The following is a 70,656-nucleotide window of genomic DNA, read 5'->3' on the forward strand; positions in this document are numbered from 1 at the left end:
GAGGCACCATGTGTGCTTTCAGTCACATCCTCTGATGTTTACTCAAGCTGGAAGGATGTGAGCAGAAGTAAAACCTGATTTAGGTCACATATGCCTTTCTCTTTGCTCAGTGCCCGAGCCAAAACATCCCTTGGGCAAAAGAAGGAGGAGACAAGGAGCTCGTGCATTGTCTGGGAGATCAGATGGAACATGAAGTACAGTCCTGAACTAGCAATGATGCCATTTCTTCCAGCTTCAGTGCTCTAACCAGGGGGTTATTTTTCCATCTCTCTAAACACTTTTTGTTTTTTGTGGACCTCCTGACAGGCTAGTTTGGCTTATCTGAGACTATATTTTCATAATCATGCAGCTTTGCATAACTAATGAACACTGTTCCCAGCATGCTCTGTAAAGCAAGCATTAGCTGGCAAGGAATTTGCTAGATTTATGCATCTAAACAACGGGCATGGTTTGGTTCCTCGTCTCCTCCCCTCCCACCCACACTGCCTTCTCAGTGCACAGCCTCTGAGCTCTGCATAAAACCTTCTTGATGGTTAATTCAGTGTGGCAAGGGCCTATCTACAGCTCCATGTCCATGCAAGGCCTGGCAAAAAAACAGCTGCATCTTGCTGAACCTCTAAGCACTGTTCTCATGAGTTAATTGGCCTCACCTGTAATTGAGGACTTGAGTTGAATTGAGAGTTGAGGACTTGAGTTTCCCAAGGCACTGGTGTCCTTGGTGTCAAGGTGTTTGACACCTCTGACATCCATCTGCTGAGAAAAGACAGAAGGGGCTGTGCTGGGAGCCCAGCTGCAGGTAACCCAAAGCTCCTGACCCCCATCTCATACAGCTTAGGCTTGGGGTACTGGTAAGGCCAAATCCAGGTCCAGCAATGCCTGTCCTCAGCCATCCAAAGAGCATTTCTGCAATTAAAGTGAACTAACTGGAAGAAATTTTCCCAGCAGCAGCAGACATGTAGAGTTGGCTCATAAGGTCAGCGTTGCTGGTTGCCTCTGTTGGGTCAACTGCAGAGAAGAAAAAGGAGACTTCCAGCCCTGTGCCCAAGCAACAGGAGAGCTATGGAACATCTGTCTGGTGGTAAATTAAACACGAGCTCTCCCTAGGGTGTGCAGCATGCACCAATGAGTGGAAATGGCCATCAGTGACATGTAATGACATCTTCCCCTCTTCCCCTATGCTTGCAGCCACAGCTCTGCTCTCTCCTTTTGAGCAGCTGCTTCTCGCCTCCCATCCAGTGCCAGACAGAAATGCAAATCTCAGTCACTTCTTCCACTCACCACATGTGAGAGGACTGTGTTTACTGGTGGAAACTGACTACTCACGGCTTGAAATAGTGCTGCACCCAAAGCTACTGTCTGCCTTCAGAGGTTCTTCTTCAAGGGAGGAGCCAGACCCACATATCACAGGATCATAGAATGCTACAATGCTACAACATGAGGTGGCTCAGCACCCTGTCAAGCTGAGACTTAAAACTGTCCAATGTGGGGGAATCTACCACTTCCCTTGGGAAACTATTCCAATGTTTACTCTCCTCATGGGGAAAAATTTACCCCTTGTGTCCAATTGGAATCTCCCCAGGAGCAACTTGTGCCCATGACCCCTTGTCTTTTCCATGTGACCCCTTGTAAATCTTCTTGGTAGCCACCCTTTAAGTACTGGAACATGGTAATAAGGTCTCTCTGAAGCCTTCTTTTCTCAAGGCTGAACAAACCCAGTTTTCTCAGTCTTTCCTTGTGTGACAGGCCCTCCAGTTCTCTGATCATCCTTGTCTGACCCTCTGATCAGCCTCTGTCTGCCTTCAGAGTTTCTCCTTCAAGGGAGGAGCCAGACCCACATATAGAATTATAGAATCATAGAATGGTTAAGGTTAGAATGGACATTAAAGATCATCAGGTTTCAATCTCCCTGCTATGAGCAGGGACACCAATGAGCAGGAACATGCTCTCTCCACAGGCTTTATTAGAAGCAAATAGACAAAATACACCTGAAGACAAACAGCCTTCTAGCTTGTGCTGGCTGCTGCTAACTCTTTCTAACCCAGTGAAGAATTAAGCGACATGAAAATGAAGCCCTGCCCACCAGCTACAAAAGAAGCTGCAAACATTTGCCAAGGCACAGGTTGTAGATCAAAGCATCAGCATTAATAAAGGCAATGGCAAGGAGGTAAGATGGGGTGAATACTCCATTTGAATACCAGTCACAGATTCCCTTGTGTTTTGTGACTCCACAGGTACATAATTTGCCCCATCAGACAACACTTTCTGCTGCAGTCCCCCAAACCCAGCAAATCCACAACTAGAAGCTAATGACCAGAGTGAGGTGAGGGCACAAGGTTGATGAGTGTGGTGGGAACACTGCTCAGGATTGCTTAATGTCAGGCCTCAGGATTGCAGAAAATCCACAACTGGGACCTTGACTGGGAAGGGGGATGCTGGCTCTGGAAGGCAGGGAGGTTGTGTTTCCACCTTGGGTGTCTTTTAGGAGATGCCCTGGGGATGGCCTTCAGTCTGAATTGCTGCTTTTTAATGTCTTCCCCATACAGGTTAATTGGTCACTCAAACCACTGGAGATCCAGACAAGTATGTGACTCTTGCCAGAGGCTACAACAGGAATTTATGCCTCCAGGGATCAGCTAAGTGTGCCTGGGGATCCCAGAGGATGAGAAATGAGTCAATTTAGCACTCACTTTCCCAGACTCTTCACAGACAAATAAACTAAATAAAGGCTTTGGGCTCCAGAAGAGCTGTATTGGATCCACTGTGCAGCCTGGATCCATGTCCGACCTCCCAGCTCCCGAGATGCTTGGATGAGCAAATGCCAATCCCAGACATAATAACAGTAACAATGACAAGAATAATAATAGTAAAAATAATAAAAATAATAATGTAACTTCTCCATCCACCAAGGGACAGACCTGTCTTGGGGTGGTTTACACACATACAGGCTCAGAGACCAGCATAACAGGCACCTTTCTGTGGTCTAAGGACCCCACCATGCCTTTTATCTGGGGGCTGCTGTTTGAGAATGGAGAAGACCACAGAGGGTTTCACTCTGAGTGTTGGGACTTTCCCAGGGCTGTGCATGGATGGCATGGCTGTGGTGTGCATCACACTCATGTGGCCCCCTCTCTGCTCCTTGCCCAGCTGCTCCCAGTCTTCTCCAGTTCACCCATCATGGAGGGACACTGGCCTCCTGACAGGGGACTGTTGCCCTCAGCCGTGTTCACAGACCCTGTAGGTATAATCCACAAAATCCTCTGCTCCATGTACTGCATCTGTAGTCAAGGTTTTACTTAGTGTGCCTCAAACGAGAAGCTAATTTGAGCACTCTGATTTGTTTTAGGAGAATCCTTTTGGACAGAAGAATCCCCCAGCTATGCACGTACTCAAGCTGGGGGGGTGGATATGGTGTGACTGCATCCAGGAGCCATCCCGGAGCCATGCTATCCTCTACACCCATCAACCATGGGTCCTAGTTAGCCCAGATCAGCACCACACCAGGGAACACACTAAAACACCACTGATGGTCACAGTCCTAGCTCCAGCCCTTGTCCTGACCCTACTAGTTTGCCAACATAAACCTAGCTTGGCCTGTTGCTGCAGAACACATCCCTTTTTACCAAACCAACATTTTCAGCTTAAAAAAAGCTCTCCCAGAAGATTCCTGCCTGGTTTTGCCTGTACTCCCAGGCTTACTTAAACACAGCTGACTTCTCCCAGCAGCCACAGCCCTTGCTATGCTCCCTGCCTGCTCAGATGAGCTCCTACAGACAGCACGGCTATAAATAATCCCAGCCAGCATAAGAAGCAAAGTCCTTGACAGGTTTATTTTCTGCAGGCATGACCGATTTGCAATGATTTAATTTGCTCTTTCTGCATATTTGCTTTGGTCCCTTGATGAATTACTTGAAAGAAGATGCTACTGGATTTCCATGCTGGAATATATATTTTTTGTAGTGAATGCTTCAGTGTTGTGTTTTGTCTCATCTGGCACAAGCAGAGGTGATGATAGCCCAGAATGGCTCAGTTGCAGCTAATGGGATCTACCTAAAACGTTTCCAGTTCAACAGAGGAGACAAGGCCTGATCCTGCAATAGCTATTAGGCCCATTTCCTTTAGTGGATTTATTCTTAATCCCTTGCAGGAAAGGTTTACTCATCCAGAGGTATCTTGACCTCTGGCACTTGTGTACTGAGGCATGCAATGTGATTGTGAGTTAGGGTGGATCTCCCCCACAGCCTGGCTTTGAACGTCCTCCTACAGGACTGGGCCCAGACAACTTCCAGCAACAGATCCTACAGCTGTTTATCTCAAATCATCTCTTCAAAACAATAGAGGGATGTAGCATCTGCTTAATATTTCATCTGACCTTTGCACAGAGGCAAATGCAGCCCATTGTGAAGCAGATGGCTAATTTGCTTGTGCTCATTAGCACTTGAAATATCGACTTCCCGGACAGTGTGTGTTTGTTGGTGATGGTTTGTGTTTCTTTTCACACTGTCTGTAATCCATAACCTGCAAGAGATGCACAGACTTCTGTCCAGAACTTCTTACAGTTCTTACAGAACTTCTGTAATTCCATAGCCAGAGGATGGGCTGGACATTATCACAAAATTGCTGACTGGTTTGGGTTGGAAGGGACCTTAACGATCATCCAGTTCCAGCCCCCCTGCCACGGGCAGAGACACTTCCCACTAGACAAGGTTGCCACAGCTTCCCTGGGCAACCTGTTCCAGTGTCTCACCACCCTCCCAGACCAGCACAAGAAACCAACAGCGCAACCAGAAAGGGAAATAAAAAACAACAACAAAAAGCTTCCTAAAGGGGCTGCAAAACTCACATGACAAGCTCAGACACAGGACCAAGCAATTGCAGTGGAAGCCCATCAGCCAAAGCCCAGCTGCCCATCACCTGCATGGTCTCACACCATGGCATGCAATTGCCTGGCTTAGCTTAACCCTCACAGCCCCCTGGAGACAGTTTCTCTGCAGGCAAATCAGCTTCACAGGCATGGCAGAGTCTTCCCAGGCTGGGTGACATCCCTGTAGCCCTTAATCAGCACCAGTCCCGTCCTTCCCAGCCCTTGGAAGGGACACAGACAGCAGCAGCTTTGCTAGGAGCAGCTTCAGGAGAATGCAGCCAGACATGATCAGATCAGCTTAGCAGATAGGAAGTTAATGAATACCTGAGTTAAAACCACTGAGGACACACAGCTGGGCTTTTTGTTTGAGCCTACCTCACCCAGCCTTTCTCCTTGTCCAGGGCACTGCTGGCCATTCAGTTTCTAAGAGCATTTCAAGGGATGATAGTGGAGATGTCAGAGACACCATGCTGAGCCATGTCTGCATTCCTGAGCCTGTAGTTCCTCTCTGCTGGAAGAGGTCACCTCCCGTTGAGATCATCACCTGGTGCCTGGAGGTGACCTAATGTGTGGACAAGGTGGGCATCCAGTCTCATGTAAGATAAGGGCAGTGAATCTACTATTTCATCTTTCATGAGTGATGAAGGACCATCCCCCATTCCCTCCTCAGTGGTGCCTTCTCTCCCAGTGTTAACTGCAAGTTAATCCAGTGTGGTGTTTTCCAACAGAGTAATATGTTGTCAAAAAAACCCCAATGCTGTGTTTGAAACATCCCTGGCAAACCAGGAAAAATTATATGTCAGCTCATGGAGTCAAAAGGAGCTTTGAAAATTCAGAAAAATGTCAGTTTCCATCCCATTTGGACAGGAAGATATTTTTATTTTTATTTACCCTTCAAAGAGAAGATCACTGGTGAACCAAACGCCTTGGGTTTCTGCCAGCTTTAACCAAACCCTTTATTACAACTCTTCTGACTTAATTCACTTCCCTCCCAGTCCCATCTATCTGCAGGGTTTGCTGACTCTTGCAAGTGATTTCATGCATTTTTTCAAGGGACTGTAGTGATAGGATGAAGTTTTAAGCTGAAAGATGAGAGATTTAGGTTGAATATTAAGAATAAATTCTTCACTATGAGGGTGGTGAGACAGTGGCACAGGTTGCCCAGAGAAGCTGTGTCTGCCCCATCCCTGGAAGTGTTCAAGGGCAGGTTGGATGGGGCTTGGAGCAACCTGGTCTAGCAGGAGGTGTCCCTGCCCATGCAAGGAGGTTGGAACTAGATGGTCTTTAAGGTCCATTCCAATCCAAACCAGTCTGTGATTCTGTAATTCTATGTAACTGATGCTGATGGCTTCTCTCACCTCTGCAGCAGAACCAGTCACAGGCAAAACCACTGCAGATCCAAAAACCCTGACATCTGTCCCTTGAACCCACACAGCAGAAAACTGGGCATGGGGAGCTGCTGGTGGTGGCTGAGCAATTATCAAGTGGGTTAATGAGCAGGATGTCTGTAGGCTATCAAAGGTGGTCTGCAGGGTACTGCACAAGGAGGAGAGGCTTGGGAGATGCCTACACATGGCATTGAAAATACAGAGCAAGAAGCAAAGACATTGTGCTGCAAATGCCAAGTGAATGCTGAAGGATGAAATAATTAGGAAGAGTAAGGTGGATACATGGCAGGAGAGCACATCTGCTACTTGTCACAGATGGATCAAGGCTGGGCAGAAGGAAGTGAGTGAGTCAGGACACATGGTTGGTAGGGTAGTGTCACCCATCAGTGTGGGTGATATTAATACTGGCTGGAAGGCAAAAGACCAACCCTGAAAGGGCCAGAGCAAGTCACAATCCTTGCAGAATCACCAGTGGGAGAACCAGAAAAGAAATCAGCCAACACCACTTGTACCATCACCCTGAACTTTAGGTTGATGGTATGATTTGCCTGTAGAGACACCCCCCAGGACAACATGCTTACAACACAGATTGGGCAGGGTGACCAGGTAGCTGTATGAGAGCTACAGGTTCTTTCCCCTTCTTTCTTACTGGTGTGTCAGTGTCCTGGAGTAATGAGTGAGCAGAGATAGACCAAGAACCAGAGAAATGTATAGTGGTGTTAGCTTCTTCATGCTGCCATGTGGTGGGACTTCTGCTCCCAAGAGAGGACACCAGTATTTTTAGGTACCCCCATCTCCCCTAAACCAACACATCCCCCACTATCCAGAAAGCCCTCTCCTCTCTTCATCAGGAAAAGGCAGCTCTGCCCATAGGTTGGCATCCAGCTTTGGTGGAGGTATCCAACACAGGCTAACACAGGCTCTCCAGCCTGGTTTGGATGATGTTTATCCAAATGTTGGGTTTTCCTTCTGCTGACGCTGAGTCAGTTGTTCTGGTGGATAAAGGCAGCAAAAGGCAAGACCCAGCTCTGGAAATACCTCCTCATAATGACCAAAATCACAGCTTAATTGTGGGGTTTGAGCTGCAGCTAGAAATATCTGGATTTGGGGCTGTGCTCATTCTTGAGCTGCCCTCCACCATGGTAATTATTCGTTAGGTCTTAATTACTGGTTCTCTTCATAGCTCCAGTTCAGCTGTGCTTTTTGGTCACAACCTCTGCTGCCATTCAGTTTTCTAACTTCTGCACCAGGCCACCAGTTGGTATATATTTTTGCCAAGATTCAGTACAAAGAGCACTGAGATACCTCTTGTGGCAGTGAAGATGAAGTAACATTTGCTGGGTGTCTGCACAGGAGCAGATGCAATGGAAGAGTCTGTACCTTGGGCTAGAGGGAGAAGCAATTCACAAAGCCTGGGTGACCCTGAACATTGTCTCATCACCAGCCCTTCAGACCATGCTAGCTCTGAGTCTTAGATCAGCAAGAAATTACCTTCTCACCTTGCCAACAAGCTGGGTGGACAGATGCATCAGTTGGGTTTTGTCTGGCTTGTCATGAAGCTCATCAGTCTCAGTAACCTTGTCATGCTCTTACCAGGTTGCAAATTAGATTTAAGATCATGGCAGATAACATTCAAGATCTCTCAAGGTATTTAGCCCATTGTCAGCTCGGTTGGAGCTGCTGCTGGGTCCTCAAGGGATAGTGGTGTCTCATGAGAGAAGAGACTACTAGGAGATCTGAGGCCTGGCAACACTCAGTACACTGATTTCTTCATATTCTCTTGCTCTGTGGACTCTCACGTTGCCACACATTGGCTGGTGCATCAGACCACAAGGAAAGCATGGAGCAAACCTTCCACTGAAGGTTTCCAGGGCACACAGCCTGGCCTGGCCCCAGCTGCAGCAAGGACTTGCTCCCCCCACAGCTTCCCCAGACCAGGCACAGGTCCTGGGGGTGGACATGGAGCAGGACAACAGGATGCAACAGGGCACTTTCAAGGGGCGACATGAGACATGAAGCCAACTTTGTGGGTGTAGTCACTCTGCATGAATTTCAGAGGTATGTCAACCATTTTGGTATTGACTCTTACCACTATTCCTCTGTCCCCATGATGTAATTTTTTCTATCATTGCTAGATTTGGTTTCAGTTCACTTTTTCTAACCAGTTCCTCCCCAGAAGCACTCCCAGCAGAAGCAAATGACCAAATCCCAAGTCCTGCCATGGCTGTGGAGAACAACAGCTCTATATACAGAGGTCAAATCATCCATGGTGAACCAGTCATATTTCAAGAGGAAAACAGATCAGAAAGGAAAAGCCCATGGTTGGGGAAATGACACAATCTGAGTTCTCAAGTGACCTGTTGTCTGAATATAAAACCCAGGTAGTCTCCAGGAGCTGTCACAAGGTAACTGTCACTGGCCAGCTACTTCTAAGCAGCAGCTCAAGGGCAGAAATGTTTCCAAGTGGCTGTGATGGATGCCCTCCATTGTGTGGGTTGGGAAGTAGGGCTGGGAGGGTGCTCTGCAGCAGCCAGAAGGGTGACAGATAGAGGTTTCTCCAGTAGGACCAACTCCTGGGGCTTTGGAGAAACTGAGCAGATCCAGCTGCAGAATAGATGGTTGTTGCTGCTGGCACAGCTATTGTTGTCTCCTTTCTTTCCTTCTAGATGAGTCCTCTTTTACATGGCCTTTGAAATTCAGAGAGGCTTTCAAAAAACACTCTAAGTTTGTGCATTTTTTTGAAGGAGTAGGACTTCAGCATGGTAGGTCTTCCCATCTACTGCTAGTGACACAATGCCTGGTGGGAAGCCAAAGGGTGCATAGCTAGGACTGGAAGAGGCTCTCAGTGCCACGATGGACAAGTGGGAGGAAGAGGAGCTGGTGGTAACTCCCTGGAAGGCAGGTGAGCTGAAGGATGGCACCAGTGAGGAACCCATGCCCACTTGACCTTGGAGGCTGGCAGAGATGTGTGGTGCCAGTGCAGGGGGACCCCTCAATGGGTAGAGGTGAAGTAGGAGGAGAAGGGCTTAGGGTCCTCAGCAGGAGCCACAACAGAACAGTTTTACTGGGGGCATGAAATTGCGAGGAGCAAGTTTGCACCCCCCAGATCCACAGAGCCTGACCACTCATGGGAATGGGCTATTTCACACCAGGGATGGGACAGCTTAGAGAGCAGAGCCTGGAGCTGCCCCGTCCTACCCCTCAACCTCAGAGAGGAGAGAGGACACAGATGCACACGTGAGCAAGGGAAACAAGAGGGTCAGTTATTCACTTCCACACAGGCTTCCCCTCAGGCACAAAGCCCAGGCTCTGAGCCCACCATGGGACAGAAAAGGGACCCTGACCCTTAGCAAGCTTTAGGCACAAAGCAGAAACTGATTTACACACATCTGTGCACACCTGCAAAATACATGTTCTCTGTTTCAATAGACACACACACCTTCCTAGGACACCCTTGTTGTAGCAAAATCACACAAATCTATTTAGAGACCTGGAGCAGCTGCAAATAATTCCCATTAGAACCACAAGCAGCAAGTTCCTTCCCCTTGCAAAACAACCCACCACAACAACCACTTCTTTTTAATTTTCCTTGCAGGTGGGAAAAAACATAAAAAACCACAAACAAACAAAAAAACACAAAAAAGAAACAAAAAGAGAAGGAAAAACCCCTCCAATCCCATGACGTGATGCAGTCACTCCCCAGCCAGAGGCAGGTGAGCAGGCTGCCAGCTGCTCTTCATCCAACATGTTGCATTGCAAAGGTTTGCCCGTCGTTTATTTAATCCCTTGCACGTATCAGACACATTCCTGAGCCATCAATCAGAGCTGAGTCAGCCAACGTGACTGGTCGGTCCTTTTCTATTTTTTTTTAGCAATCACAAGCTCTCTGGCCCTGTTTGCCAGCAGTGAGCTGGGTTGTGGGCTTTTTGTTGTGTTTTGTTGTTTTGTTTTTTTTTAATGTAAATGGGACTTGACTGGAAGCAGGGAAATGTTCCCACTGTCAAATGTAACCTTTAAAGCCTCCCTGCCTCAAGGAACGTCTCCTCTGTGGTGCTATAAAATACATCACATAGAAGAAAAATAAAGGCTACTGCCCGGGATGGCACTGGCTCATGAACCCCCATGCACAGCCCTCCTGCATGGATGGTGTGAGACAAGCCTGGTCGTGCCCCCTGCATGCAGAAAGAGGAGAAAAAGCTTTTCAGAGGATATATTTTCTTGCAGAGCAGCCTTGAACGTGCCCACAGCCACACTCCAGGAGGCAAATCCTTCCCCTCTGCGCTCCCCCAGCAAGGACAAGGTTATCATGGCTTCAAAACAGCTCCAGCCCACCCGGGGAAGGCAGGGGAGCTGCTGTTGTGGCTACACGTAATCTCAGCCCATCACAGCTGGTCACCTTATCAAAGCCCCTGCATCCTTGTGGGATGCTCTGCAAGGCTATGCTCCCTTGCCCTAAAATAGAGCAGGAGCGTTTTGTCTTTGCATGGGTCAAGGAAAGAGCCAGGTTGCTGGAGATTAAACAAAAAAAATAATAAACAAGAAATCAAATCTTGTGGTTTCTGGCTTTGGCAGAGAGCACGAGTCCTCCCTGCGCCCGAGATGCTTGCAAGGATGAGCATCACGTATCTGTGTACACACCTAGAAAAATGTTGTTGCAGATGCCTCACTGAAGCTTAAAAGCAGAGGTCCCTGAGGGGCCCCTGTTGCACAGAGCAACCAGGAGAAGGGAGAAGGCAAATGGCCCCTGTACAGCCCAGCTGCATCACAGCAAACCCCAGCCCAGAGCAAGGCTGGACCTGCTCTGAAAGTCCAGGGAAGATCAGAGCAAGGGTTGCACATCAACCAGCAAGTAGTTAACATCAGAGCTGAGCTTGACCAAACAGCAATTCACAGGTGTGTTTGTTTTGTTGTTTGCTTTTTCCCCCCCTTTCACTCCTTACAAGCTCGAGGGGGATGAGCCTCAAAGCAGACAGGGAGCACTGACCCAAATGTGCTCTGGAGCATCATGTCCAAATCACACCACTCCTTCCTTCTCCCCTTCTCTTTTTCTTTAGAGGCAGAAGAATTTAAAATAAATAAAAAACCCAAACAATTGTGCATGGAATTTTATGACTTCACTTACAGGTGGCATCTGCTGTTTTCCTGCCTTCAGGCTAAAGACAACCATGATTTCAGAGGACAGCTCTTGTCCAGCCCTTAGGCTCCATTTAGCACCAAATCGTTTTAAGTAGGTATTTGGTTTCAAGAACTACACCAGGTTCAAAGTAAATGCCTAGTCGTGCCTAATTTGCAGCCTAGATGAAGATCTAGGCAGGACATACTCCAGCACATCACCCCTACACTTAACAGTGATGAAGTGGGTAGAACCTGGGGAGTATTCACTTGCCTTAAGTAGGTGTCAAACACTTGGTCACACCCTCAGCTACACTGATGAGCTCTTAAACTGCTGTAACATGGTCAGAAAAAAGGATCACAACTAGGTATCCAAATGGTTTCTCTTGGAGATGATAATCAGAAAACCCACTGTGAAGCACAGGAGGCAGGAACACCCCTGGGGCCACCAAGCTGCATGCAGGACATAATTCACATTGCAAGAAAGAACCAGGTCACTTCTGTATTTCAACAAGGTATTTATTGGTCCAGCAACTGCAAAATATACAAATTTCTGAAAGGCATACCCTGTTTTTAAGCTGGCACAGCTTTATATCAGGCAATTATTCCAGATGTATATATACAGAACAGTTAACATACCACAAATTAAAAAAAAAATAATCCCAAGTAACTACCCTTCTCTCCAAGCTTTGCAGTATACAGTAAATAAATAAAAAGAGCTTTGCTATCAAAAAAATTATAAAAAAATAAATTCAAGTATCACAAAGGAAAACAAAACCAGGGAAAAAAAAATAGAGGGTGGAAGAAATCATTGGTGTGGTTCAACAAGTCCCCTCTCCCCACCCACCTTGGCTGCAGCATTGCTGCCCAGTCCTTAGCTCCATTAACCAAAAATGATGGGCAGTGAGTTCCTGGGGCAGTGTGATGGCACAAGGCTGACACCATCCCACCTACCACCAAGACTTCCAGCACTAGAGGACCTCTCTGCTGCTGAGGGACCAATTTTCCCCTTGCTGGAAAAAAAATGTCAGGTTCCAAGTTCATCTTTTTGTAGGATCTACTGAGACTTCTGTTATTTCCAAAGGAAGAAAGTTTAGGGTCATGAAGTTTTTTTGCTGTTTGGGTTTTTTTTTGGTGTATATATATATTTATATGTATACACAAACATCAAAACACCTGCAGAATTACATGTGTACAGGATTGATCACAGGGCAGCCAGACGTCATGTTTGTATTTGCTGGCTTATCTTTTCATAGCAGGAGGGGAAAAGATAAAACTCCCCAGGAAGGAGGAGGCTGAAGAGCCAAGTGTCTTGCCTTCCAAAACCTTTTTTTTTCCTCCAAGTCACAGAAACTGAAAGGACAAGTGTCAGCTGTGCACTTGGGGAGATGTCTGCCTTTAATGTGGTTATTAAAAAAAATTTAAAAAGGGGGGGTGGGAGGTGTTCTTGGTTTCATCTGTACAGAAATATAATACATCTATGAACAAGCTGACACAGGCAGGACACCACCAAGACTGTCTCTCCTGGTCGGATATGGACCAAGCTCAGTCCCAGTCCCTTCCTGCCATCTGTGCCACTCTGAGCACGTGCTTTGGCTACATGAGACTGAAGCACTAGGCACTGTGGTTCACCTTTTCCCAAAGGAAAAACAGACCAAACCTGCCCCCCAAAAAAAAAACCACACACAAAAAGAATCATACTTTCTGCCCAAAACTCTCTGCTCCCATCTATAGGGTTGTTGTTTCCTACCCAGTGGGTTGGGGAAAGCCATGGGAAGGATGAAACCAAATGGGTGCCCATCTCCAATCCCTCAAGCCCAGGGCTGCAGGAGAGCTTGGCTGCCTTCACCTCCTGCCTCCAGCTCAGCCAGACACCATGAGATGGGAATGGAGAAGATACTGCACATAGGAGCGGGGGGAAAAAAACCCAAACAAACCCAAAACACTAAAAAGATTATTAAAAAAAAATCCAAATCAAATTCCACAGACTTTTGCACAAAGCAATAGTGGTTAATTGCCATTTTTGACCTCTATCTTGCAGCTTGGGACAGGCTGCCAAGAAGAGATCTTGCATATCAAACCACTGGGAGTTGGCTGATGGAATCACCCTTGTTTCCACCCCATCACCCACACCATTAACTATTCTTTGTAGTCTCAGCTTTCCAGCATGCAAAATAATTAAAATATATATATAATTGCCTGCATTCAGGTTTCCCCTATTAAGGGGCAAGACTTGAAAATAAAATAGTTATGCTCCTGCCACAAATAAAGTGCAAAAACCAAGCGGTTTCTAGGAATACACACACACACAGGTGTGTATGTAAATATATTAAATAATTAAAAAAAAGGTAACACAGACTAAACTGTCCCTTCTTGTGGCTTTTTGCATCCACACAGGGACTCCAGACCTCTGGCCAACTCCACAAGACCTGCATTTGCAAACACATCTCTCTCAGTCTGTCCACCAGCCACGAAGTAGGGATTCAAAACCCCTCCAAAATCTCTCCAAGGCAGAGGAAAGGCAACATGAAGGGAGATGAAGTACCAGCACAGCAACTCCACCTGCACTCAGGTCTCCCCCAAAACAAAAAAAATCAACACATGCCTGAACTCAGAACATCCCCAGGTGCTCCCCAAGATGAAAACATCACCCAAACCACCACTGGTGCAGCCACCCCTACACTACAGGCAGGTCATGGTTTCAGAAGCAGATCTACGTTCTCTGAAAACCCCTTTAAGGTGTATTGATTAGGGGGAAAAAAATAAAAATAAAAATAAATGTTCTGGAGGTTTGTGAGGGGTTTTTTGTTAAACCCTTCTCTCTGTGAAGGACTTCACACAACTGCCTTTCTGGTGCTCGTGGGCCTGGGGGAGCCAGGCTGTGCATGCAGGACAGGTCGCAGCGTGGGTAAAGGACTGCGGGGCACAGCACATTAGGGGCTTCCTTGGAAAGTAATTAATAACAGTAACCATTAAAAAAAAAAAAGCAAAATCCCTTAGTATCCCCCTCCCTTCCCCCCCCCCCCCACCCCCCCTTTTCTCTGCTAACCCCGCACCATTCACATATATACACCCCACCTGGAGATGGGTGGGTACCAATCATCTATACAACAGATCAAAACCGCTTGCAGAGGAAAATGAAGCTCCTGGGGGCTTGAAGCACGTTACAGCTCGCTACCATCTAACAGGGTGCTGGGAGAGGAGAGCAAATGCTGCAGCCTAAAGATCTGGTGGTGACCCCGAGGAGCTCAGCTCCTCTCCTCTGCTCTCCTGCATCTCCTCCCCACCCCCTTCAGCAGAGTGGTTTTGCAGATGAACGGGCGCAGGTAGGAACAGCTGAAGGTCAGCCTCGCCGCAGGTGGAGGAGACCGGTTTATAAGCAAGCTTCAGAAATGGTGATGGGACATGGGAAGCTGGTGGCGTCGCTGGTGGCCTCAAGACAGCGCCAATGGAGTCACAACGGCTTCTGCGAGTTGTTCATGTTCTGCAATGAGAGGGGAAGGACCAGGGTTGGAGATCAGGCTTGGGATGGACACCGTCCCGACAGCGTCTTCCACGTGCACATCAACAAGGGGACAGGGGGAGCAACAGAAAGCCACAGCATGGGACACTACAAAAGCATCCACCACAGAGGAGAGGACACTGTCCACCCAAGGAGAGGAGTGGCAGGGGTTTTGCTGACTTGCTACCCACACCACTCCCCTCAAGCATCACCTGGTTTTAACTACGGGGTGGGAATTTAGAAGAGATATCCCTAAAAACTGAGCTAAAACCAAGGGAACCTTCCCCCCGGCCTGCTTTTCTGAAGCTGCTCTTTGGTCGATGCCAGGCAAGGTGACAAGCAACCAGAGTGTTCATTCAAGGAGACCAATCAAACATTCCTCTCTTGAGGGTGGGCAGTGACCCCTCATTTACCAAGGAGGTTACTGTTTGTCCATCCTTGGCACCACCATAAAGATATAGCTCCTGCTGGCCACACCAAGGAGCTGGGATGGGGATCAGCCACCACCAGCAGTACAGCAGGAGCACCTGCTACCCCAACAGTGACCCATGAGGTTTCATGGGCCCTAGAGCTGCTTCAGACACATCCCTAAGTGCAAGGTGGTGACAACGGGCACCCACCAGCACTCGGGTGAGGACCACAACACCACAGACAACCAGCTAAACACAAGCATGACCAGCCCTGAAGGCAGTGGCTGGAGAAGAGAGGAGAAACTCAAAGGGAGATGATCACAACAAGGACATTTCCCAATCCACAAAACTACAAGAAACAGGGCAGGGAGAAAAGAACTAGGGAACAGCTAAGGAAGGTTTCTCAACTTTTTCTTCCTTTTTGCTTTTACTACCTACACTGCCTCTTAGAAGCACCAGGGATCCTGGCTAAGCTATGGGGCACAGCAGGCTGAGCTGTTCTCTCTGGTATCTAAGGAGACAGGAGGAGGGTTAGGAGAAGCCACATGCACCACAGCCATTTACCTGGGAAATATTAGTAAAGAGAAAACTTTGAGAAAGTGACAAACAGGTCGCCTTTAAGCATGAAAAGTGAAGGGGAGAAGAAGGGAGGGGATCAGGTTGCTGTTAAGAAGTGCACCTTGGATCACAAATCAAGAAAAAGGAAAATAAAACATCGTGCCAGGTAGTCCCATGTCCACAAAGTGGCTCGATCCCACAGTCAGGCAGGCTCAGAGTACCTTGAAGTCATGTCCCCTGATCCTCCTGGATGTGGGTCAAGACCCTAACAGTGCAAGCTGCTGCAACAAAGTGCCCACTGCCAACCAAGTCCCACGGTGCAAACTGGGAAAGAGGTTCCTTCCACCTCCCCTGATGCCATATGGGTTGTGTTGGGACACAGTGAGGACCAGACACATGCACATTTGAGGCATCAACCTCCAAGAGAGGTACTGACACCAAGCTTTTGGTGTTTGGGATGTCTTTTATACTCCCTCAAAAGCAGCTTTATGTCCCACGCTAGGAGGTGGAGGCAGTTCCCATCAGCTGGAGATTTTAAACTTGCTGCTGTCAGCCTGCAGCTGGGGTAGGTATCATCATTGCCTGCTCCAGCAGAGCTCCTGGTCTAGCAAAACTTGATGTCACCATCTCCAAAACTCAACATCAGAGGAGCACGTTTTCAATGTCCCAGCCAGCACTGAGCCATGCAGTGCTTTTTATTACAACATGGAGAGGAAAAAGGTGGATGGACAGTGAAACAAAAATGCTTTCAAAGCAACCCAAGACCACCATGCACTTCATCAGGAGCTTTTGTGCCTACAAGCAGCAAGGGAAGGAGCACAGGCCATGCCGAGCAACTCAATCTCTACATTGGCCCAAGAGCATAAGCATGAGTATGATGATCCTTCCCAAACCATCCACCAGCAAAGCCAACTATGACCTTCCTAATTTCCTTTTTCTCAAAAACCTTTGCTTAAAAATGTGGAGAAACATGAGGATCACCAGCTGGTACATGCAAGCAAGGCTGAGGCCTAGTAAATGCCTCCATCTTCAGCCCACCAAACCAACCAGGACAGGGATGCTTATAGGCTGATTCCAGCTAGTCTACAGTGGTCAAAAAGACACCTGGGCACCACTCCAGCCCCAGGGTCTCCCTGGTCTTTGAGAAGGCATTTGAGCACAGCTTCCAACAACTGCTGCTCTCAACTCAATGATGTCACCAGAATTAAGTCCCAAGGCTTCAAATTTATCCAGAAGCTGTTTTGCCCCTAATACACAGGGATCTAATAGCACTGAACCACACTGATGAAGCCTTGATCTTTTTTATAATTAATGCATTAAATACTGAAGGCATCTTGCTTCCTTACTACAGCTAGAAGACAATATCCTTGCATCTACTCTGCCCAAGATATCTAGGCAGACTGTACCCAAAATCCAGGTTGGTAGAACTGCAGGTGCCAGGATCTGAGATCAGTCCAGGTCCAGAAAACACACTCCTGCTCCCACATAGGCATTAACATCCTGATAGGGGCTGAGGTCAAAACCTTCTCAGAGATCAATCTGGTACCATCACTCATAGGCACAAAGTGGAGCCCCTGGGAAGGACAAACCACTTGGGTCTGTCACCTACAGTACAATGTGCTACTGCAGAGATAATCCCAGGAAAACCCAACTGCATCTCCCATCTCATGACTTTCAAGGAGGAGAAAGGGAATTTAGAGATCATCAGAGGGCAAGTCATCATTTCCTTCATTTCCCAACAAAATCATAGACTGTTTTGGTTTGGAAGGAATGTTAAAAGATCATCTGCTTCCAACCCCCCTGCCACAGGTAAGGACACCTTCCAGTAGACCAGGTTAATCAAAGCTCCACCCAGTCTGTCCTTGAATAATTCCAGGTAGGGGGCACACAACTTCTCTGGGCAGAACAATTGGGACATTTACTCAGGTTATGACACTTCGGGGTTGCACAAAGCAGAACCACTCTCCTCTTTACCTTTTCTGAGATATATACAAATCCCACCCCCAAGAAACATTAACTCCAAGAAGCCCATGCCCCAGCCAATTGTCACAGCAACAACAAAACCGGTGGGATGTCAAGAGACATGGGAAGAGGGTGAGAAGGGGGAGTAAGGCAAGAAGGTACTTACAGACATGCCTTCCCTAGTAAAGGCTGCAGAGAGACAGAGAGAATGGAAAGGTGTCAGTAACGCCGCACAAGACCGAGGACACCAGACAGCAGGGAGGGGCACCCAAACAGCAAGAGCTTCCAAACCCAAAGCTGGCAGAGGGTTTGCTGCAAGACTCAACCAGCCTGAGTGGAGCCTCAAAAAATGAGAGACAGACTGAGCTGCCAAGTTCTTGCTGAGGTGGGAAGGCTCATGCAAAGCAGCCACCGAGCAGAGCGATTAGAGGAGCACAGCAGCTTTCCTAACCTGCCCAGGGAGGGGCACGAGGACACCAGACAGCACAGACAACGCCAAGAGGGGCTCAGCAAGACAGGCAAGATCCAACAGGCAGCTGGTGGGAAGGGCAACATGGTGAAGGGGCTCTGATATATCTATGCTGCTTCTTCAGTACCACCCCAGCTCCTTAATGAGCACAGGGAGGGAGGTTTTGTTCCTGGAGAAGTGTCCAGCAAAGTCTCTCTTCTACTCCCATGGGTGGGTGAAAGGACACATGAGCACCACAGCAACTACCCACCAGGTTTCACCCAGGGCTGCAGAAGGCAACCAGGCTCATCATGCCAAGAGGCTTCTGCTCATTTTTGGGTCCATTTTGCCTATTTCTCCAGGAAGGAGGAGGAGACCCCTGCAGCCAAAGACAGATCCTGGCATTTCCTCCAGGGAAGCACAAGAACATTTGCTCTATAACAATGCCCAGGTCTACATTGGAGCTGAGCACATCCAGGAGCATGAGCCCTTTGGTCCTGCACAGTCTAAAAATGTGGTTCCCCAGGGGTTTGACACCATGATGCCAGATGGTGAAGGCACTACACAACTAGAACATCAAAGGGTTTACAACACTCTCAAATCCCAAAAGAATCAACAAGTAACCCTTTGCAGGAGTGCTCCTAAAACCAGCCCAAGGAAAGGAGGGACAGCAGCCATGGGAGAAAGATGCATCTCAGAGACAGCAGCACAGGTTGCAACAAGAGCAAGCTGAGCCCCAGCTTCAGGAGCAACAGGAGGACAACAAACAGCAAAACCACAAGAATAATGACAACAACAGAAGAAAAACAAGCCAAACGAAAAACAAAACAAAAAAACCAACCAAAAAACAAACAAAACCAAAAAGAGAGTTCAACTAACTTGTCCCGGCAGCTGCGTGGGCACTTCCTGAGGAACACAGCCTGGCAGGGCAGAAGAAACAGCCACATGCTCCTCAAAGCTGTTGATGCGAGGTTTTTTGGTGGGCTCTGGGCTTGCTAGAGGGGTAACGCTATTACGTCTCATGAGCGGGTTAGGTCCCTTCTTTGCTTCCTAAATTAAGAGTGAGACAAAGAAAAAAAAGTAAACAAAAAAGAAAATAAAAAAGGAAGAAGGCGACAGTTAAAGGAAAAAAAAAAAAGGAGCAGGTTGTTTGGGATCAGGGTTTTTTTTCCTTCTTAAAGCAGCCTCTGCTCTTCCCCACAATCACTGTCAATGTGCAAAGGATCTGGACTCTGGAAAAAAACAAACTCCTAATACAAAAAGGTTGAGGACGCAGCCTGGTTTCCCCGAAAAGGGGATGAAAAAAACCCAAAAAGGCACTGAGAAGCAAGACAGACTTTCTCCTCACCTGAGCTCTGCTCACACACAAAAAAAGTAAATACAGATTGCTAAAATAACCCAGAAGCAATCCAAAGCCACAACTTTGCGTGACAGAAAGAGGTGCCCATCTGTTTCCTCCTCCAAGCCCACCCCTCTGACCCAGGGAGGGGTGTGAAAGCAAGAAAAGGGAAGAGAAGCCAGCCTGGGCTGTCAGGAAGATATGGGAAGTGGGGGCAGAGCAGCCAGCGAGGGTCGGCACCGCGCCAAGCTCCAACTCAAGCAAGGTGGGATGGAGGGACAGCAGCCGAGCAGAGGGACCCAAGCACTTCACACGTGTCTCACTCCATTCAGCCCACAGCTCTGCTGCCACCCCCAGAGAAGGTGGTGGAGGAGAGCATCAAAGGCTCCCATGGCTGGGGGAAGGACCAGCTTCCCCCTCAAGCCATGGGGAGGGAGAAGCAACTCACATGCTGCCACCCACCAAGGTTGGGAAGGAATGGAGATGCAGGCTAAAAGGGGATGGCTCTGACCATCCGTCATCCAGCCAAGCTCCATTGTCATGACACACAAGTTGGAAAGATCCCAGCAGCTGGGAAATGGGCACTGCCAGGGTCCCTAGGGTTCCCTTTGGATGGCCACCCAGCTGGCATCCTCCTGCTTTGGCCTCCGAGCTCCCGGTGGAGCACAAGGCAAATAGACCTGACCTTATAGGGGATTTCCTCCATACAAGGGTCTCCCTGCAGCACCCCCAGCACTGGCACATCCCCCCCTACTGAACAGTACACTCTGGTAGCCACACAAACTGTGGGCATGCCAGGAAAAAAAACACAAAGGCAGGAGATGTTGTGCAAGGTGTTAAGCCTGAGCTGTGCCAGCCAGTTGGGAGACCTGGAAGAAGTCACCTTCTCCATCCACAGCTCCACTCCCCACTCAGGTGAGCAGATGACTGCACAGGGCAAAGACCAGGGAGTTGTTCCTGTGCCAGCTTTAACCTGGACAAAATGTTGGGAAGCAGGCATGTGCAACAGTCCTTTTCCCTTGGAAAACCCTTGACTGGCCACATCTTCCAGAGCAAGAACTGATGTGATGCTCTAGTCTCAAGCAGCACAGGGATGCCCAGCTGAGCAATCTCCCCATGCCCACCCCAGGTGTCCTTGCTGCCAGCTGATCACAAGGGAAAGGAAGGGGACACCAAGGGACAGCTCTAAGGAAAAGCAACACTCACCTCTGGCCGTTCCCTGTGGGTGTTGACAGCTTCGATGTTCAGCGAGATGGACTCCACCCGGCAGCCTGCAGAAGGGAGCAGAAGGAGACACAAGAACCATCAGCAAACCCAATGGGCAGAGGATGCTCCGAGGTGCTCCATCCCAGACCCTTGCCCTTCTCCCCAGGGGCAGCTTAGATTCAGCAGAAGGTACAAGTTTAATTCCTTGGCATGTTTAGTAGAAAGGCCCCACTTACCATAGGCCACGGGGGTCAGCTTCAAGACTGTGTGAAGGGGACATTTCAAGTAGGGCATTTCATCTGCAGAGAAAGCAAAGCAGAAGGGTTATCTCATCCCCTCTAGAAAAGCAGGCTTAGACATCTTCATCAACACCTATGGCCATCCCACACCAGAGAGATGCATGCTACAGGTCCTGCATAGACCTGAACATATCTCTTATCTCCTCAGATCTGTCCATCATCCCTCTGCCAAGAGGATCAATGCCCTTCCCAGGGACAGGAGCTCACCTGCACTCTTGTCCAGGAAGTATGCCAGCAGACAGCGCATGACAGCCTGGTGACAGATGACAAGGACATTCTCTTGTCTCTCCAGCTCCATGATGACCGGCTCTAGGCGCTGCACCAGATCTTGGTAGGACTGATACAGAGGAAGGGAAAGGAGATATGACATAGAATCAAGAAAACAAGAACCTTGCAAGAAAAAAAATGGTCCTTGTCTTGGTCCATCTATTGATTTCATGCCCTTGACCAAACCAAGCCACCGTAATTACTGCTAAAACCAAGCAAAATTCAAAGCTTCATTGTCAGCCTACTCTAGAATACAACAACTTCTGGTCAGAAGAGAAGGAAGCCATCCTACCAGCTTCCTATTAAGCTATATATTTCTTAATGAGATCTTCATGTTCCACCATTTCACAAGAGCTCAATACAAAAGGTATATGGGAGCCCTGACTCTCCTCGATTCTAGTTTCTTGGAGCACTTCTTGCTCCTCTGCTCTGACTGTAGAGGACAGCACAAAGACAAGAATGCCATGTTTAAAGTAAGAGTCACATCTCTGAAGGTCCCTTAGCACACCTACCTCCCCAGAGGGGTAGCGGTAGTAATATTTATCCTGGTCACGCAATGCAAACTCCTCTGGATGCTGATCCCTGATTTCTTCATATGTCATTTCTTCACACACCCCCTGTCAGAACAGGACATCCAAGAGGTTACTAGACATGCTTAAATTAAAAAAAAAAAAAAGATCAGCACACCCGAGATGCAAGGCCTTCTCTAAAGTGATCACCTGTAAACCCCGAGTGCTCAGCTACAGAGCAGTTCCAAGGGAATATCATTTTAATGTGCTAATTCAAGCCAACATCTTGAATCATCAGCAGAAGACAGAACTAAGATCAGAAGCCAAGTTGTGAGTACTGCAGAGGTACGACTCCCACAGAAAGAAGAATCTCCCCACAAAAGGTGAAATGCAGGCAAAAGTGCAAAGGCTGGTGCTATCACCCTCCCTGCCAAGCAGCCACCAGCATGATCCTGCTGTCCCTCCTGCAATCAAAAATACTTACAGCATCGATTTCATTGAGTGCCTTCCACTGCTCATACTGCAGTTGGAGAGCTTCTGCAGTTTGGATTGTTCTCTTCAGTTGGCTGGTCCAGACTTTGAGGTCCTTCAGGTTCTGCTCCTCAACAAACTTGTTCAGTGCCAGTGCAAACTGTGGGACAGGAAAAAAAAAGAGGTTGATTCCTGATGCACAGCTTCCCAACAGGCCTCATTCCCTGATTCCCAGTAAAGGGGAAAGTTCTCCTCTAGGACCTCCTTTGCCTAAGCCTTCTGCTCTGAGGTGAAGAGCAGCCACACAGATTGATCCCTGAAAGCTATGAGCATGAGAACAGAAAGAAAGAGGAGAAAGCAGCAACCTAATGTCATCACAGAACTTCAGCATCCAAGAAACAAACACCACAACTTGGGTTCTGCTACAATGCTGTGGAAGGTCCCTGGCCACCCTTAACCACAGCTCTGCTTGTCATTTGTATTCTGTAGTCCCTGATAATAGTCACACCTCAAATTACTCTTTTTGGGCTTCAAAATGCTCTCGTGAGCCTTGAAGCAGCACGTTTGACCACGTCTTTGAAGAAATCAAGTAGGGAGCAATTTGAAAGCACTCTTGGAGATGGCTATCCCTACCAAAGGGTGGCAGCAGTTCTTCTGCATCCTGCCCTGCCTGTGCAAGGTCTGAACCAACTGATTAAGATACTCATACTCTTCTGCCCTACAGATTTCTGCAGACCAGCACCTGTTAACCCTTAACTACATGCAAGCCTACGTGCAACATTGATGGCTGGAAAGTCATGTTTTGAAGCCATGCTCCAATTTAACCAGCACTCTGGATCCTCCAAGCACCCCAGCTATCAACAAATACACACTTAACTCAATGCATGGCATCTGCTACAGCCAAATAACTCCTAGAAACCATAATTCCTTCCCCCTTACCTTCTTGCCCCTGTTGGAGAGACCCGAGTCACCTCCAATCCTCCCCTTGAGGTTGAAGTCGCTCTCACCATGCCGACAGAGATAGATGGTGCGGGGCTGGACATGGATGTTCATCAGGTAGTAAACAATCCTGCTCTGGATGTGATCCTGAACCCTGTTGACCAGGAACCGCCGGCCAACATCGATGACTTTGATGAGAGAAAGCTCCCTAGGGAAAGCACAGCAGGGGTGAGGGGGTTGCCAGTGGAGAAAGCAGGAAAAAAAAGAAATACCAGCCTCAAAAAACAAGCCTTGTGAGGTATCTCAGTCAACATAATCACCCAGCTAACAGGATTTCCTGCAGGCCATTTTCAATGGCAAGCCAACAGGTAACGGTGGTTCTTTGAGATCTAAGTAACAGCAGTGTAATCTCCATTCCTCCTTGCAGTAGTAAAGAGGATTAAACTGGACTAGCAGGAAGCATGTTTCCCCCCCCCAGGACTGAGATAATCCACAGGGCACGTGGACCTATTTGTGAGCATTGGAAAGGCTGGGAGTTGCCTGCACAGTCATGAAGGACAGCAAGGGTCTTCCCAGGTCACACAGCTAGGTGGAAACCACAGGGTTTGTCCAGCCTTGTGGTTTGAGCCCATCCAAGCAGTCCCTTCCTTTAACTGGGACAATGACAAAAGGACCTCAGAAACACTCAAAGCCAAGTGCTTTTCTGTACTTAGACCTGCAGAACAAGGCTGAAACCAGCATATCTGAGCCCAGAAGAGCCCAGGAAGGTTTCAATGTCCTACACTCTGGCACAGGCCTGAGGAAAACCAGAATTTTCATGGCAGAAGCTTGAATTCATGGTGAGGCTTGTCCATACATTATGCTAACGCAGTCACATATTTGACGACAAAGTGAAATACAGCTCCATACTTCATTAGTCCTCTCTTGGAAGAAGAAAGGTGTTTTTAGCCAAGTCAGAAATCAGCAAGTCTCTTACCGGTCATAGTTATCAGGGTCGAGTGGCTGGTAGCTGGCCTGGTAACAATTGATCCTCTTCATGAAGTCCTCCATGGCATCAGTCGAATTACAGTCTCGGTAATCAGGGCTGGACAATTTTACTTCCTGTGGCAGAAGAGAAAACATGCCACAAGGAGAGGGGTTAGGAAGCTTTCCAAGCCAGGCTTTGTTAATCTCAAATCTCAAAGTCCTGCCAAGCTATTGGCTGAGCCTCTTTACAGCCATGAGAAGACAGAAAAGAAACAATGTGGCTCCAAAAACAAGTACAAGGTGAGAAAATCTGGTATCAATGACAAGTAGAGAAGCATGTCAGTCCACTCCCGTTCTTCCAAGAGCTGAGGAAGCATCTCACACAGTGGGAAAACTGAACTTCATGGCAAAAGAAAAGAATTAGGTTTAAACAGCTCAAGCCAAGGATGGAAAGTCCATGAGCTTAGGCAAGATGCTTGTCCCAGGCCTTTTAAGTGAATAAAGCTCCTAGGAAACTGAGGTTAACCTGGCTCTCCACTATCTGAGGCAGCAGGATAAAAACATCCAAGTCCTGTGTGTTATTTGTTACAAGCTACTGGACCAAAAGATTCTAGAAATGGACAATGTGAATTCCCTGCATGCTCATGGACTGCCTGAACTACTGTAACAGGCTGTTTTGCCTGAAGATCTGGGTTGGAGCAGCCGTGTTACACATTAGTAACTTCACAAGCAATCCTGAAACCTCCAGGATAACACAAATGAGCAAGATGGGCAGCAACACCCCAGGCCAGCAGCATATTTTCTGCTCTGATCCCAGCACTAAAAGCACCAATCATCTGCAGTGTCCTGAGGAGCAAAATGTAGCTAGTGGCCCATTTCCTCCCCCTTCAAGCACTAATTTCTAAATACAGGGCTTAAATACTCCAAAGAAATCCAGCTTCAGGGTGTTGCAAAGGACAACAAAGAAGGAAAAAAAAGATACAGCAAAGTGTGCATTTTATTAGCATCATGGACAAGGCTATGTGCAACCTCCCAAAAAGCTGATTGTTAGTCATGGGAAACCAGCTCCCAGGAGCAAAATTATCATAGAATGGTTTGGGTTGGAAGGGACCCTAAAAATAATCTACTTCCAACCCCCCTGTCATAGGCAGGGACACCGTCCACTAGAAAGCCATGCTCTAGCTCCCAAACACCCTTTGTGAAGCCCATCCCAGGGGCAGAACAAAGCCCTTCTCACAGACTTTGGGTATCCTGCATCACATTCCCAGACACCACAAAACTCACAAGGCTCAGATGTACAACTGGAGATAAGGCTGGAGCAGAGCCCAGCAGAGGAAAAGACTTTTATTGAAGTCAGTTATACATACAGACCAATTAACATCTACCTGCTCTAGCTAAGCCTAATGGGCAAAGGAGCTCTTCTGCTGGTGAGAAATAAAGAGATCCAACAGCTCCCAAAGGAGCCAGGAGTCAATGTTTTATGCTGCTCTCCCAGACAAGATGCCTCAAAGCTGAGGTGTTATCCTCCTCAAAGCAGACCCCAATTGCTTTTGGGAAGCTGGATGTGACTGAAGACACCAAGTCAAACTGCTTTCTGATGGGATTTAAACCCCTGATCACACCCATCACTTCCAAAAAGTGGGACTTTGGGGAGGACACCAAAGCATCTTGAATATCTTTCTTTCCCTGATCTCAAGTTACAGGTAAACAGAAATGCAGAGAGCATGGAAGGGAACTGAGGAAGTCACTACAACTTTTCTATAACTCCAGGTGGTCCTGTGAGATAACAGCTCCTTTCTCATCCCAGGACAAATACATCATAAAAAGATAAAAACCTCCTAATCTTCAGATAATTCTGTCAAGACGTTCTGACAAGAAACAAACTGAGCACAGGCAGAAAATCTTCCACAAGGGAAAACAACACCTCTCCATGCTTACCATAACATTGGTGGCAACTACAGTGGGATCATTGCAGACTGACTCAATGAAGAACACCTGCAAAGCAAAACAAAGCTCACTGTAGGCCAGCAGTAAGTTTTTGAGCATTCATCCAGCTCCTTGCCCAACCCAACCTCCTCCCTCCCTGACCAGAGAGCTTTTCCTCTGTCCCACTCCCATTCTTTCCTTCTCCAGGGTTCAGGATTGGGAACAAGGGAAGAGTGACATATTTTTGAGCAAATAGAGCAGTGAAATCCCCCTTGTGCAGAATCATCATCAGGACAACATGACAGTGAAGAAGGAAAAAAATTTGCGATACAAAACAGCAGCCTGATGGTACAAACCTTGAACCCATTTTCTTTGGCAAAGTTTAGGATCATCCCTCTCCTCTCACGTGTGGTGTTGGTGGCATCAAAAACCTTTAAAAGCAAAGATTTCGATTAATACCAAGAGGACCTGGTTTCCCACTGAGCCCTTCTCCTCAGAGAAGGAACTGCAGAGCCAACTGCACAGGGCACAGCACCTTCAGGACCAGGACTGCTGACAAACCCTGTGGAGCACATCTCTGAACTTACCGCAATCTGGCCAGCCTCCTCTGTCAGGTAGAGCTTGACATCCCTCAAGGCAGCCAGGGCACATTGTCTGCAAAAGAGACAAGAGGCCCATGGTCCTGATGCCCTCAGAGGTGCTCACAACACCAGCACAGACCCCCACAAAGGAGGGAAGGCTTTGCAGATCTTCCTTGCCACCTCCACCCCTTCTCCCAGGGAGATCTAGGAAAGACACCCTTGGTCTGCCAGACACACAAGAGCCACGTGTGCCAAGCAGCATCCTGGTCTTCACAGCAGAGGCAATTGTAGATGAAGAAGTGGAGGCCAAACCTCATGGCTGACCTCATACCCTACATCACTGAACCTGAAGGTGAACTTGGGGTACAAGGAGAGGCTGAGAACTGGGTTTGTTCAACCTAAAGAAAAGGCTTAGAAGAGACCTTATTGCCATGTTCCAGTACTTAAATGGTGGCTACCAAGAAGACTCCCTTTTTACAAGGGGTCATATGGAAAAGGAGATGGGTAATGGGTGCAAATTACTCCCGGGGAGATCCCAATTGGATACCAGAAGAAAATTTTTCATTATGACAACAGATTTACATTGGAATAGTCTCCTCAGGGAAGTGGTAGATTCCCCAACACTGGACAGTTTTGAGACTCAGCCTGAGAAGGTGGTGAGCTACCTCATCTAAACAGTGTTCTTACCTAGAAAGGTGGGACTAGATGATCCTTGAAGTCCCTTTCAACTTAGCATTCTATGAGTCTATTATACCACTGATGGAGGATGCATTGGTGACCCTGAAGGTACCAAGCCTTGACAACTTCAGTCTTCAGCTCTTGGTGCCCAAGTCAGGCCCCTCCTTATGCAGGCAGGGAAACCTCCACTAGAGCCCAGCTTTTCTATCACCCCCCAGAACAAGCTGGGTAACCCCACTGCCAACCAGAGGTTTCACCACCTGTTTGGGACCTGGGTGTGAGGCCAGATGCAATGCTCACACTTACCTCCTGACTTTCATGGCCTCCTCATTATCAGGACGGAAGAAGTCATAGGAGCTGTAATGCTTCACCGCCTCACGGCGATACTCCCCAACGTTGAAAACTGCATGGGAAAGGAAAGACCATCAAAACCAGAAGTGAGCATCAGCACAGCTCAACTCAGCTGTGCAGCTGCTGCAGGTAACACTTACTGGCCACCTGCCAAGAAGTCACATCTTTAGAGCAAAAGGCTCAAGGACATCCCTTACTCTTCATAGTGAAGAGGAACCGGGACTGCAGCAGAAGTGATAGGACTACATGGATATTTGGCCCATGGGATTTAAGAAAGATCTCTCACCACCTTCTACTGCTCAAGGGACTAAGCTCCTTGAGCATCTCCCAAGAACCCAGACTACATGTTTTGCCCAGGCAGCCAGTGAAAGCCTCACCTTTTGTTGGGACACCGATCCAGTTGAGGTAGCGAGTCAGCTTCTTGGAGATGTAAGTCTTCCCACGAGCTGGGAGGCCAACCATCACTATCACAGTGGGGGAATTGGCAAGCTGTGGCCCACAGGCTACAAGGAGGAGGAAGCACAACATGAGAAGCTGTTAATCCTCCAGCCTACAAGGCATTTGCTCTTGACCCAGCCTTCCCAAGTCCTTTAGCAGCTAAACAAAACCCAGCAGCTAAACTAAACCCAAAGCCTCTACTCCTTGTACGTCATATCTGCAATGTGTCCTGTGCATCCTTCTCATAAACCTGGACAACCAAAACCTTGAGGAGGCAAATCCACCTAGGGTCACAGCAAGAAAACATCCTGATGGCTGCAGAGCAGTCAAGGAACCAGCAGCTGCCCCAGCCTCTCTGCAAGTCTTCTCTGCCTCAGTTTCCCCATTTGCAAAACAAAAATCAAGGCAAACTCAACATTACATTCTTGTGGCTTGACTGATTCTCTGAAAACTCAGAGAATGGCCAAGGACTTTGGTCCAGTCCTTGCAAAGACTGTGCTGAAATACCAGGTCTGCATTAAGATCTTCACCTGTAGAGCAACTTGCATGAACTCTTGCTAACTTGTGAATACACATGTGAATGCAACTGTTTTTTTCTGAAGACAAACAGGGCCCAAGGACTGTAAGAACCACCAGCATTTAAAAGCAGATACTTGAAGAGTAACTTATCCCTTTTTCCTCATAAACCTGCTTTAAGCTGTTGTGGTTTTTTTTTTTTAGTTTGACATGGAAGAAATTCCATGTCAAACAGCTGGAAATAAATCCAGAAGCATCACTTAGTAACGACTTGGCAAGTGAAGAGAAAAACTCACTCTCCAATTCACCCAAACAGCATGGCCAAAGTGCAGACAAATTAGCTGCCAGGCTTCCCAGGTGAATCACTTCTCCCCCCATAAATCCTCTAGAAAGTAAATTCCTGGCTAACTTTGCAGGAAATTTGCTGGGGTATATTTTTTTTCAGTTGTCCACAACCTGGTCCCAACACCATGGGATGTATCTGAATTGTCTGGACCACACACACCATGGACCACATGGCAACATCCTTGCTCCTCTCCAGGCTTTGCCTCCAGAATCACTTTTCACGTGGTGCTGCACACAGAAAAAGCCAAGGCACAAAGCCAAGTGCTTTAAACACGAGGAAAGGAAGATCTTAACGATGCCTAATGGAATTTGGATTAGCCAGTCGCCTTTCATACCGCCCCTGTGTGACAGACAAGAGCCCTCCAGGGAGACCCTGGGGGGGATTTCTCACCCACCCATCAATCCACCCAGCCACCTCATGGGAAAGGAATGCAGGGATTGAGCGGCTGGTGGCAGAGCCATCAAAAGCAGCTTAATTACAGGGTGGGTGGAGAAGTCTGCCTGTTCCAGCTGCCCACAGGTGGGACCAGGGAATGGAGCAAAGTGATGTGAGGATGGAGGTGTTGCCCCCGGGGTGGGGGCAGGGCAGTGGGTTGGGGTAGATTTTTCTCTGTGTCAATTTGGGAAGGGCAAACAGAGAGGTATCCAGAGAGCATGCAAAGCATATGGGATTTCCTTCTTCTGCTAATAGAAAAAACCCAAACGATAAATCCAGCAGTTAAATTAAGGCCCCAAGGAAGAGTGACAGCACTGGTGCTCAGAAGAACCACCCATCATCTGCTTGGATGTCTCAACAAAGCAGACTCAGCAGGCAAGAGATGAGAGAACTATCTAAAAGAGGTTTTCTTTTTTCCTTCTCTAAATATTTCACATTCCTCAGGCTGGAGCTGCCCTCACACTTTCTCCCTTTGTGTGACCTGCATCCCTGGTGCCACTCATTTCAGCAGCAAGAGCTGATTTTGTGTGCTGGGGTAACACTGTGGCTGTGCAATGGATCCAGAAACATTTTTCTTTTCCTCTCTAACAGTTTCACATCCTCAACCAACCTACGGGTACGAGTCCAAACCAAACCCAACCACATATTAAAGAAAGGGAGGGAGGGAGGAATAATACCTGAATAAAGAAACTCATTTCCCTACCTGCCAGAGGACAGAGGATCTCAAAGAGAGGAGTAGAGGGGCTTTTGGGGCCATTAAAATAATAGCTCCCTGAGAAGACAGGGACAATGCCAGGTACTGTTCATGTACCTTTGGCTCCAGACATCTGAGACGAGCACACATGCCACCCCCAAAGAGTACTGCAGGACTTAAACACCTGCAATTTGAGGAATTTCCCCCCAATTCAGTTTGCTGCCAAAGGACAGATTCAGGCTCCCCTTGAATCAGTGACAAAGCAACTGTTTAGATGGTCTGTTTAGACCAGGAAAACACTTCCCAAGACACCAAAGCATCAAGCATGCACCTCGTTATCAGGAACCTGATCCTAAACCCAGTCACAAAAGCTTTCAGGAAACTTAGAATCAGGAATGAAACAGAAACCAGTGTTTTGCTCCCAGTGCTTCACAAAGACCCAATTCATCATTTCTTTTCACCACTGCTGGAAAGCTATCTGGGATTTCAATGCGTTTTCATCACTCCTTATCGACATCTACCCAGGTAAGTCAAGGTCAGGGATGACTTTCAGAAGGCTCAATCAGGATACTTAGAAGTAGCTTGTCACTTGTGCCTCCTGTCTGCTAAAAAGTCAGCGCTGGTGAGCTCCCATGCTTCGCCAGAGTGGGTGGAAGGAAAAAAGAAAAAACAAAGGAAAGGAAATTTGCTCCTATAAAAGGTTAAATAGCCGCCTCCCCACTTCAGACATTTTTATTGTCTCCTGGTAAAAGCATTCCCCCGTGCCTCCCACTCGCCCACATGCCCTGCGTTAGTCCTACATTCCCCTTTTCCACCTTCTTCCCATTGGAGCTCCCTGACACCTGCACGGATGCACCCGGGCTGTGCTTCCGCGCTGCACACCGTGCACACACACGTGTGTAACCGGGATATAATTCCATACATCCTGGTCCACCCAGCCGGAGCCAGAGGAGAGAGAGAAAGGCAGGGGCGGCCCCTTCCCTCCTCCAGCATCCCCCACCGAGCCCCCTCCCCTTTTCTAGCTCTGCCCATCCAGCCGCCTGCGACGACTTGACTTTCGCAGCCCCTACGTGAGAGACGTGCAGCGTGACAGCAATTGAATGGATCGCCATCAAAAGGCCAGATGAAGGCATCACTTCACATCCATTCAAGCCTCCCCGTTGGCGAGGAAGCGGACAATCGGACTAATTATTTCACACGCAGGGAATCAGCCAGACACCCCGAGGATGCTCCCGGGGATGCTCCCTCTGTCTCTCTCCTCCCTGCATCGCCCTCCCATCTCTGTTACACCTCCATTCGCACCCCGCCTTTGTGGCTCTTTGGGGGATGCTGAGGAATTAATAGCACTTCGAGTTTAAAAACAGCCACCACTGGTTTCAGAAAAAAAAAAAAAAAACACACCAAAAAAAACTATCCAAAAAGGCCAATTAACACCCTTCCCATAGAGGGCAGTGAATGGTGCCCAGTACGGTTTGTTCCCACCCGGAGAGCAAGTAATTAGCAGCCACATTAGGGTATTCATAAGCCACCTGGTTCCTTAATATGTTAAAGTATGTTAGTTTTCTGCTCTGCCAAGGAGGGAATCCTCCCCCCTGAGGAACCAGGTGACTAAAGCAGCAAAAAAACCCCCGACAAACCAAACCACAGGGAGGCTCCACGTACGCGAGGGATTCCTTTCCAAGGTGTCAATCCTTGAGCAAAATCAAACTGAACAGCTACATCTGCGAAGCATTAAGCCAAGAGCCGGTTTACCCCACTAAAAGCAAAGCCCCGTGGCTACCCAGATGTTCAGCCTGTTGCTGAAAGCCATTTCCTCAGCAGCTTCTGCTGCAGAGCTGCCCTTGCCAGGCACAACTGCATGTGCAAACATCTGCTGAGGGGCTCAGCCGTCCCTTGCTGCGTGTCTGACCCACAGCCACGGGGCAGCAGCATGTGGCAAGTTCACAGGATATTTCTTTATTACCATTATGTATTTAAAAAAAAAAGAAAAACCACAACACAACACGGGGAACCCTCCGGCCCAGCCAAATAAATGTCCGAGATGTCTTTAAAAAACGCCGGCTCAAGAAAAACCTGGGAAAGAGTGATTCACCCAACTGCCCAAGCGACTTCCATCCTTTGCCAGGCTGCGAAGTGCCACCTCCTCCATCCTGAGCCTCCACAAGCCCAGATCCACAGATCCTCGCGACGCTTATTGAGAGTCACCCGCGAGTTGCACAACTGGCAGGTTGTCAGTTTGAGCCGTTGGGCGAGTTAAAAGAGCTGCCTCCTGAGCTCTGGCATTGTGTTATGATTCACGCTTTGTTTCATAGTAACACCGCGATGACCCAGGCGTTCGCTGGGATTACTGCTTTAAGAAGGGAAACCACCGCACAACTTTCAGCATCAATTTTTGGCCCTCACGTCCACCTGTCTCCTATCTCACCCCAATCGCAGCACGCTGCAAAGTGTGACGTGCAAACGGCTAGTGGGGTTCCCCCCCCACCCCCAATTCATTGCTCTAAGCCGGCCTCTCCCCCACACCCCCCGCCAAACAACACCACCAAAACTCTTCATTGAATAAATCACGAATAAACCTCAGAGCAAAGCGGCAGATCCCAGCGGAGCTGGTACCCGAGAGCCGAGGTTAGCAACCTGCTCCTCTCCTTTTTAATCCCAGGGTTGGAGGCGGGAGCTGGAGGCTGCGGGGGTGGAAAGTGGGACACGCGCGTGTAAGCGCATCTTCCGCTCCACGGGGCCCGGGAGCTGCCGTGGGATGATTCCACCTTCCTCCAGCTCCCGAGGCTGGAAGTGAGTCACGGGATGGCAGCGGGTGGGATGCGAACACCGGAATGATGCTGGAGGAGGAAAGGAGGGGGGCCGGGAGGTGCGGGGGGGGATGCTGCATGGATATTATGGGAGAAGGGGCGCTCGCCTCGGCATGCGCAAGAGCACGAGGGTGCTTCCCATTCCATCCCACCCCATCCCATCCCGCGGGGGATGCTGCGGTGCCCGTACTCACAGCGGCGGGGCAGTGCCGGGCGGTTGTCATTGGGAAGCCAGATCTTCTGGATGCGGCTTTGCGTCAGCTCCATGGGCATGTTTAAAACAAAGGTCTTTTTGCGAGCCGCGTCCACCTTGATGCGTTTGCGGGAGAGGAGAAAAGGGGGAAGAAAACAAAGAAGCGGGGAGGAGGGGGGGGAAATAATTAAAAAAAAATCGCTTTTTGTTTCAGTTCGTCGCTTTGCGGGGTGGTTTGAACAAGAGGCTGCGGCGCTTTCGGATGCTGCTCGGAGTCTCGGTAGGGCTTTTTGGAGGAGGAAGGGGAGGAGGAAGAGGAGGGACGGGGCTTCAGGGCACAAAGCCGGCAGGAACGGCACGAAAACCGCCGCTGGGAGGGAGCCGGGGCGAGCCCTGCCGCTAGCTTTCGGTCCGAAAGCTCCTCCCCCTCCAAAAAAAAATATGAATAAAATGAATACCAGTTAAAAAGTCCTTTCTATTTGGAAATGAAAAATAATAAAAGAAAGAAAAAAAAAATCAATCTCAACGCCAGGCAGGCGAAGAAGGGCTGGCCCTGCCCCGGTGTCTGCAGGGAAGAGGAGCTGCTGGTGCTGCGGTTCCTGCTCTCCCCCCTTCTCTCCGCTCGCAATGAGGCGGTAGCGGCGGCCCCCGCTATTTGTAGCCCGACAGGGCCGGCCGGGCCCGGCCGCTCCCGCCCTCCGGGGCGGGGGAAGAGGAGGAGGAGGAGGAGGAAGATGATGATATGAGCAGGAGGTGGGGGGGTGGTGCTGGGAGGGGAGCGGCTCGGCGGGGCCGGGCCCGGCTGCCGCCTGGTGCCAACCCCCCGCACTGCAGCGGGGACAAAGAAGGCACCGGGCAAACACGGGGAGGCTTTGTTCTGGTTGTGGTTTGTTTTTTTTTGGGGGGGGCTGTGGGGGGATGTAAAGGGGGGTGAGGGGGATTGAAGAGGGGTGGGGGGATGTTGCGGGGGTGGCCCTCCCTGTGTCTTCAGGGAAAAGGGGTGGGGTGGCGGGAAGTTGTGCTCGCAGAAGGTTCCCCGCGCCAACACAAAATAACAAAAAATCAACCAAAACAACCAACCAAACAAACAAATCTATGGAAACGGTACGATTTTAAAATCGTCAAAAGAACACAAGGGTGTGAAGGAAACGAAACGAAATGGAAAAGTAAAAATCGGTCAGATAAGAATTAAAAAAAACCCTAAAAAATGAAATGACACCTCGAAAGTCAAACGACAGACGAAGCAAAACAAAAGCTGAAGTGAAATGAAAAGTGGCTAAAACTATGAAGTAAAAGGGAATGAAATGCATAAGGGAAAAAAAAGAAAACAAAACACTAAAATAAAATTTAAAAAAACCCACCTAAATGAAAAAAAAAATATGGAAGATGAACTGTGCGGCGGCGAGGGGGAGGAGGGAGGGATTGGCAAGAGATCCCCTCGCCCCCACCCGCCGAGCTGCCGCGGGGTCCCTCCCCGGGACCGGTGAAGGGGCCCGGGGGGTCCAAGGGGAGATTTTGTGGGGCGGGGGGCTGCCGAGGGCCGGGGTCTGCGCTCCGGCACGTCTCTCACGTCCCGCATGGCCCGGCCGGGCCGCCTCCCTCGGCGGGGATGCCCGGGCGGCGGCAGCTCCACCTCTCCCCGCGGCCATCGCCGCCACCGCTCCGCCCCGCTCCGCGGACGCGCAGAAAACTCCTCTTTACCTCCCGACAGGGCAAAAAAAAAAGAAAAGAAAAAAGAAAAAAAAAAAAGAAAAGCGGCTGTTTTGGGAGTGGGCAGCAGAAGCTGCTCTGGGGATGCTCCCCGGGGGAAACTTTGCTCTCAGATGTATTTTTATATTTCTGTTCGTATTATTTTCTATTTCAATTATAGTTTTTATGCCATAACTTCATTATTCAGTTTTTATATTTGTGCTATTTAATATCGTTTTTGTAATATATTCATTTCACTTCCTAGCACCATCGTTTTCTAGAGGCTAAGTTCCTGCAGGTGACCTTTCCACCTGAAATTAGGCTGTGAACTGCAGCCCCAGCAATAACACCAACCCCAGCAGCAAGTGTTTGCACCACAGAGGGGACATCCAAGGGCCACCCAAAGGAATTAACTTTGGAGATACTGAAGCCCAGGGAGTGATTATTTGTACCCGAGAGGAAAGGGGGGGGGGGGTTGGTTTGGCAGGATATTGGGGTGGTGAACTGTGGAAATACATCATAAAGCTCAATACATCTAATTTTGGATACTTCCAGTGTTCAATAGCCTTTTTAAAAATCATTATTATCTAGGGCATTTTTTCTCCTCTAAAAGCAAAGGCTGGTATTTTTATAACATCTAGAAAGAGCATATTTTTGGCTATTTCCTTACATGGGCCCAAGACAGATGGTATAAAAAAATGCACAATCCTTCCTTCTCCTACGTAGGGAAAAATATTCACAGGCCAAAAAAACGCAACAAAACCCAACAAAACAAAACAAAAACAACACACACAAAAAACTACAACAAACCCAAACAACTAGTATGGAAAAGAGCCAGAGATATGGAACATGGGAAGGAAGAGGATGAGAGCACAGAGTGTCAGCTGGCAAAGGTGGGGATTTGAGACAGACACAGCCTGGCCATGGTCCCTTGGATCATGCATAAAATCTATCCTTGGAAAAAGGTAGCAGAGTTTGGGTTTTTTTCCCAGAATTCTGGCCCTTTTCCCATGGAGGGCAATGAAAATTCAGTTCCAGGCTAAAACAGGAGTCAGAAGATGGAAGAAAATTCATGTGATGTTGCAGATGAGAGGAGTTCGGGCATCCCCCTTCCTCCAGCAGCTCAGTTGCCCTCCACTTCAAAAATCACCACCCCCACAATATCAAAACGAGCCCATAAGCCAAACCCTGCCTGAATTAAAATCACAGTCACTTCAAATTAGATCCACCTAGTAATTCTTGGCTTAAAAACTCCTAAGGAACTGGAGCGGAAAGCTTCAACTCCTAAATAAATGGCCTGGTTTTCAAAGGCACGAGCACCCAGCTGCTCCAAGCGAGGTCAGCTGGAAGAGCCATCATTACTATATATAAGGCACTTTTCACCGCAGGGAGAGGGTTGTGGGCAGGACAGCAGTAGGTGCAGAGAAAGGGTTTATTTTCCCCTCTGGAGTCAAGTCGTGCAGAATCTCAGCTCCCTGGAAATGGAGCCTGGACTGGTCAATGAACTGTTGCTCACAGCTGCTGTGCAAGGAGCCCACAGGGTGCTGAGCTCAGCGACTTTTTGAGAAATCAAGTCACCCCCCGGGGTCAAATGCTGTTAGTAGGACGTGTTGGTTTGCTGGGAGCCACCTTGGGCATGGGATGCTGTGGGACAGCCAGAAATGCTCTCCTGCATCCTCTGCTTCGCCAGGTGAGGAAAGATACAGAGGGAGGAATAAACCAGAAGGCATTTCCCAGAGGTGCTGCCTGACCTACCTCACAGCAGGCACCTGCAGGGGTTTAATAAATGCAAAGGGACATGGGTATAAATGTAATGCCAGGGTTCAAAATCTGAATGCCCTGGTGATAGGTAGGGGAAAAAAAATACCTTGAGCATCTTGGGGATGGAGGTTGGCAAGTCCAGAGGGGTGGGAGAGGAGAGGGCAGCTCAAAGGAGAGAAGTCTGGCAGAAAAGGGTGGAAAATCTAATTTCTGCAAGAACAGGACACCCGTCTCTTACGGGGTTTACAGGCTGTGAACTTCTCCAAAACACCAAAGCCAAAACCCGCCAATTCCCCTTTTTGTTCCTCTGCTGCTCAACCACCAAACTGAGCTAGCAACCTGCCCTGAGCAGTGGAATTAGGCTTCGGATACAGTTAAAAAATCACAATCGTGGACTAAATTCCCTGTCCCTTTTGGGTGAACCTACCAGCACCAAGGGGCCACCAGACAGCCTCCCCTGGCACCCTTCAGCCAGCATCAAAATGCAGGCAATGGCAGCGATTGCTCCAGTGAGTCCCTGCTCTGACTGAACCATGATTCATCCTCCTTTTTTTTTTTTTTTCTTTTTTTTTCCCCTCTAAAGGAAACTTGGAAAGAAAGAAAGAAGAAGTAAGTCACGTTCATGCCTACGTTCAGTGCAACACGGACCATCCAGCTCCTTCAGATGGAGGGGACAAGGTGCAGCGATGCCTGGTGGGATGTGATGTGACTTGTGCAGTTCAGCCCTGCACCCAGCAACTCTTCTCGTGGTTAAAATTCGGAGGTGGTGGCTGGGAGCTGTGCAAACATCACAGGAAAGATGCAGCCATAGGTGTGCTTGGTTAACAGCAGGGCAGCTTGGCCAGCAACAATTTCCAAGCACAGCCTCAGTTTACCCGCCTGGGACATGGGCACAGATAATTCTCCCTACCCTGGCAGGGAGGTTGCAAAAGTCAGGCCTGACTTGTTAGTGCATTAACGAACACCCTCTTGCAACAGAGAAAATTGCTCCTCTGGGCTGGCTGGGGGGTATTTATACAATTGTTTCAAACAATCAAACAATCAAACGCTAAACTTTGCACTTCTGAAAATAAAAATAAAAATCAGTGGGACCCTGGAGAGGGGGAAAAAAAAATATATTGTCTGCGATGTATTTGGGGAATCAAGGGCTTTCAAAAATACCAGGGAGGAAACCAATTTGTTGCCCCCTCCCCTCGCCCGCTGATTGCTGAGCTGTTTTCACTGCTAATGACCTCCTGCTTCGCAGGGACTCAAAGCTTGCAGAAGTTGATCAGGGGAGGGTTTTGCTGATAAAAAATGTTGGGGTTTGGAGAGGCAGCTGGAATTCTCGGTCTTTTGTGTCTGCAGGTCCCCTCCTTTTCTTCTCGCAGGTATTCCAGTTATGAACGAGGAGTGAAGTGCCAAGTGTTCCTCTCTAATCGGGGTGTCACCACTCCTTCTTCTCACCTCACGCCCTTTCTCATCCTGCCCAAGCCCTGCTGCTGGGTGGGGAAACCACAATGAGTTCCTGCATCAGTCCCTATAGCACATCGGGATGTTTCTGCCGTGGAAATGAGATTTTTCTCTCCTCTCTTCACAAGATGTTTTCTCCTTCCTCATTTCTTGCCTTTCACCCTACCCCCCCCCCCCTTGCAGTCACACACTCCCTTTCCTCCTCGACGGCATCAAACCTGCAACACCAACCCTGCTGGTGGCCAAAGAGGAACAGAAATCGGACAAATTCGTCCATTCACGATATCATTTCATTCTATCAAGGCAGGGTTTCCTGCAGTGCTGACGGGATGCTGCTGGGTGCAGGAGTTGCAGTCCCCTGCCCTGAAACCAGAGATGAGCTCCCGATGGACACCTCTCAGGAGGGCTGAACCTTTCCCCAGGATGCAGGATCAGGACCAGGCAGGAATATCGTGTCCCTGCGGCTGCCCTGAACTGTCCCTCCCTTCACCCACCGATGCAAACACCCGTTCCCTCTGCCGGGGACAAACTGTCCAGTTTTTGAGACTCCTGCACTCTGTAACTGGACCTGATGTGCTTATGAAACGTCCTCCTTCCCCAATCTTAAGAAACAACAGCTGAGCACAGCAGGGCAAGGGCTCAGGGCTGCCACACACTTGTCTTTGGGTGCAGCTTTTCTTAAAAAAAAACAACAACAACAATAAATAGCTGCAAGCAGAGAAGGGGAAAATCCAAATGGGTTCATTCCGCAACCTTGAGGAACAGGTGCTGAGCCCCAGAGGAGGAAATCCCCGCAGAGTCACAGGGCACTGTTTATTCCCACTGTATCAGCCCCAGTCAAACACCCTGCCGGCAGCTGATCATGCCTTTCCTGGCAGCCCAGAGGCAGGAAAAGCCAAGGAGGGGTTACAGAAACTCGCGGGGCCACTTCTCCAAACACCCAACCAGCAAAAATCAGCTGTTGTCCACTCGAGCTCACTTGCAACAACGGATACTCCCCATTTCACTGTCCACTGACCAAAAAAAAAACCACCTATATTTTTCTTTAAGTGCTTTTTCAGCCATATTCAAGCAACAGCCCATGCAAGGAGCTGGTTGCTCTTGTTCGACCCTCTGCTCTGAGATCCCCTACGTGCTGTCACTGTCACACTCGGTGAAGTTATTTCAGGGACAGTAAATCCTGGCTGAAGTCAACCCTCTGTTGTGCTACACCTTCAGCCTTGCTAAAAGCAACTTATTTGCATGAATTCCTATTCATTCAGGTGCCCTTCAAGCAGGAGAATGAAGGTTCAAACCTAGTTTGTTTTGAGCTGGCAGATTTTATGCCCTAACTAGAGGAGTGTGGTTAGAATCGGGTGAGTTAAAGATGGGAAAGGAAATGGAAAAGTTGCAAATGCGTTGCTTGGCTGGGATGATTATGGAGAAGAAGGAAGGATAAGAGCCTGGATTTAACTTTGATTACCTAAGTTATAAGAAAAATCACCCAAAGGTCCCTCTGTTGGCCCCAGAGAGAGGTGGGTGCCCTGACTGTGCTCAGGTCTTGGAGGGTCCCTGGGAAGACTCAGTAAAGCTCAAGGCCAGAGATGGAGAGGTGCAAGATCTGCGTCTAGTAGTGAGGACTGGGGACCCCAAAGGAGCCTCCTGGACCTACGTTCTTATTTAAAATCCCAGGGAAAGGCTTTAGTCTGTGGTTTTTGTGAATTACATTCTTTAATTCTAAAAAACTGATAATTTGGAAATAACATTCTGAACCTGCAACATCCTTTGGAGCAGGGACATTTCTTAACACTGGCAGATCTGCTCAGAAACGGGTCCAGGAGGGTTGAGCAACCTCCTGTGAAAGTTCCTGACCTTACAAGACTAGTACAAACCAAAACTCACCCCATAAATGGACTAAATCATAAAGATAATTGACTCCATAAGTTGCAGAGACAAATACAGTTTTTTTTAAAGAGGTTACAGGGAAATTAAAAGGCAAGAGGTTGGGAATATTCCAGCGTTGGGAATCTGATGCTGGTTTTCCTTGAAATGAAATCTGGCTGCAAAACTTCAGGCTTGGTCCCAGCAAAAAGGGTAAAGGGTGCGGATCAGTCAGAGCCCCAAAATTCAGAGTTTGGCACTGTCAGTGACTCTGAGAAGCCACTTTTCACATTAGGACACTGGTCCTGCTCCCAGGTACTTTTAGTTACATCAAAGGATTGTGATTTTAGGGTGTGAAATTTCCTACTGAAAATCTTGGGATTTAGGGTGTAAATCCACAAGATGTTAAACATGACTTTAGGTTACCTTTAGGTTCCTAAGCAAGACCTAACAACCACCTGTAACAAGACACTCATCCAGTGGGAAGGAGTTAAAATCCCAGCGCTCCTCTAAGCACAGATTGTTACAGGAGCCATTTCCATGGGGTTGCCCAGTTGTTGAAATCGGTTGTATTTATGGAGAGCTGAATTCTCAGTCCAGTGGTGCATTTAGGAGGCAGCTCTCCTGCCTGCAGGGCCCCCGTGATGGATGTGAAAACCTTGAGAGATGAGTCTGTTCAACCCATTTAAGGTGGAAGATGGTCACCCTCTGGAAATCATAGCCTGTCATTATCCCATGGACTTTGCTATTGAACTATTTCCTAACACCTCATTAACGTCCAACTTTCATTAAGGATCTGGATCGTTATCTCATCGTTGCAGGTTATTAAATCAAACAAGAGCAAAAGCTGGGACCTTTCTTCTGGAGCTGACTCACCTGATGATGCAAGAAGCCCCAAGCCAGTGACAACCTCAGTGTTGCCATGGTGACCACTAGGCTTCCAAAGAATGGTAGGCAATGAGGTCATGAAGGACCTGATACCCAGGACCTGCTGAGGAATCTCTTCAAAGAAACACAAGAAGCTACTACACAAGGCTTTCAGGAAAAAACTGTGGTGGTTTGTATTCCTGCTGATCAAGGAGGCAGCAGCACATAGTAGATTAATTGTAGCCTAGGAAAAAGGGTATTTTTTAATTCCTGCTATTAACCCTCACTAATATCAGTACAGGTCCTGACAAAGGGGCTTTTGATCAGGAAGTGCTTGAACACTATCCCACAAAACAGCATCCCAGGATGATCTGCACCATGTGGGAGGCTTGAATGGAAATGTTCCCTGGGGGATGCTGAGCATAGAGGGAATGTTACAGCCCCACACGGCTCCTGCTGGGTCTGCCTCCATCCATAGCAAAGCTGTGGGGAGTACTGGTGAAGAGTCAATGTCCCTTTGGGTGTCTACAAGGAAGTGGTCACCTTTGACCACTTCTACTGTCCACGGAGAGAAATGGGCAATGCCAGAACAATTCACTTGCTCTGCTGTGGATATTGTTTGTAAACCAGGATGAGATGTGTCCTGGAGATGTTTGTTGCCTGTGAGCATGTTGAGAGACCTCAGTGCTTTCTACGTCCAAAGCCATCCAATGCACATCTCAGTCTGCTCCAGCACAATGTGATCCAAAGCACAATTCCTTGCTCAAGCCGGAGTCCCATGTAGGGAAGAAGAGCAAAGCTTTGATGAGAAGATGCATTTCGAAACTGTGTACGTGCAGAGGATCTTTCCACCCACACATCTGTGAGCACGTCTGCTGTATCAACCACCTGCTTGTCCCTGCTTCCTTGCAGGGCTGGAATGATACAGACAATGGCAGGTGATGGTTGCACAATAGTGTTTTATGTACTTCAACTCTGGCCGTGAGGAACCACTTTTGGGACCAACACCACTCTTTGGGTCGAGCTATCCCCTGGATCAGCCTCCCCAGGTGTTCACCTCTTCTTTCAACTGATGGAAACCACAAGGCATCAAGAGGTCAGGTCTGAGTGTCCCACTTCTCCAGACTGTTGTCATGTGACTTTAAAACAGACCTGCAGGGACTGCTTTTAGGAGGTCTGTGAGAGACAACTAAGAGAGAAGACATATGGTCAGTAGGTTGAAATCCAGAATGGGAAGATCCCCAACTACACTGAAAAATACCCAAGGACGAACCAACTGAAAATCCATCATGAGATGCCAAGGATTTCTGAATTCTCTGAATTAAAACAACTGCTAGAGAGTGGCTTGAGTCAACAAAAGATCTGATGGCCACTCAACTCCCAGGCAGGCTCTCCTGCACCGGGAACAAGAATGATCAAGACATGAAAGACTGATGGAAGCTCTGCCTTTCACACAGCAGACGTCTCAAGGAGTTGTTGGGGTTTTTTTTCAACTGCAGGAGTCAGTCTGAATTTCCATATCTTTTGCTGCAGCTCTCCACAGCCAAAGCCTCCCCAAGGTAACGTTTCAGATCTCCAATTTCCTAACAACTCTTCCAACCAATTTTTTGGAGCCAAATCACTGGAATCAGATCACACAGATTGCTGGAATGCAGAAGTGAAATAACCAAATGTCCTTATCAGGGTTTTGTTTAATTTTTTTCTGCATTTCTTTCTTCTTTCACTGATATTTTCCAATCAGAGATGAAAAATATCAATGGGAAATTTCTCTGGAATTTTGGTACAAGATGAAACAATATGAAGAGCTTGCTGCCAACATATTTTCTCAAATGAATTTACATTTTCCAACCCACAATGACAAGATGCTAACAGATCCTTGGGAAAAATCTAAAAAATAAGGAAAAGAAAATTCAGCTGAATGTTTATGTTTTTGCCCTGGAGTCTAATATCTAATAGCAAAGCAGTGGCTGGGTACCTGGCAGATTGGTAGGGCTCAAAAAGGAAGGTGCTGTGCTTCATAGCACTGGGGAGTGCCCAGTTTCTTCCCAAAACAACTAATGTTACTTGAGGTGAGAGCCAGAACCATGAAGGGATGGCACAGGTGGAAGAACATGTTGGCCATTGACCATGAATCATGCCCACCAAGTAAAATAGAGAAGGAGGAAACCCACTTGTATAGCTTCTGCTTGAGTATTTCTGGCAACACACCCATCAGGGAGTCACAGAATGAACTTTGGGCCCCAAGAAGGGTCTGACTTTTTCTTCTCTCTGCCCACATGCTGCCCTGCAACATGTTGGGGGGTCCAGGCTTCTCCACTCGCACTTCTCCAGGCAAGGTCAGAGTGAGAGTTTCACATTTCCCAGCCCTGCTGTTTACCCAGCGCTCAGCCTGAATTAAAACAACTGCTAGAGAGTGGCCTGAGTCAACAACAGATCTGACAGCCACCCGACTCCTGGGCAGGCTCTCCTGCCAACTTCTCAGTAAAGAAGCTGGGCTCAGGCTCAAGGCACGACCTTTCACTTCATGTTGTGCATTTATTGCCTGAGTTCAGATAGTCCAAGGACCAGAGAAGCTGTGTATGCCCCCTCCCTGGAAGTGTTCAAGGACAGGTTGGATGGGACTTTGAGCAACCTGGTCTAGTGGGAGGTAACCCTGCATATGCAGGGGGGTTGCAACTAGATGAGCTTTAAGGTCCCTTCCAACCCAAACCATTCTGTGATTCTGTGAATCTTAGCCATGAGCACGTCATTCCCACTGCTGGGTGAATGTGCTTGGGATGCCTTGTGGGTCAGATCGATGCTTGGGTCACCCAACCCCTGCATTGAATCAGCAGGAACTCCAGTCCTGTATCCATCAGGATGCAGAGGCCCAAGGAGGTTTTCATGGGCAGAGTCCAGAGCATTTCCCAATCCTGCTCACGAGGTCTTTCTGCAGACATGGCTAATGGGGCCCCATCAGTGTAGGTTTGGGGTGAAGGCAAGGGTGGTCAGAGGTTCACAGTAGCTGCAGCCCCTATATCTGCAGGACACGCTCTGATCCTGGATGCGTTATTTGTCTGCTTCCCATGCTGCCTTAAACACAGATGCTCATTCCAGAGCTGACCAGCTAACTAGCCCCATGCTTGGCCCAATCCAACCCTCCATGCCTGGACAAGCACAGCTCCTTTGGACACGTGCAGGAGCACACGCAGCCACCTCAATCCCTGGCAGCCAGCGCCGCTGCTGCTGTCGGATGCTGTTCAAAAATCTGGTCCTTTCACATTCAGACAGAGTCAGTCATCGATGAAACGGGGTGACTAAGACTCAGCACTGGCACATGCCAGCCTCATCCCACATTGCCTTGTCTTGTTTGCAGCCAGGCTGTCTGCTGCCAAGGTCACCCAACCCCACTGCTGCAAGCATGGAGTGATAGGATGGCCAAAGCCAAGCCAGAAAAGGTAACCATAGGATTTCCACAATTTGGACTGGTAAAGCCACACCAAAAAAAAAGACCTTTTCACAGCGACATGTCCTCCACTGAAAACCTGCCCAAATTGCTGCAGTTGCAAGGGCCGTCAACTATTTCACGGTTATTAAATTGCTTTCCTGTTTATGGCACCAATGTGCTTGACTCTAGTTGGTTTCTGAGCAGCTCAGCTGCACCCAAAAATTATAAAAAAGAAGGAGAAGCACAGCTGCAACCAGAGGTGATTTCATGCTTAAGAGGACCCAAGGCTGTGCTGACTGCATTTCCCACATACGTGTCCTTCACAGCAAGTAGGAGGTGAAAATCCATTCCCTGCCTTTGGCAAATCAACCTTGGAGAAAAAAAATAAACACCAAATTCACTGCTGGCAGGTGCCTCCTCTGCCTCAACTCATCCTGTTCAGATCAGTACAACAACACAAGAGCTTTTGGTCACGAAGCCACTTCTGGGTGCCTCTTCCCACCCCAAAGCCTCATCCTCAGCTGTGAATGTAACCCAGTGTTTCAGCTGAGAAATGGACCCTGGCTGGAAAATAATATAGCAGCTTTTTAATGTATTTATTTTCTCCTTTATAATTTTTCTTTTTTCACAAAGGGATTGTTGTTTTTGCAGGAGCTGATCCATCCCCAATGAAGTGTTGCTGGGATGAAGCAGTGCCAGGGGTTGAGGGACTTCATCTGCTCAAGTGCAAATCACAGCTTCAGCAATGTCCTGCTGTTCCTGTTAGAAATCCCTTGCTAATTAGGCAGATTTCCAAGAAAATCAGTGAGTGGGAAAAGAAAAAAACAAACACAAGTCAAAACCTCAAATTTCTACCCCGGGCATGCTAGAGTCTTCTATTAGTATCATGGTGGGATGCTCGCATGGATCACACCTTGGATGAAGGGACATGTTTCTTCCAAATAAATTTATATTAGAGAATAAGAAGCCTTATTTTCCACTTGTGCAGGATAACCTGGCAGTGCCCATCTGCATTTTGAGGGGCAGAATAATTTAGTCTCCTTGGGGCAGGCACTGAGTCCCTGCCTTCAAGCTCACGAGCAGGACACGTGCAGTGCAACCCATCTTCCTGCTTATTCCCTGGCAGGAACAGCTGGAGCATCCTGGCTCTGGAGATACCAAAACTGGGATGTCACATCACTCCTCGGGACTTGTGTCTGGATCTGGCTGTAGGGTGAAAGACAATTTTTCTAGCTGGGAGAAAACCACCCCCCACCCCAACGTCTTATCTCTGGTGTTTACCAGGTTCAGCTGTTCTCCAGGCTTCCAGGAAAGAGCCGGCAAGCCCAGCGCCGGCGATAGCTGTTCATGCTCCTTTCACATGTCTCCAGAGGAGGCTGCAGCAGCTGGGAGGGACGGTGACAGTGCCGGGTGACAGTGAGGTCAGGACAGCAGAGCCTGGCAGCGTTTGCTCCCTGCGTGCGTGTGGACGGGGCGTGCAGAGCCCGTGCGGCTTCCCGGGGGAGGCCCATGCTCCGGCTGCTTCCTGCCCCTGGCTGGGCAGCCGAGCCCGGGCTTGGCCAAACAGCAAGAAACACATTGGTAAACAAGTTCACCTCACCACCCTGCAAAAGGCTCTCCCTGCCTCAGGTTGGAAAAACAAGCTCCGGAGCTGACTGCCAAGGCGCCGGGGAGGGGAATAAATCAGGTTGTCTGGAGGGTTGCAGCTGTTGAACTCCAGCCTTACTGTGTCCCTGGACAAATCCTTCTACTGGTGGATCTCTTGTCACTCCTTCCCCAGGCCTGAAGCAGCATCACTTCTCCTGAATCCATTTCAGAGGGAGAGATTTGTCCATCTCAAATTCCCTGCTCTGCCCTCAAATAACCCGTTCCAGGGCTGAGCAAAGCTCTCCCCAGCTTCCAAACCAAATCGCTCCAGGTGGGGTTTTAACATCCCACAGAGGTTGATTTTGAAGCTCCACGTCACACTACTGTGAGGTCCAGACCAAAATCATAGAATCGTTTTGGTTGGAGATGACCCAGAAGTTCATCAAGCCCAAAATGTCCCAACGTGGAGGTCACACTGCAGGATGCTCCAGCACTGCCAGGTTTGATGCCAGGAGTGCTGGATCTGCAGATAAGAGCAGCTACAGCCACAATCACCATAGCCTCCAGCCTATTGCTGCATGCTCTGGTGCCTCAGTTTCCCCTGCCTCAATTGTTAAAGCTGGAAATCATCCAATGAGGCCTGAAGGACTAGGGAGAGGGGGCATAAAAAAAGTCTTGGCAGCCAACTAGAAACAAACAGCATGATGCCCCTGGACAAAAAAATAACAACTATAAAATGATAAACCAAAAGGAAAGCCCAGTTCCAGAGTGTTTTAGCAGTAGGGTGCTTTAGAAAAGGCAGGAGATGAGGTTTTCTGACCCAGAAAACAGGTCTTATTCTGGCCAGGGAAGGGCATGCCTCAATCCAGGCCCCATCTTTTTGGGAAGAGGTTTAATCAGAGGTGGAAAACACCAAGGAGATGTTTCCAGACAGGGATATATGGGGGAGCACAAAATGAAAGTGCTTTTCTGCTCCGGGAAGCAGAAACCTGGGACAGAAAATGTGAGAAAAGCTTTCAGTCTGAAAAAGGATGTTAAAGAAAATTACAAATGTTCTCAATAACAAGGAAGGTTTAAGTATAGGAAAAGTTGTCCAGCCTAACACCTCTTGGGAGGACAAGGAAACCCTCGGGGGAAAAAGCAAGTGAAATTTGAAATGGCTCGTGGAACTGTCCCCCATCACCTTGTTTTTTTCAGCCTTAAAATGTGGCTAAGCAAGGGGGAAAAAGTGGGGTGCCCTGCAGAGGTGTGGGTACCTGCACGTGCATGTGAGCACACACGCACCAGGGAAACAGGGATCGTGCCTCATTGGCTCCTGGTTTTGAAATCCACCCACATCCCTCCATGAAAAACCCGTGGTCATCTGATTTAAAGCCTTCAGAGTTGTTTTATGCTGAGATTAATGTCTCCATCGTTGAGGGTGTGTTAGGGAAGCTGGTGTGCCAGCTGCCCTGCCAGCGTGGGGTCCCGATGGGGAGAGGGACATTAGAGGTGGTGGGATGGCAAGTGGAGAAGTGGCACAGGGGGTGTGAGCTGAGGGTTGGGCTGAAGCCCTTCCTACAGAGAGCTTGGACCTTTCTTCAGAGGCAAGCCCAGCCAAGCCCAGCCAGCTGGGCATTTCCTACATAATGTGGCCACCAAGCCCCATCTTCAGTTGATGGCATGGACAGAAAGCAGCAGAGTCAGGCCAATGCCTGCTCACCATGTAAACACAGCACGAGAGAGTCCTTCTCCATCCACCCAGGAGTGAGGCAAGGCACCAACAGGAAGGTTTTCCAGTGTCTCAGGTTGCTCAGTAGGTTGCTGGCCCTGGCAAGGCAGGTTTATTTGCCTGCTCCCAGGTTAGGAGATGCTATCAGTAACTACATCTTTACGTGGTTTTAATTCCCAGACTCAGGAAGCCTAAAAGGCTGTAACAACCCATCTCTTCCCACTGGTTGGTTTCTGTGGAGTGATCACGGTGCAGAGTGAGTTCCCAGAACCCCTACTTGTCCTCACAACTCCCCCATAGCAGCACATACCCCTTTACAAGCCTCCTACCCCAGTTTCAAGTTGGGTGGTGGTCCCACCTCTGGCTGGTGGCAGCAAAGGATATGTCACCTCCCCACCACAGCCTGGCATGTCCTCTCCTGAATCAACCCCATGAGACATGGTGGATTTTGATGCTTGGTTGTTCACAACTCCATGAGCACTGCTAGGCATGGTGGCTGCCATTCAAAACTCCATGAGTGGTCATAAAAGCTAATGAAAGCATGATGTCAAAGAAGAGGTGGAGAGGTCATGCTCATCAAGTGTTTTCTTGCAGCTGCAGGGAACAGGGATGGGCCAGGACAGGTGTGATGGGGGCACAGACAATTGCTTCTCTGGGTTGTTTAATGGTGTTCCACTCAAGAGGTTGGAGTGGATAAAGGGGGTGAAACAAAACCGAGAGCCAAAAGGAAAATGCCCTGGCAAGAAACACCAGCCAGGGGGCAAAGCAGGACACGAGGGAGTTTCCAGCCTTCCAGGAAAGGTGTTCACTGAACACGAGGCAATGATTTGACTCAGGCACGAGCCTGAGTCAGGAGAGCCAGGGCCAGCTCTGCTGCACGTTCCCTCCCTGCCCTTTGAGCAGACGAGCAGATGCCCACGCTGTCCCTGTCACCCTGTCAGCATCCCTGGGGAGCTGCAGCAGGCAGGACATCCCCCCTCCACACACACACACGCAGCTCCTGACTTCCAGCTCAGCGTTTCCCGTCTGATGCTTCGCTCACCAGCTTTTGTAAACCCGCCCCTGGATAAAAAAGTTTTCCAGGGCTGCCAGGAAAGCATGACATGAAGGAGGGATGGGTGATGCTGCAGCAGCATGTGGATTTGGGGGGATGGCCAGTGAGCCAGAGAGCAGCCCAGAGGGACAAAATGATCCTTTTTATTACCAAAAAAAAAAAAGCTGCAGAAAGGCAAATCTGACCCTTAGCTGTAATCACTTTGTAAAAGCAAATCGTTTCCCATCAGGGAGTGTTACAGCCTGACCCTCTGCAGGAGTTACTGTATCAAGGAAGGGCTCGAATAACAGCTCTGGGGCTTGGCACCTGTCCTGCCCTTTCCCTTCATGCTCACGTGCAAGAGGCACCTTTGGTTCTGCTAACAAGAGCCTCCTTGAGCCCAGCGAGCAGAAGTGAAACCAGAAGACGTCACAACTTCTGCTAACAGAGAGGGAAAGGGCTCAATAAAGAGCAGTATTGTTATAGCAGTTGGGCTGTCTACCCACTCCTCCCACCACCTGGCTAGAACTTGCAGTGCTTGGTGGTAGAAATCTCCACCAGGACGTTTCTCCTGCCAAAATAACTCCTGTTACCACTTTCCCTGCTGTAGAAAAACTTCTGTCACCTTTGGGTAGGAGCTGCTCACAGGAGTTGCTCTGATGGCCACCAGCAGAGGGAAGTTATGGGAAGGTGGACTTCAGCAGGGCTTTGTGCAGGTCTACCAAGTGCTCTTCACTTAGCATCATGGGATGCTGTAAATCTCCATGCAGAGAAGCACCCCATGCTGACTGGGATGTGGTGGTTGAGATACACTCGACACATCTGCAGTGCAGTTAGCAGATGTGACACACAGTGAGGTCTCTTTGCAGAGCAGCTTTGTGCCCTGCAAGCATCCTGAAGGCTGGACTTGGGGGCTGCTGTTAGAGAGTCCACAAGATCTCCAAACAGCTTGGCTGATGGTGAGTGATGGGTCCTTGCAGAGACAGGAGTGATGTGGGAAGGAAGGACCCTGGGAAGACTAGGGCTGTTTTTTCAAACCGGCTGCTCCCCCCTCTGTTGTGGGTGCTCAGCTCCTCTAGCCCCTTGCAAGCCCTGGAGTTGTGTTCATCTGAGCTGTATGGTGCCACCTTGGATCCAAGTGTCTAGCTCTCCCTGTGGTCAGTGGTGATGGAGAGGTTGTCACTGGGCAGGACCTGGCTCACGTTGTACAGCTTGCTCCAGAGGTCTACAGAAGGTGGGAGCCACCTCACCCCATGAGACATATGCAAGAATGCCCACCAGATTGCTCTAATCCTGGCAAGAGATACTTAATCCAACTCATGTATGTAGTAACCATGAGGCACCACTTGCTTTCCCACTGCCAGCCTGGCAGATGAAGGACAGGACTTAGGCTTTGGCCACAGACCCCTCAGGAGCTTCCTGACCCCTGTGCTTGTGCTTCTTTTCTCGACCTTTCCCTCTTCTCTTGCCTCTGCAAGCTGTGGCTGCTCCTCCAGATGCTGCACAGGATCCAATGCAGGTCCATCATGCCCATGACTCTTCTTATCTCTACCTTGCTGTGAGTTCATCTCGTTTATCTTGTGAAGATAGCATGATTGCACAGTTGGCTGCAGGCTCTCACTGTGCCTGTCAGTCTCACAGCTCTCACTGCAGGCTCCAAGCTGCACCTCTTTGCCTGGTATTGCACAGCCATTGCAGAACTACAGCCAATGTCCATGTCAGAAGAGCTCCTTTGCAGGAACCTGGTGGCCACCATCGCCTCTCCAAACCACAACCCGTATCCATCTAGTTCCACCTTTACCACCAGCATGATCCTCCCTTGCAGTCCCAGAAAAGACCATCAACAGACAAAATCAACACCAACTACTCCAGAATCTGCCCCCTCATCCAGCAGGGTCCCAAATCCTCTTTCGGGCTTGATTCAAGCCATGCATCACCACACAGGTTCATTTGCTCACATCAGCACAGCAGTAACATGCCCTGATGACCCATGATCCAAGCAGCACCCAGAAGGTCCTCCCATCCAGCAGCTCAAAGCCAACCTACACCTTTATACATACCCATAAATATATATCTGTAGAAAGTATATATATAACATTCCTATAGATATGAAGTAATACTTTGAACATACATATTCACTACAGGCTGGGGGATGAAGGGATTGAGAACAGTCCTGAGGAGAAGGACTTGAGGGTACTGGTTGATGAGAAGCTCAATAGGAGTGGGTGATGTGCTCTTGCAGCCCAGAAAGCCAACTGTGGCCTGGGCTGCATCACAAGAAGTGTGACCAGCAGGCCAAGGGTGGGGATTCTGTCCCTCTACTCCATTCTTATGAGACCCACCTCCCTGCAGTGCTGTGTCCAGCTCTGGTGTCCTCAGCACAGGAAAGACACAGATGTGTTAGAGCAAGTTGAGAGGGGAGCCACAGAAATGATCAGAGGGCTGGAGCACCTCTCCTATGAAAACAGCCTGTGAGTGTTGGGTTTGTTCAGCCTGGAGAAAAGAAGACTCAGGGGAGACCTTACTGGGGCCTTCTAGTATTAAGGGGATCTTACAAGAAAGATGGGGATAAACTTCTTAGCAGGGCCTGCAGTGATAGGACAAGGGGTGATGGTTTTAAACTAAAAGAGGGGAGATTTAGACTAGATATAAGGAAGACATTTTTTACTACAAAGGTGATGAAACACTGGCAAAAGTTGCTGAGAGAGGTGGTAGAATCCCCATCCCTGGGTACATTCAAGGTCACCTTGCATGGGGCTCTGAGAAACCTGATAGAGTTGAAGATGTCCCTGCTAGATGGGTTGGGCTAGATGACATTTACAAGTCCCTTCCAACCCAAACCATTATTTTTTGGTCCCATGCAATTATTTTTCCAGCTGGGAAGTACCTTGCACCACTCATCTGTCATGTCCTGGCCAACTTGCTAATGGCTGGACCCATCCCTGGGGAGCCAGTTGCTTCCAGCATCATGTGCTCAATCTCTGCTCACTGCCTTTCAGCCTTATCTCCAGCTCCTCCCCAGGATTTCACGTGTTCTTTGAAAAATGACAAATGACAAACATCATGCCCCCTGGCAATAACCTGGCTGCTTATCACCTGCACACCCCCAGGCTCCCTCAAGTCATATTTTTCAGATGGGGTGAAGAGCATTTTAGGTGAAATCTCCCAATACATCCTGCCAGCAGAGCTGTAGCCACAGATGTGGCTTTGCTAGGGTAAAGGCACCACTTGGGGCTCAGGCCTTTCTCCAACCCTCCCAGCTGATGTGGTGATGCTGTAAGAAATTAATTCCTGCCCTAAGCCCATCCCTTCTAGGTGTCCTCAAGCATCCCTGCTGGAAATACTTCTCTTTAATATCCACAACTGCCAAATGCCTTGAGGGTGGCTAAATGGCAGCTGTGGTACAGACATGAAGTGCAGGTTCTGGGGCAATGCCACTGGCTAAAATGCCCAGAGAGAAAGGAGGCAGAACAGAGCCAAGGCAATGAGGAGTTAGCACAGATTTGTTGGGGTAACCTGGGAAAATGATGCCAAAGCTGTAAACCAGCAGAGCTAGGCATAGAGTTTGCATTTAACTCCCCAGGATAGTGCATTTCCACATGCAGGGTTGTGCAAAGGCTGCTCAGGGCCTCCAAAATGCACAACCCAAAGTCTCCCTGTGCCTCAAGCTACCTGGGGTTTGCAGAGCAGCAGCCTTTAGGCAGAGCCTCCTCTTTGCACCCCAGATCTGGGTCGTGGTGAGCAAGCCCTGGGGTGAGAGGCAGCTCCCAAAAGGCTTCCAAAAGAAAATCTCATCCTCCTTGCCAAGATGGCTGGAGTCCTTGCTTTCCTCTGGGAGGATCAGCATGCATCCTGACTATAACTGGACCAAGGCCACCACCTTCAGCAAGGACTTTTATGCATCAAATTGAACTACAGGGAAAATGTCTTCATGCCTGACTCTCCTGCAAACTAAGGATATGCCCAGCTCCCTCAGTGCAGCTTCTGAAGGTCGGCCAGGAGGCTGTGCTCTCCACAACCCTCCTGCCTATAGGTGTGTCCATGGGAAGCCCAGGCAGCCCTACTGCAGCCACTGAGCAGTGCTGAAGGCATGGCTGGTGACATGGGTCCTACCTACCCTGTAGGATGCTCTCAGTTGCAGTCACATTTACACAGGCTGCATCCAGGCCTTACAGAGAACCTCTACAGGCATCATGCATCGTCATGGCCAAACTCACCCAGTCTGCTACAGTGTAAGCAAGTCTTGCAGTCTCCATCTGCAAGAAGAAGGTGTCCTTGGGGGGTCTCCAGCATGAGCTGAGCATGTACATGTACAAGTGATGGACAACATTTATCTACACTAGCCTCTGTGCCGTGTTGGACATTCCCATGGTGGAGCTGCAAGTTGATGCAAGGAGCTGCTGGCAGCTGCTCTGGCATTTCAAGGTTGACCCCTACAGGAAGTTTGTAGAGGAGGTAGGGCTGGCTGCAGAACCACATTGCCCACAGCAAGATCCTGAAGTCTCGCAGGTTAACTGTGCCCCAGGGGTCTAGTGGTGATGACCAGCATGACCTGGTGCCCCAACAAATAGGTCCTCCCCAATTCGGTTGTGCTGGGCAGGACCGCATGGAAATGCATCCTCACCACTGCAAACCCCTCGTGTGTCCCCAAGTGCTGGAGACCTGCCCGTCGTTCTTACCACTGGGTTCCCTGCTGAGGCTGAAAGGGGCCACAGGAGCTGCCCTCCCACATCGGGAAGCTCCCTCCCAGCTCTCCGTGCCCACCCCCAAGGGCTCAGCAGTTTTTAAACCTGACTCACTCCGCTTCCCTCCAGCCGCCCACCCTCCCCCCCCAGCATCTCTCCTGCTCTAAATATACTCGATTATCACCTCAAATTCAACCAAGACGTGAAGTCTGCGGCGCTGTCAAGCTGTGAGGGTGTGAACCACATCACGCTTCATTGAGCCTTAAAAGGCAACAGAAATCTGGGCGCCGGGAGATCACGGGCTCTGTGAACATCGCTGCGGGAAAACCGCTGCACACCCAGAACATCCTCCCTCCAGCACGGAGAGGTGAGAAGGGCAATTCCAGCACTCTCTCCCAAATTTCCATTCCCCCCCTGCTGCCCTTTCACGCCTTGCCAGCCTCAAGGTGTGACATCCCCACAGCAGCACCCTCTGCCCTGCCCCAGCACTGCCAGCCCCTGACATGGTCCAGAGACATCCACCAGCTTCTGGATTAGGTGCTGATCAGCAACTTCTCCCCATATCCTTGCACACCCTGACTTAACCCTGCCTGCCCTGGCTTTTGTGTCTCCTGGAGATGTCTTTTTCTCCTCCGTTTCTCCTCCCAGTAGAGCTGCTGGGACAAGGAGCCACCAGGATCATTCTGCTCTGTGCCCCACCGTGCTTGCCCTGGTACACCACTGGGACATGGAGCCAACGGGATGATGAGGAGGTGACATTAAGGGCCTCTGCTTTGCAGCAGCTCCGGGAGGATGGAAAACTCATCCATCCACCCGTGGGGCAGCACAGGAGCAGCTGTCAGGGTATTAGGTCTTACAGGCTGGGCCCTTCTTGCCCCCCAGCCAGCTGCTGGGATAGAGTTTTTAGGAAAAGAGATGGTTTGGGGTGCGGATGGAAGAGCACCATGGGGTGACACAGGCCTGCCCAGGTGGGGTACCCCCCTCTCAAAAGCCTATTAACCTCCTCAGCCTCTTCTCCCAAGTTCCTGGGGTCACAGCTCCTCCAGCAGAGCATCTCCAAAGGACGACCACAAACGCACGCAGGCTGTCAGTTCTCAGCCTGCATCGCCCAAAACAACCCCCAGCATCACCTCCTGGCCCAGACATCCTCCCCTCTCCCCTCTTCTCCTCAGCCTTTCCACCACCCAGAGTGGTTTATTACTCTAAGTGCGAGAAGAGACGAGAAGCCCCGCAGCCCAGAGAAGGTGGAGACAGTTGCCCTTTACGGGCTGCATTTCTAGCCCCATCCCCCTTAATTCCGCCATCGTGGGGTGTCCCTCATCCTCCTCCAAAAGAGCCAGCGGTGCAGCAGAGCCGGGCACAGCCCAGCGCTCCCATCCCCCACCCCTGCAAGGAGGCTCAGCACCGGGCACGGACCCCAACCCCATCCCAGGTCCCCAAGGTCTTCTCCTCGGCCGGGGGAGCATCCTGGGGGGTTGACCCCCAACTCCAGCCTTACCTTTGCGGAACGGCATGGGGTGGGCGGAGGGAGGGCTGCGCTCGGACTCCTGGGTTCCCCCGTCGCTGGTGCCTTTCTTTGAAGAGATGGATACATCTACTTGTTTTGCCTTTCTTCGTATTTGTCTCCCTTCCTCCTTCTTCTTTTAGGAGGAAACGGACATATTTGGCTAAAGCCCGGCAGAAAGCAGCGTCATTTGGGGGCAGGCACTGCAGAAAGAAGGAAGTTCTTGCCATTTAACCCTTCACATCCCAGAGACAGCAGGGCTGGGAGAGAGGCGACAAGGACAGGACAGGGAACTGATGGCCTTCGAAAGGGATGGAAAGCACTGGGAGCTGGTTTTTGGTTTGGTTTGGTTTTTCTGGCAGGACCAGTGCAGGACTAGGTGGGTGGGTTAATGAGGTTTTGGCTGCCCACATCACCTCTGTAGATCTTTTTTGCTCAGCAGGACACTGATCCCATCTGCTTTGTGGTGGCACTGGGAAAACTCCATGGCTTCCAACACCAGGGAGCCCAAAAATCAGATCCCCCTGCTTAGCCTATCCCATCTGCTCTTGCACAGGCTGGACCACTTATTGCCAAGGCTGGGCTCTCAGCAGGCATAGAACAGAGCTGGGATGAGCCATGAGCTGAGCCCAGAGATGTGGAGCACAATCAGGTCTGTGTGGCTTCATTTCTACCATTCAGCCTGCAGCTTGGGTTGCAGCAGGAGATGAAGGTGGAGCATTACCACCTGGGAGAGTTGTTTATTTTTACTGTGGTCCCTTTACTGCCTTCCCTGGAGGTAGAAAGAGGCATTGCCTTGGAGCTAGTTCAAGAGAAACTCCCTAAGCTATGAAGGACTGGAACCCATCTTTCCACCTCAGTGGTTAACAGCAATACCATGAGCTCTCTGCTGTGTCTTTGCTCCCTGCAGACCTGTTCTTTCCTCCTGGATTCACCAAGACCTTTCTCAAACCATCTTGTGTGGGTGGCTGTGGTGATAGAAAGCATCCCTGCCCATCTACTGCAGGCTCCAGCCCCATCCAGACCACCACAATGGTCAAGGTGAGGGACAAAAGCCCAGAAGATTTGGTGGCATGGGCTGCTGGGCTTCCATCCCGCAACTAGAACCAGTTGCAGCAGCTGGTTTCTACCCTGTCCCCAGGGAAAACATGAGGGCATGCTGGGGCTGGGTCTCTGCCAAGGCAAATTGAGCATGCATTATTTTATTGGGCAAAAATAATCCAAAAATGGAATCTCCTAGGACAGTTAGCAACCCTGAAGGGCCGCAGGCTGGGAAAACTGAAGGCAGCTGGGCTAGACATCCACGTGCTGCTGCCAGACATAGCCCAGCAGGTAAAGGAGAGTCTTTCTTTGCCCCACGTGGCCCGACACCCACGTGTAGAAGGACATCCCAGCCATGCCCCAGGCCAGGGCGGCACAACAGCAACCTGCCTTTCATTGCATTTCCCAGCAGAAGCAGCCAGTGCGTTCTGAAGGCAGCTCAGCAAACCTTCATGCCACTCCACAGCCTGTGAAGCCCCTCAGGTCCCTCAGGCTCCTTCCACCCCTTGCTGGATAGTGCAGAGCCCTGCTCCATGTACAGACTCTTACACCACATAGTCCTGGTGTCTCCTTGCAGTTGTCAAGCACAGCTCATGGCTGAGAAATGGGGAGTAACTTAAGGGAGAGAGAGAGAGAGGAGCCCAGCACTGCCCCAGCACTGCTCAGGGAGCCCAGACAAGCAAAGCTGCTCACAAGTGCCAGCATCTCCCTGTGATGGTCCTCATGCAGGATCCAGGAGCAGGCACAGGGCTGGCACCTCCAGTGGGGCTGGCAGCTTGACCCAGCACTGCATCTCCAGGGCACTGGGGAGGACATGCTCTCATCTTGCTGAAAGAACTTTTTCTCTCCCAGTTGTTGATCTCATTCCTTGTCAATCACTCAGCAGTTCTGCTGATCCACCCTCACTGAGGAACAGCAGCCTGAATCTAACCCAGTGCTGTGCTCAGGGAAACAGGTGCTGCTTTGTGAAATGATGAGCCTTCAACTCTCTATAAATCAGAAAAACAGATATTTAGTTTTATTGCTCAGAATAAATAAGGATCAGCAGCTCATCTCTGAAAGAATATTTCCAGCACATAGTTCCAGGGCTTGGCAAAAGAAACATAATGTGATATACTCAGGGTTGGAACAAATAATAAACTTGGGCACCATGTCTATCAAAACCCACATTTGGGTGCTCATGTCCAAATTTGTCACACACAACATTCTGCTCAGTGCTTGCATAGCATGGAAGGTGCCAAACTCCTTATTTGTTTGTTTTTTTTCTGCAACATCGATCTCTCCTGGACACCAGCAGTTCAGCTCCAAAGTCTTCTCAGCAAGAGCATATTAGAGCATCATAAAAGTGATCAGGTCCTGTATTAGAGGTTGGTGGTTGATGTCTCGTTTAAGGTGTTTCTGTCACCTGGCTGGGGAGGCAGAGAGGCTTTGCCACCCCTTTGGCTGAAATGGTGCAGAGGCTTAAATAACCTTTGGGCAAGCACCCAGCCTTGGGACAACTGAGTGCATGGAGGGCTGCTCCTGCTGCTCCAGCAGTGATTTGGGATTTAAGAGGTGCCTGTTCAGCAGTGAAGCACATGGGAAAAACCAAGGCCAGTCACCTGGGACCCAATAGCTCTTCAAGGGAAGAGGCTTACAGGCAATGTCCTACATCGAATGTGGTCCCCAGGAAATAAAAGTGAATCAAGCATCTGGTTGGTAACTGGGATTTGCTCCAGTCACTCTTTGCATTGGACTAAAAAGATCTCAGATTGGACCATCCTTGGTCTCTTCAGGTCCACTTGTTTCTTCCATATGCAGTTTCTAGAAAGCAGCTTCCAAGCTCCAGCCAAGACCTTTGTAGGAGTTGAAGCCTCTTGTTACCTCATTCTTTTTATTAGACACTCCAATTTTCACCCACAGAAAGTACCTCAGGCAGCAGAGTGGTGCCAGGCAGTTGAAATAAACAGAGAAGTCTTCAAACATAGTCTGGGGATTTCTGGTGCACCAGGTTTTTTACCTCTTACTGTTTAACAGCATTTCTGTCTAGGATCTAAAAACAACAACATGAAAGGAATAATAATTAAAACAAAAGAAAAACTTAAGAAGCAAACTGGTTCCAAAAACAAGTTTAGATGAAACTGAATAAAATACGGTCCAGGTTGGTGAAATGAGGATGGGTGTCCTCTTGGCAGAGCACAAACTCTGGGCTGCATGGTCAGAGAGGCTGGTGGGTGGCTCAGCATCACTTGGGGTTTTAGGTATCAGGGTTGGGCAAACATGCTGGGAACGGTCTTAGCCAGAGCTGATCTTGCCCTGGGGCTGAGGGATGGTCCAGATGGTTTCTCAAGATCTTCTCAAGCACTGGTTTCCATGGGAGAGGCACCAGTGATATTTGCAGGCAGCTTTCCCAGCTGTGTCCTGTAGGAAGCTGTCTCCAAAGGAAGGAAAAGCATTACTTGATGATCATTAATATTTTAGTGGGGTTGTTTAGTTAGAATGAATACAGCAAAGAGTCCTTTCATCTTTCTCCCAGGTTTAAAACCTGTACATGGCTGAGATGCTGTGACTGCAGCCCTTGGCTTCATCCTTAATCCCAGAAAAAACCCTCCTTGGCAAAGATGGAGGTTTAACTTTCCTTCCTCACCTTGCACCAAATTAATAGGTGTGCACAACCAGACTTTGCATCCAGGGGCATGGGAGATGGGATGCTCTTCCAGGCTAAGCTGCTCAGCCTTTCTGCAAATACCTAAGGGAAGCAGAGATGTCTGTACCTACACAGGCAGGAATGGATCTTCATGTCCGTGATTGCCCAGCCAGGAAATCAGTATGGAACTGACCTCCCTTTCCAGTTAGTGCAGTAAGATAACAGGTGATAGCAGCCTGTGAGATAAGGCTGTTGGTGCTTTCCTTGGGTTGGAGCCACATTGACATTTCAGCCTGAGAACCAGGGGCATCTCCATCACTGTGAGGGTTACAGTCTAAAAGCAAATAATAATGCAAATGGCTCATTTAAAATATTTATAACATTTTGAACAGCTTGCAGGGCACAAACCTAATAAAGAAGAGGGTTCTGGGAACTGCTGGCTCTGGTTATGCTGCGGGACATGCTTATAAGATCGATCAGGCTGGCATAATCCTATTTTGTCCTTTTATAAGATATGTGAGTGCCCAGACAGGCTCTTAACCTTTGGCCTCAGCCCCTGGGTGACACATTGCTTGGAGGTGCTACTTTCCCAGGCAGCCTCAGGCCCCATATCCCACCACTCAGCTGTTTTCTTGCTGAGCTGCTGCTGCTACACCTAAGCCGAACTCTCAAGGTTGCACTTCAGTGACCAGTCACTGACCACCAGTGAGCTGTTTATAGCCCAGAGGTTTCTTTTTTCAGCCTGCACCCACGTTTTCAAGGCCTCAGCTAACCCTCCCACGCTCCAGCAGCCAAGACAGCTGGTATCCACCTCCCTTTCACCCAGCAAGCTCTCCCTGAGTACATGTAGATCACAAGCCTGATGCTTCAGCCTTGCAAATTCAGCAGAAGGGAAAGTTGCAGCGAGGCTTGAGGCTGCTCGCTTCTGCTGGGAGAGTGGGCAGCACAACCAGGTCATCAGAGCTTAAAATACAGCAGACACTGGGAATTAGGAGCTTTTGGAAACTTTCCAGCCAGTCCTCACATACACTGCAGTCTGATCTAGGCAGATTACTTTTTGCTAACCTCTGGTATTAGGGTTGGCATCTTCATATCACAAAGATTAGGTGCTCTATAAAGGTGTCGAGACAAGATAGGATTAGAGAGAGGCAGGTCAAAGACTTAGGACCAGGTGGTCTCGGTCCCTTGCTCTGGGTCCTGGTCTCCTCTTTTGCACACACTCACCACACCTTTTGGGTTTTGGAGAGAAAGGTCCCAGTAAGGAACCGGACAGCACTTCTCAGGCGTGACCTGCATACAGTAATTACTGCAGCAGCACCACCCGCTGGCAGAAACGTACCTTGGCAGCTCTTCTTCAGCTGCCTGCTTGAGCAAGTTTCTAACCTGATTTTGCTCTTCCCATGGAGGAAACTCAGTCTCCTCTCTCCACTGATTTCCATGGCTTTTAACTCCTATCAAGCACCCACTTGGCACTGAAGAGAAAATGTCACATTTGGGGAAACATCTCCATCCTTCTTCTCATGCATCCAGAGCAACAAGTAACGAGTTCTATTTCACAAAGTCCAGGCTTGGTGAGGCAAATCCTTGCCATGTAGTTAAATCCCTCCCCACCCCGCCCTCCCCCCCCCCTTTTTTTTTTTAAATCAGAAATAATGTAATATATTGATTTTATGATGCCAAGATAATGATTTTTTTAATATAAAAATGAAGCGTAGGCTCAAGCTTCCTGGCTTTTATGTCCTCCAAGCTTTGCCTCCAAAAAGCATTGCAGGAAAAACAAGGACCATCAGGTTTTACCCATGAAGTAAGCAACCTGCTAGGTAGAAATGAAACTAAGCAAAGCACTTCGAAATTATCTGGTATAAAGCAAAGAGGGCAGAAAGGGAATACATAATAGCAGCATGATGGCTGGAGATATCTTCAGGACTTGATTTCCTTATTAGCCCTAAATTCCTGACTTCCTCAGAGCCCTTGCAGGTGAATGTGATACTTCTGGGGCAGCATCTGCAGAAGCAACTGCCTTGTGTCATATGTGATGATGTGCAAAGTTTTAACTCGTGTAGTACAGGGAGATGAGCTGCATGCTCCTGGGTCTTCCTCTTACATTTGTGCTTGAAGGAAATAACCTGAATATTTTGAGTATAGTTCACTGCCATATGATTTCTTGCCCAGAAAGGTCTTTAAATTCTGCTGGGTGAGTGCATCACCCTCTCTTCTACAAAAGAGAGATGAAGAGTCATCAGGAATTGCTCCAGCCCATAACCTTTCCCAGTGATGATCCTGCACCACTACATCTGCAGGGTCCCAGCACTTTCCTGAAGTGACTCAAATGACACAAAACCCACCAGTTTTCTCTTCCCATCCTCACAAGAGGAGCAGTTGCTGGAGGAGTTTTGTGCATTTTGCTAGAGTATCACTTTAGTTTTGGTTCACAGTTGCTATACGAGTTATACAAGTTCAAAGCAGGGAAGTCCAAAAAAGCTACCCAGCTTTCTGCCCGAGGCAAAAGGTGGAGAAACCTGTGATGAGTTGAAGACCTTTGTCTTGGCAGGACCACATGGATTCCTGAGCTGTTGACTTGCTGCAAGCTCTCAAGTGGAGACTAGAGATCACACCTTAGAGATTGGGAAAGGAAAAACAACTCGAGGGCTAAGAAGTGGTAAGATGCTTAAAAACTGCTTTGGAAAAAACACATTCTTCCACAGGAGGAATAGGAAGCAGAAGCAAGGAAAGAGTTAGTCTCCTTCATGGGAAAGATCCTGTTTTCCACGCAGCTGAGGTTATTTTGGGCTTTAAGCATCTGCCTCTTAAAGCATCCAAGCAAAATCTCTGGTGTCTGCTTTATCCATCCCCAAGGTTAGCTGGTTTATCTTGTAAGCCAAATGCAATGCTAGAGAGAATGTGCCACAGCTGCTGGGAGGTGGGCAGCAAGCACCTGCCTTCAGGACTGCCAAAGCAAGGCAGTGACATGTCCTGCACAGGAGACATGGTCTGGTTGGAGCAGAGCTTTGGTCCCCTGTCCCCTGCTGCCCACAGCTACAGGACTGAAAGCATAGGGTGTCCTAGCACTGTCTGGATATAACACGAGGCTGTGCTCTGATATTTCTACACTAACAAGAATGAAACGCAGCACAAACCCCTGTGCTTTGGGATTTCCCTGTTTCCCGATGCTAAAAAGAAAAAGCAAATGCCAGAAAGCTGCAGTCATGAGCTCAGCAGGGATCAGAAATCAGAGAAAGCAGATATGAGAGAAAAAAACCTGCAGAAGTGTGCGCACCACCCCAACTCCAGTTAACTGCTGTGTTTTCCTTGGCTTCCACCTCTCTGACCGTCTGTTACTGCTTTTCCACCTCTGCATCCATTTCTGCCCCTATTCAAGTAGGACTTTTCCTACTGATATGGAAAGCTGAGGGGTTGCTCCTGTGTACAGAAAGCCTCAAGTAACACCCAGCCCCACCTGACACAGACAGCAAGATCACTTCAGGAGCACAGCTCAGCACAGGATCACATTTGGATTTCCTGTCAGCTTCATAGAATTATCGAATGGTGAAGGCTGGAAGGGACTTTCAAGATCATCAGGTTCCAACCTCCCTGCCATGAGCAGGGACACCTCCCACCAGACCAGGCTGCACAAGCCTCATCCAACCTGGCCCTGAACACCTCCAGGGAGGGGGCAGCCACTACCTCGCTGGGCAACCTATTCCAGTGCCCCCCTACCCTGATGGTGAAGACTATCTTCCTAATGTCTAACCTAAATCTCCCCTCTTTCAGTTTAAAACCATTGCCACTTGTTCTTACCCCTGCAGGCTAAGGTATCAAGCCCAGGTATAAGACAGGACTTCATAATCCATTTCTCTTCCCTGAAGAACATAAACATGGAAGACCATAAACATGGTTTGCCCATCTTTTTTCCAGCAGTTAGAAGTCCTACAGATTTTACTCTGTTTTCTCCTTCTCACCACTAACTTGCTGAGCTGCATCTCAATTGCAAAAAGTTTTTTTGCAGTAAATAGCAGGTAAAATTACACAGAATCCTCAAGGCTGGAAAAGACGTTTAAGATCATCAAGTCCAGCCTATGACTTGATGCCCTGGGCATTCCAGGCAGACATCACATCTAACCCACTGGCCTGTAAGAAGAGGAAGGTGGTGTTAGCATCCTAAATGCTCATTTAAAGAAAGTTTCAGAATTCACAGATCCTTCAGTGAGGAGGAGAAAAGAGCAACTACTGATTTGTTGTTCTCGATACAAAACATCAATATTTATGCTTATGTCTAGTATCATGTGTCCTGCCAGAAGCTGTCTGACCATCTCCAGCTGGACTTCACAAAAGTCCCTTCTACAGCCATAACCAGAAGTCAGTGCCGGTGTGTGAGCAACGTTCTGCAGGAATTGCTTTGTTATTCCATGGTCACATAACACCAGCCTTGCTTCTAACTGGCCTCACAAGTTGAATCAACACAGAATGAAGTATTCATGTTCTAGGATAAGCTCTCCCAAAAAGGTCTGGATCTGGTGTACAGGATTCAAAACAGTGCTGGAGTTGTGGACAGCAGGAGCCTCTACTCACAGAACAGATACCAGGACCAGCCTGTATTTCTGCTGTCTTGTAATCTCCATTATACCCTGGAGTAACACGATGCCCACCAGTGCCTCCCTGTCCATGAGTTTAGTCTAGCACGAAGTCAAAGCCTTCATGCTCCTGAAAGTCCATGGGGGGTTTCAAAGGAGAGGGCAGGCCCTAAGGACATGAGAAATGTCATAAAGTTTCACATAAGCCAAGCTGATCCAATTATAAAGCCTCTGGGATTGCTCTTTAACTGCTATACAGCTAGAATAAAATCTTCAGCATCTCAGGACAAGAGGGAAGCCCTTTATTATACAGGAAGTCTTGCCCGTAGGACACACCAAAAAATTTCCAAGCCTAGGTACTACTCTCAAACCCAGCTGTGAAAAACCCATCTCTTCCACAGCTCAGCACAGCAGAAAGCCACATCTCCTGGTTGACAGATGCAGAATTTCACAAAAGCTGAATTCTTTCCTCTGGCCCAGGGGTGAAGCCCCACCTCAGGTGCTAACTGCCACCAAGAAGTAGCTGGATTCTGGCCAGTGGGTGGTGGCTCTAGAATTGGTGGTGCAACAACCCACCATGATGCCTCTCTCTCTCTAAGGGCCTCCTTCCATACAGAAATGCAAATGGTTTAAAAATCCAAACAGCACCTGGAAAAACAGATTTCAGAGTAACAAATAAAACCTCCAGACAGGCTCTAGACTCTCATTGCTCAGCTGACAGCAAATGAACAGACTGATAATGCAATTAAATCCCAGTTCCTCTTTGAAGGACAAGAGCTTCAACCCCTAAAGGCATCAGTTCTCCAAAGGAGTCAATCACTACCACATCGTACTGCAGTTACTGGTACAGAAGGTGCTTGTAAACAACACTGTGAGTTCTCCACAGTCACAAGCAGCTTGTGATCTACTGGGGAAAGGATCTGGTCTGTAGTCTTGTAGCTGTTCAGGAACACATTATCAGTGTTAGAGCAGATGGATGCTCTTGCTCTTCTCCAAGTTTTAGAGAATTTTCATTTATTTCTAAGAGTCTGGAGCAGCTAATCCTGGAAATTGTTTTTATGAAATCCAATAAAATAATCAGTATTAGTCAGCATGGATTCACCAAGGGGAAAAGTAATGCTTGACCAACTCGATAATGGTCTACAATGACACAACTGGCTTGGCAGACAATAGGAGAGCAGCAGGTATTGTCTACCTGGACTTCTGTAATGTTTTCAAACATTGTCTCCTCTAAGATCCTCCTCATAAAGTGGCTGTTGAACTATGGGCTGGGTGAGAAGGCACTGAGGTAGATTGAAAATGGGCTGGACGGCCAGTTCCAGGTGGTGATCAGTAGCACAAAGTCTAGTTGGAGGACAATAACTTATGGTATAGTCCAGGGGTTTATGGTGGATCCAGTCCTGTTTAACATGTTCATTAACGATCTGGATGATGGGACAGGGTGTACTCTCAGCAAGTTTACAGATGACACCAACCTGGGAGGAGTGGCTGATACTCCAGAGGGTCGTGCTGCCACCCAGAGGAACCTCAACAGGCTGGAGAAACGGGCTGGCAGAAACATCATGAAGCTCAGTAAGAAGTGCAAAGTCCTTCACTTGGGAAGGAACAACCCCAGGCATTAACATGGGATTCCATTTAATATGGGATGAATCTGAATCTTGCTTGGGGCCTCTTGCACTACATGCTGTAAGGACAGCAAGTACTGCCTTGTGAGACTTTTGCTTGCTGAGCGAGAAAGATTTAAGACACTTAAGAACCTTTCTGAAGCCTTCCATGTTTTTCTTCTAGCTTTATGAAAACTATGTGGTCACAATGAATGTTTTTCTCCTGCACAGAAGGGTAAAATATCTCACCACACTCAGACAAACCTGCCACAGGAGCCTGATTTCAGATAAGAACCTTCAAAGACAAGGGCTTACACAAACTGCAGCACACAATTACATCTCCTTCTCAGCTGAATCCACTTCAGAATCCAAAGGCCAAGGGTAAGAGCACTTGCCATCTCCTGTTGTTAAAACAAAAAGCAGCTCCACAAGGAATGTGGGCTTTGCCTGCATAGTTGCAAATATAGGGCAATAGGGAGTAATCCCAGCTCTTCAGTCAACCTTCTGCATGACCCTGGGCAAGACACTTTTTGTACCTGTCTCCCTCCCTCTTGGTATGGCTGTTCAGCCAGCAAGTTCTCTGGAGCAACAACTCTCACCTTTCATGTAATATAGGCAAAGCACTCTTAGATGTTGATAACAGCAATGTTAAAAATGTTCCCTGAAAGCTCCATCTCACCAGTTTTCTTTAGTCTGACACCAGAAAGGGAAGTGATAGAACTGACAGCTGAAATTCAGCATAGGTAAAGCACAAAACAGTGCACATAATAGAGTCATAACCCATGTACATAATGATGGGCTCTGAAATAGTTATTACAACTCTGGAACGAAACCTTGGGGTTCTAATAATCATGAAATCAATCAAGTAAATACCTCCCTACCATTAAAACAGCAGCCAGGGTTATGAATTAGGAAGAGAACAAGTGATTATGCCACTATGCAAATCCCTGTTTCTTAAGACTGCAGTGTTGATAATGCACTAGAGACACCTCATTCAGCTCCAGGCTGACACGTCCTACACGTCCCTCCTAGCTTGCTGTTAGCTTCAGGACAGTCACATCTCTCTTAAGTAGGCAACTAATCTAGATTCCCAGAAGTAATGAGAAGTTCATACTTAGCCTGAGAGGAGATTCAGTTATTCAGCATATTAAAGAATAAGAGTATTTATATCAGCACTTAAAACACGGAATTAAAGCTTAAGAAATCAGACTTGAAAAATACCAAACACTTCATCAGAACCAGTTTAACCAATACTGCACTGCCAAGGCAAATGTATTTGAACAGCTGTCACAGTTTGATTAGTTGTTCTATCACCACTCCCAAGGAGAGGAATCAGGGAAAAGGAACAGAGACACGTGGGTTAAAATGAAAACAGACTTATTAGAGTAATAAAAATGAACTAATATTTACTCCAATATTAATATATGATACAGTCATACTCAGCTCCAGATAGCAGTCACAAGCTGTGTACTTCTAGCAGTGAAGGCTGAATGCACAACCCAAGCTTGACAGCTCCAGCAAGAACATGATGGTTGCAGCAATTGGAGTTGGGTTCAGGCACAAGATGACAGCAGATAGATGGGACACCCTTAGGAAGGTAGCCATGGCAGAAGAAACCCAACCCTGCAAAATTCCTGGTATATAGCGAGGGTGACATTTATGGTATGGAATACTTGGGTTGGCCAGCTTGGGTCAGCTGCCCAGGGCTTCACCCCTCCTAGCACACTGCACCTGCATGGCTCAAAACTATCCTCGACCTTGGTCACTACAGAAACCTGCACACCAGAGCTGGGGAGAAATGAAAACAACACATCTCATCTCTTCTGTTCTCATGGAGTTGGCTTCTGCAGCCTCCAAAACTACAGTTTCTCTCAACAGAAAAATGATTTCCTAATTCTGCCCCAGCAAAACCAGAACAGGCCACCCTCCTCTTCATTTTCTGTAAAATCCTAAGCTTTCAAGGCACCACACAAAAACAAAAAGATGACTGCTTTGGACCACAGGCACAAGTATGTACCTTGCAGAAAAGGGTGGATGCACAATTTCCAGTATGCAAGGAAAAACAAACAAGTAAAACTTTGTAGCTGCACTGAAGAACTCCCAGTTAAGTGCTGCTGAACCTTTTGAGAGGGCAGTGATGACTCACAGGGGAGAAAAACAGATGTGTAAGCAGGTAGAGCTGGAGGTGTTAAATAAAAAGCAATTTGAAAAACTATTAGAAAGAGAAGTCAGTAATGAGATTCCAGAGGAGACAGGAGGTAGAGAAGTAAATTCAGAAGCAAATTTTTAAAGGCATACAAGATACAGCCATGGCTGGTGAGGTCTGAGCTAACACATCAGCACAGGCTGAGTGGAAGAATGGGCATTTGCAACAAAACAAAACAAAAACAAACAAAAAAACCCTTGCTACTACATTATCTGTGGTAAGTAAGGTCTGATGAGGGATCCCAGTCAGTGTTTGATGCTTTTCAGGTTTCCACATCTGTGTGTTTCCATTTACTGTGGCAGCACCTAGAGGACAACTGCTGACAAACCAGGCTCCAACATCATGTATTTGTACAGCACCCAGCAAAGCAAGTACCCACAAAGAGATGAAACTAAGGCAATGTACGTCTGCTGACACCTTAGGAGGAGGTATGCTTATGCTGTCCTAGTGACCTCATGGTACAGAAAAATACTTTATTTATAGCATGAAACCCCTAAACAAAACGCTGCATGAAAAAGTATTCTCCCCTACAAATCCAGGGGTAAACTTTCCCCGTAAGTCGTCAACAACAATAAGGGGTTTTAGAACTAAATGGTTCACAATTTGCCAGTAAAGCAATTCTGAGCAAACCAAAAACCTTCAAGGCATCAAACTGGAAGACCAGAAGTTGCTATTGTAGAGAAAAGAGCAGAACAGCTTGTTAGAAGACAAAAAGCAGTCTGTATATCTCAGGAAATGCATGCAGCTAGTCACTCAGAACAGAGGTACTTGCTGAAATAAGGGACATAAATCATGCTGCTTAAAGCCAAGTCATATTTCAAGCTAAGCTCAGATCATACTAAATCTGTTATCAGTGCTGAACTTTCTACAGCATGCCAAACTGATTGACTTTTATAAGCAAACATATGCTAATTCATATTAGGCTAATTGCTTTGTTTTACGACACAGTAGCAAAGGCCTGAAGTGTTGCTGAAGGTCAAACAAAAAACTAACAGCAGAGTCAATAACAGAATCTGGATTCTGTTATTGCCCCAAGTCCTGTGGTTTTAGTGTTAGTCAGGCTGGTTCTTCACCTCTGCTGCAGTGAGGTTTTCTAATGGTGGATTACAAGGACTGCCAACACCAACACACGTGGTGTAGAAGTGTCTGACTCTGTGGGAAGGCCTTGTGCAACAGGAGAGTAAGGAAGCCAACACACAGCAGGTAAAATACAAGGTTTTTTTTAAAAATCATTTTCTGTTTTACAAGCAAGTGTTTGTACAGAGATTGGTGCAACACAAGCAGACAAAATAAGCAAAACACAAGACCAAGGGTTTGGTATATAGATCTGCAGCCAAAACTTACTAGAAGGGCAATAACTGGAGATATTCACAGGGTTAATCAACTACAGGTCTATACCCCCTCCCCCCAATACCTGTGTGTAACAGGAAGGAAAAAGATATCCAGAAGCAGCTTCCTAACAGCTAAAATGCCCTCAGAGCTCACATCCATTTTAATATCTGTACAAGTCTAGCTGCAATGGAGCACAGAGACAACTGCCACCATTGCACAGATACCTGTTGCCAACTCTTTATCACATACTGTTCCCAAACAAAAGCAAATGTAAAACCAGGAGCAGAGTTTTATGCAGTATTTTACAACAGATCAAAAAAAAAAAAAAAAAAAAAAAAGATAGACTTACAACTGTGCTGTTTCACAGTTTAGTTTATCAACTCTTGAGATTTTAATACAAGAATTTCTTTTTAATTTGGAAACTTCCACTGGCACTCCTTAAAAAAACACAAAACAAAGGCCTGACCCTGATGTTATTTGACTTCAACCATATAAAGAGAGAGCAAATGCCAGGTTCGAATTAGTTAAGCAAAAGGTTAATTACCTACATGTGAAATCAGAGGAAATGAAAATCTGGTAACTGGCCAGATCAAAGAATGAGTTTCCCTCAGTTCTACCTATAGCATTTCAGTAATCAGTTATCCCTGGGTATTTCTAGTAAAGACTGCCTGACAGCACAGAGCTCCTGCTAACAGTTCACTCATTCTGCTTCAAATGGCTAAGCATTTAAAATCCTTCCTCCTGCTATTTTTCCCTGGGTTAAACGTATTTTCTTTGGATTTGGGAAGAAGGACAGCTGCACTCCTTGTTACTTTAGTCTCCATTCTGGCATAGAAAGTATTGTCCTGAAGTCAGGAGACAACAAACTAGCTGCCAACTGTCCAATGACCCCAAATCATTCTGGCGTGCAGAGAACTGGAGGACTTATGAGAACAAGGCTGTAACTCTGCAAGATCCCATCAAAGAGAAGCATAATAGAACAGTCCTTTTCCAAAGCTTCCAACTTATTGTGGAGGCATCACAGGGATTCCACGATGAAGTACCAGAACAAGGAAAGCAGGAATACAGACAAAGCATTTTCCTCAGCAGTGGGTTTGCGAAAAAGAACGAAGTCATCTGAAAGCTCAAGAAACCAGGATCCCCAGAGCGACAGGCGGAATTGTGCAATTCAAAACCACAAGACGTGAATCTGACTTTCAAAGGGCTTTATATTACAAAAAAAATGTTAAGTCACCACGAATGCGAAAAATCCATTCAATGAGGCTTGTTTCCAGTTTGCTAGGAAAGCTACTTTTCTCTTCCTTATTCCCAGCCTACAGCTGAAAACATGATTGCCAAAACAGTGACACCTTGAGCTAGATTTTTAAAATCAAACTTGCTCTGCCAGATCCAACACTCTGAACTTGTCCAGGTTGTAGAAACAAGCCTTCACAACTCTGCCTCCAAAGTATCTTCCATTTAGATCCACAACAGCTGGAATTGAAACCCAAGAACAAGTCAGCAAGCAGCAATCAAAATAAACATTTCTTTAGCTAAACGATATCATCAGTGAGACTGTTCAGCCCACCCAGAAGTTAACTCCAAGCTCCACACAAGTCAGTATCCTACCTTTAATGGCAGATTCAACCCGTTCAAACTCTAAAAATATTCTTACAGCTTCATCATCAGGGGCACCAGGAATCTGAAACAAAACAAAACCAGAATTAGAACAGTAGCAAAAATACTGTTTTAAATTCTTGTTTTTCACAACAGTAGTAAAGAGAACCCAGTAAAGGTTCCAAAACCACAATATCCACAGATTTTTGCCCAGTTTCTGGTGTTAAAAGTTTATATCTCATATACAAAGGACCCCTGCAAGATCTTCTAACTTGTGCCCGTTCCTCTTAGGCAGTAACAAGCCTTTTATGAGGGCAAGCGCCCAGTTTGCTTTCAAAGCGGCCAAGAGAGATAGATTATCTCTTACCTCAAAGATAACACATTTCCCAACCTTGCCATATTTCTCACATTCCTCCTTAGTTTCAACTTCTAGGTCTTCATCCACTTCCCCAGCACCTACCATGTTCTGAAAATTAAAAGAATACATATAACTCAATTGATGTAGAGACAATGAGATTGGCAAATCACAGATGCATGCAAGCTTTGACTGTGAATACTTTAAGTTTCTGTTTACCAGTGAAGAGCCCCAGGAGGAGAGAGTTCTGTAGTACTAAGACAAAGTAACTGTATAATCTAAAGCAGTGTTGATTTACAGTCACAACTTGTCTCTCAAGAAGACTTATTTTCTCCACAACACAAAGCACCATGTAGATACAAGGCAGACCCATTCAAACTGTACAGTCAGTGAACAGCAACACAAAAGTTTAAACATTTCAGCCAGTCACACATGCTGCAAAAACACCATGATATGTTCTCTTACTCCCAACTTACCCTTAGTAAGACCACTTTAGTTGGGCATTTCAGTATCTCAGTCAATGGGTTAGAATCTGCTTTCTTGCCTG

The 70,656-nt window shown here is 48.2% G+C and overlaps 2 protein-coding genes and 1 long non-coding RNA gene across 12 annotated transcripts in view; all 3 read right to left on the bottom strand.

The window, feature by feature from the left end:
* Nucleotides 1–14,399: 14,399 nt before the first annotated feature.
* PFKFB3 (6-phosphofructo-2-kinase/fructose-2,6-biphosphatase 3) lies at nt 14,400–54,945 on the bottom strand. Of its 5 annotated transcripts, XM_051615670.1 has the most exons (17): nt 54,773–54,945; nt 33,204–33,318; nt 28,151–28,276; nt 27,729–27,825; nt 26,751–26,817; nt 26,520–26,594; nt 26,176–26,232; nt 24,248–24,372; nt 23,272–23,479; nt 22,346–22,492; nt 21,865–21,969; nt 21,293–21,422; nt 21,023–21,085; nt 20,787–20,851; nt 19,121–19,291; nt 17,960–17,982; nt 14,400–14,845 (listed from the first exon to the last, which is right to left on the bottom strand). In XM_051615670.1, the coding sequence occupies exons 1-17, from the start codon at nt 54,866–54,868 to the stop codon at nt 14,839–14,841; spliced, it is 1,677 nt and encodes a 558-aa protein (XP_051471630.1). In that variant the 5' UTR covers nt 54,869–54,945; the 3' UTR covers nt 14,400–14,838. The 5 variants fall into 5 exon arrangements, with proteins under 5 accessions (XP_051471630.1, XP_051471650.1, XP_051471640.1 ...); XM_051615690.1 differs by lacking the exon at nt 19,121–19,291; XM_051615680.1 differs by lacking the exon at nt 17,960–17,982.
* LOC127383257 (uncharacterized) lies at nt 44,836–45,742 on the bottom strand. The gene is made up of 2 exons (XR_007889147.1): nt 45,540–45,742; nt 44,836–45,464 (listed from the first exon to the last, which is right to left on the bottom strand). It is a non-coding gene; the product is annotated as an uncharacterized LOC127383257 (long non-coding RNA).
* A 14,403-nt stretch (nt 54,946–69,348) lies between the features above and the next one.
* The window catches only part of RBM17 (RNA binding motif protein 17), a 13,314-nt gene continuing 12,006 nt past the window's right edge, over nt 69,349–70,656 (bottom strand). For all 6 annotated transcript variants that reach the window (XM_051615751.1, XM_051615734.1, XM_051615723.1 and 3 more), the window contains 4 exons: nt 70,586–70,656; nt 70,122–70,220; nt 69,767–69,839; nt 69,349–69,631 (listed from right to left, as the gene is read on the bottom strand). The exon at nt 70,586–70,656 is cut by the window's right edge and continues 3 nt beyond it. In XM_051615751.1, coding sequence (XP_051471711.1) covers nt 69,528–69,631; nt 69,767–69,839; nt 70,122–70,220; nt 70,586–70,656 — 347 coding nt within the window. In that variant the 3' untranslated portion in view covers nt 69,349–69,527. The remainder of the gene's footprint in view (nt 69,632–69,766; nt 69,840–70,121; nt 70,221–70,585) is intronic.

The sequence above is a fragment of the Apus apus genome, chromosome 1, assembly GCF_020740795.1.
Source record: "Apus apus isolate bApuApu2 chromosome 1, bApuApu2.pri.cur, whole genome shotgun sequence".
Classification (NCBI taxonomy): Eukaryota; Metazoa; Chordata; class Aves; order Apodiformes; family Apodidae; genus Apus; species Apus apus.

Excerpts from the sequence above, each read along its gene's own strand:
- PFKFB3 (XM_051615680.1), bottom strand. The coding sequence starts at position 54,868 with ATGTATCCATCTCTTCAAAGAAAGGCACCAGCGACGGGGGAACCCAGG. Across the intron at positions 33,319-54,772 it reads CCCCATGCCGTTCCGCAAAG|GTGGACGCGGCTCGCAAAAA; the intron begins GTAAGGCTGGAG and ends AAACGCATCAAG. Across the intron at positions 27,826-28,150 it reads GATCGGTGTCCCAACAAAAG|TTTTCAACGTTGGGGAGTAT; the intron begins GTGAGGCTTTCA and ends TTTCCCATGCAG.